Source organism: Melopsittacus undulatus, chromosome 3 (assembly GCF_012275295.1).
Source record: "Melopsittacus undulatus isolate bMelUnd1 chromosome 3, bMelUnd1.mat.Z, whole genome shotgun sequence".
Classification (NCBI taxonomy): Eukaryota; Metazoa; Chordata; class Aves; order Psittaciformes; family Psittaculidae; genus Melopsittacus; species Melopsittacus undulatus.
The window spans coordinates 65,959,303-66,031,391 of record NC_047529.1 but is presented as its reverse complement, the minus strand read 5'-3'; the positions used below and the strand labels follow the sequence as shown (position 1 = coordinate 66,031,391).

Sequence of the window (72,089 nt, the reverse complement as noted above, 5' to 3'; positions counted from 1 at the left end):
GACTGACTAAATATCAGGATGATCTTTTTAAGTCCTATGCTGTTTTGCAGACTGCTTTATTGACTGTTCTGACTTTCATCTTGTTTGTTGGGTTTTCAGTTTTGTTTTTTTTTTTTTTTAACTGAGTAAGCATAATTCTTATTGTTTAAACATCTACTATAATTTTTGATAATTACAAATTATGGTAGAGATCATCTACTAAGGGACATTTGGAAAAACTAACCCAAGGAGGTTAAAAATATGAACTCAAGCCTGACCCCATGCCTTTGTGGACTCTTGATCTGGGTATTTGTCATGGGTTGAGCAGTAGCAGTAATTTTTTCTCCTTCTTGTAGCTGGTGCAGTGCTGTGTTTTGACTTCTGGGCTGGGAACAGTTGCTTGATAGCGAGCATGTTTTGAGGGTGTTTTTGTTCAAGGCCTTTTCTGAGCACGTGCTCTGCCGGGGAGGAGGGGAGGCCGGGAGGAAGGAGAGGCAGGACACCTGACCCAGGCTAGCCAATGAGGTATTCCATACCATAGCACGTGATGCCCAGGATGCATACTGGGAGAGAGAGAGCTGGAAGGGTGGAGCTCTGGAGGGAAATGGAGGAGGGAGCACGTGGTGCTCGGCAGGGCAGGGTGGAGTGAGCTATGGGTTGGTGGCTGGTGAGCTGTTGTATTCTTTTCGCTTGTTATTGGCTTTATCATTATTATTTGTAGTAGTAATGGCAGTAGTGATTTGTGTTGTGCCTTAGCGATTAAACCATTCTTATCTCAACCCGTGGGGGCTACATTCTTTGGATTCTCCTTCCTAACTCTCCGGGAGTTGGGGGAGCAAGGGGGGGAGTGAGTGAGAGTACTGTGAGGATTTGGTTTAAACCACGACAGTATTAAAATGTCTTCCATTAAATTTAACTGAAGTCACTTCCGAAATAAACGAAAATAAATTGCATTAAAACCACCAGTTCACCAGGAGGAGATCCACAGAGAGATCTGGGGCAGATCAACATGCCCTCAGAGAAAGCCAACTCAGCATAATTTTTATGATGCCTGGAGTTTACAGTCACAACTACTGCAAGCATACTCCTAGAAGATCTAACTCTTTCCCTTCCCATATCCTGAAAATCAGGCACAATAAGGGTTAACATGCAAGTCTTAATTCAGTTGATAACTCTTGGATATTTTAGAAAGCTTTTTTGCTATGCAACTTCCAAACACTGTGCTCTGTTGTCTATCCTAAGCACTGCAGGCAAGAGAAGATGGAATTAAACTACATTTTCACAGCATTTGTGAAGTTAACACAGAATGTAAAATGCTACTTAGTAGGGTTGGGTTTGGGGTTTTGTGGTTTTTTTTTTACTTTTTCTACATGTTTCAGCAATTAATGAACCCTTTCAGACTGAGCTCCTTGCTGTGCAATTTAGCAGGATGTATGAATGCCATGGTGTGGACTTCCCCTGAGGCCCATTACTTCCTGATCTCTGCTATCAGATCAGATTTATGATGTGGATAAAGAGGAGTTTGGGTCCATTTAAGGTTTACTGCTTATTGACCATTAAAACTGCTAAAGTGATTTCTAGCAGCTGAGAGCATTATATCGGAGATTGTGATTATGCAGACCCTTTGTATTTTGGGGAAGTGATTCTTTCTAAAGGCCTACCAGCTTTCTGGTTTGCTATGCTGCACAACAAAGATCTTCCTGGCTCCAGCAGGACTTTCCTAGTTGAAACACACACCTGAAAATATTACTAATGGACGAAACAGTTTACTAAGACATGCTAATCCAAAAGTAAAAGAAATAAAAAGATTCAGCTGAATCCTTTCTGCTTTAATTTCAGCAGTCCTTGGAGGCTGCGTGTCAAAACTAATGAAGGCAAATCTGATGGAGATGGTGGAGTCATACCACTACTTAGTCTGCGTATTTGTTTTATACTCCTTCAAAAGGGTACAATGCCTATTTTTTCTTAGTCCAGAAATGGGTAATTGCACTTTTAGCTATTGTACAGGAAGACTTGTTTCTGCTCTTGTTCTTTGGGCTAATTTAGCTTCAGCTTCATTCATTAGTTTACCTTCACTAATCTTTCACACATTTATGTTTTTAATGTCTTTGTGTGGATTTGGTATTAACACCCGTGCATACTCGTTATACTGAATTCAGGGTTTAAAACAAAAATCTGGGAAATTATCTCATGTTTCTGCATTGATGGAGGCTTAATTTTAGAACGTTACTGTTACAAAATGAAGGGCATACTTAGTATGTTTTGAATTGTTTCCCATTTAGCCACTCCTTCATGGCATATATCAAAGTATGCTATCTAAACTTGAGGGAGGGGGAGGAGCATCTTAGAGCCAGATGACCATAAAAATAACTAAATGCTTTGAGTTTTCAAAACTGAAGTGTTCTGAAAAGCCCACTTTTCATTCTATTTCTGCTTTAGTTTGATCTGGAAATACTGTGGCAACAGCCCTGGAAACAATAGTTTGTAACTTCATCATGCCAAAACTAACCCTAGCCAGGCCTAGGTAATTCCCCAGCACTGTAAAAGGAAGTTTCCATTAAAAGTCATAAAAAAGCTGAGGAAGGCTCTCTGAAGATAAAGACTTGAGTGTTTTTTTAGTATTATTGGACAACATTTCCAAAAGCAGTCAAGTGACTTACTTAAAAATGTAATAATGAAGGTGATTTTGAAAAAGTTATCCAGTATTAGAAAAGCTACAGTCTTTCTGTTTTTTTTCTGGGTTATGCTTATTGTGTTACTTACATTTTGCACTGGAAAATATAAAACAATAAATAGAAAGTTAAAAATAAATTAAAATGAAAAATAATGCTCAGGTTAAGTTCAAGTTTTTGTCAACTATTCAGCCTACTGAAAACAAGCTGGCTAGTCTTAGTTAAAAAATTGTCCAACATTTCCATTAGTCTTTAAAATAAGACAAGACATGGGTGAATGCCTGATAAATCAATGGATCATTCCCACTTGATTCAGGTTTCTTCTGGTACTGTATGAGTTAGTGCCATGGCTATTTTTTCACTAAACATATCTGGGATGGTTGGTCTTATCAGCCAGAGATTCTAACGCTGGATGAGCATCTTTTCAATGAGATCTTACATCAATAGCTTTCCTATCAGGTATAATGGCAAGGATCAAAGCCCATATCCTCAAAAGAAAGACACATGAAAATAACAGAAATGGTTCCTTGGTTTTAGCATTTAGTCTTGCACTAGTTTATACTTCACTATATAAAGGCAACTCAAAATTAGTGATGGTTTTACTCTGACTGTGATGATTCAGAAGCTTTCACAGGCATTTCAGCTGTTTAGCAACCTGTAGTAGAGAGGCTGAACACATGTGTGTGTGTGTATATATATATATTTATATGTGTGTGTGTACACACACATACATTCAGGGACAGGAGTTTTCTATCCATCCTCAATGTATATTATTGATTATATGCAGTTAGTAAACTTCTGTCCTGTTATACCCTGGCATCCTGTCATTGTGATAGCTTGGCTGTAAGAAGCTGTCAGGAGATTTCTCTGTAATTGATAAGAGCTGGTTAGGAAAACTGCAACAGAATAACTATGCCAAAAAGTGTCTTTAGAGGGTATATTCCTTAGGCCTGGAGGAGTTCTTTTTGTTGGTGTCCTCATAGAAAATTATTTATACTAGTAGAAACAGTTCTTGCTGCAGTGGTAACAATGGTTTACCAGTTTTATTGCACACAAAATTATATCAGGTAGTACTATGACTTTTTCACGTTTGTAGCTGATTCATTTATACTTGACATGTTTCAAGCCTGTTTATTCTGTCCCCCAAATCCTACCTTATCTTTTCAACCATCCCTTTTCTTGAACATAGACTCTTCAGCTGACACTTCATCCCTCTGTCAGATATCACTGTGGGAATAAAGATCACGAGACTCTGCAAATGCCAGTAACACAAAGAGTCATGAAGATAATCATAGTATCTCAGTGCTTGAGGGAAGCACCACTTCACAAGCAGCACAAACCCAGTGAAATGTTTTCCCCCTTTTATGGTAAGAGCTACTAGTATATGCACTGTAATTACACAAGTTTAAAGTTTTTAGTGTTATTTTTCATCTTTCTACGTCTTCTATTTGGTTAGGAATCTGTCCCAGAGCATCAGGTTCTGCACATAATCATAAAGGAACCAAGATATTTGGTTGTTCTGTCATCTTGGGGACCAAATAATAGGCTCATAACACAGTTTTTAACCAGTTTCCTTTAAAACATCATATCTCCTACAATGATTCAAATCTAGTTCATCTACTGACCATAAATGATAAGATAATTAATGGAATATGTCAGTTTTGAAATGGAATCCTTAGGATCCAAGAATTATGAGTTGGATTGTATTCGCCCTTTGAACTGTTTGATGAACTTGGATATAATTACCACCTCATGAGCCACAGAGCATGTCATTGCTGAGTATTTATTATACAGCCTTTGTCACATAACTACAGAAAAATTGCTCAGGGATACACACTTTATAAAACTGAGTGAAACTAAATATTTATTTTCATTTTCTTACACGTTTGGATTTTTTTCCACCAATCTGTTTAGAGGTTCTAAGGCAGGAGAATTATTTAAGTGCACTTATAATGGAAATTCCTTTGCAGGTTACATGAAAAAACACTTAGAACAATGGCTCCAATTCTATCTAGGCAAGGCAAAGGAGAAAGCACATGATAAGGTTTTGTATTAGAAGTGAAATCAATTTTCTCTTTCAGCTATTGACCTGAAGGCACAAGATTTTTTTGTGCATGCAAATACCCCCACATTCTACAATTTTCTTCTCTTGCAACAAACCAAAAGCAGGGCAGATTTCTCACTAAACCTATGCTTGCTTTTCTTTTTTTTTTTCTTTACCTCACAATTTTTGTGCAGGAAAAGGCTTTCAAAATGTAAATGCAGTAATGGTTGATATAACCTATATCCAGTTAAAGAGTTTTTTGCACAACAAAATGGTATAAAGCATTCAGTGTTAATGAGCTTCAGATCAGGCATGTAGACAGAAATTTCAATACCTATCCCTACCTTAATTAGATACTCATTTTGAGTCTACACACCTCTCCCCAGGGGTGTGGGTTAGGGTTTATTCTTGGATCGCTTCATTTAGAAGCTGACTGATAGGTAAAGCATTCTTCATGTGGGTGTAGTTAGCCTGGCATTGTTCTGCCATAGAAACACACCCTTCCCTGAAACAAGGAGATACACAGTTTGATGGTATAACTGTTTGAAGATTAGGAGTATCTGTTCACAGAACTATGCCAGCCAGGGATCAAACCAACAAACATGTGGAAAAAATCTGTAGGGGGAGACAGGGTTTAGGAATGGTTTGATATGATCCCTGTGCTGAGAAAGATGCTTAGCACTCACTCCCTGGGAAGAGGACTGAAATGTATACATATTATTTCAGATTTTTCTCTGTTCCATTTTCATATCCAGTGCCTCTCCCAAATGACTCGCTCAGTGTAATAAATGTATTTTATCTGATGCTTTTGCTACTGTTCTCAGCCACCTCCCTATCTTTTATTCTTTCATCCATGTGACTCATCTTCTTTCATTTAAAGCATGTCAGGGCATTCAGGATACAGTCGGGAAAGTAAGAACCTGGTGAATTTATTTGACCTGGAAAGGTCCAGGCTCTCTGATAGAGAAAAAAAAAAAAAAAACCAGAAGGAAAAAAAGCACAATTGTTGATTAAAAAAGAAAATCCTGGATAAAGCATTTGCAGTTCCTCAAATGGAATGAGAATGGAGACTTTTGGAAACTCAGAAAAAATTGGTTTACAATTCCATTATTCCCTCATTTTCTAGTGGGATTTCAGGCATATTTTGTACATTTGATTATGAAAATTTGTACTGATGCAGTAAGCTACCTAGGAACCTCAGTCACAGTTCAGAGCACACTGTGGGGCCCATAGAGACAAAGCAGAAAGATATTTTGTGAACTAAGGAGCTTACAATCTGAATGGAAAATCAGAGATTGGACAGATAAAATCAGAGCAGAACACGAGGTGATTAGTGATCAGGATTTTTTGCAATGTCAAAAGAGAAATAGAGAACCTATCTTGTGAGATGAAATCAAAAGCAGCTAGGTTTGTTTCACCTAAGAAAGTCAAGGTTGAGTGTACTATTCGTAGTTACATTTTGGAGATGGGAAAATATGAGGGAAAAATTAGAACTGTTGAAATTTAAAGATAGTTCAAAGCAAAATGCACACGATTTTGTCCTAAAAAGTAGTTAGCTAGAAGATTTGTATCTCCTGAAAATGCAGAAATGGTCTTCCAACATGGGAAGTATGAAGGAAAAAAGGAAATTAGTTCAATATACAGCATGAGGCATTTACAACAGAATAGGAAGGATCCTACAATCTGGCATATGAAACTCAGGCTGTTCTACTTGCTGGTATCTGCAAGAGGGGCTGAAGTAAGACTTGATTGCTGTTTGCACTCCATTCATATTGTACTTAATTAGCTCTTTGCTTCAGGGCCTCTGCCAGGTAAGTGCAGGAACATGAAAAATGTCCTCTTTTTCCTCCTTCAGTGCAAATCATGGCTTCAGGGAAAGGTGGGGTTTTACTTTCTTATATGTCAGTGATCAGTAGAAAGTCCTTGAGATGCTTGGATCATTTTGGCTCGTATGCCTTAATCATTTCTTAAAGGCTAAGACCAGTCATTATATTTCAGGATTTGTACTAAATGTTCTATTAAAATACTAATGGATTGGTCTTTGGATTTTGGAGGTGGAATTGCCTTCCTCTGTTCTATTTTCATCTAACAAAACCCCTACCTATGGCAGGGACACCACATACTGATTTCCACCACTTTTGTCTGGTCCCATCCTTCGGGCCAGGCTAGTTTTGGCAGTCTTTCTTGTATGAGTATTTGTGGTTTCTTATATATGGATTCATGTAATGTAGAGCTCTCTGGACTCTGTTGAATGTGAAACACTTGGTTGCCTGAAACTGCAAAGGTTTAACCTTTTTAGGATCTGAAAAAAGAGTGAGGTAACTGTGGATGCTTCTTGTTAGCATAGGGTAAGGGAGCACAGGGGAAGGGCATGAAAATGCTTGTCTAAAGAAGCTGTATGTGAATGGTGTAGGCTGACTTCCCAAAGGCAATGTTTTGGTAATTAGAAAACCTTCATCCTTGTCTTTCTAGGGCATTACCTTCAGTGGTCTGCAAGTACAAGGAAAACAGCTTTTGTGAGGTGGAGGTCTCTGCTGAAAGAGAGGGGATGATTGTGGAAAAGGGGTGTGGAGGGCTGTATCTTCAAAGAGCATGCCACGGGGCAGGGCATGAAGCCATCCTTGGGAAGATTTGCTGTGAGAATGAGAATAAAGCAGGCATGGGGAAAAATCTGCGTTTTTGCTTGCAGAGCTCAGAAGACCAGAGACACCTGTGGCTGATCTCAAAAGGAGTTCAGACCAGCAACCCCTGTAGCACTGACAGCAGAAAAGGATGATTTTTTATGCATGTATGCAAGCTGCATGAAGTTTCCTCAAAATGATTTTACTGTCTTTGAAAAGGGTAAAACGGATTGAACAATCATAGGAGAGGCTGTTGAATGTTTCTGTGGCAAAATCCATGTGACAACTCCATTGACTCTACGTAAGTGGAGGGATTTGTCTGATGGACAGATGAATGCAGATTGGGAGGTGATCAGGAGTTCATGGGCCAGTAAACTGAGGCTAGATGGGATACAGACTAAGGGCATAAAGTCTCCTGTGCTCTTGGCACTTTTTTACTCTGCCTTTTAGTCAAAAGTTTTGCTACAGTACTGATAAAATGCAGAAAAAAGCCCCAAACCAACAATTGAAAGCATATAATTCCACTAAAGCTTTCAGTTTTGGTAAAACAGTGGGTTTTTCTGGAGATGAACTTATGTTTTGTTTAAAAATTTTCAGTTATAGCTACTTATGACACCTTTTATTCAAGGCAGACAGCTTGCTGGGGCAAAAGGAAGGCATTGCTGGCCTGACAATAAAAGCAGGTAACACATTGTTAGGCTCTGTCATCCAGGTAGGTGTTCACCCGACCCAGCCAGGGGATTCAAAAGAAGCTCTTCCAAACAAAGTAATCTGACTGAATACACCATAATTTTTGGATAAGGTTTTACTTCATGAGACCTTTCCCATCAATCTGATTCCAGTGCTGGATCGGCTGAGCAGGCTGGTGTCTTATGCAGACTTGATCAAATTCCCAATGAATGTGCAAAGGGCAGTTAGAAAATTGCCTGCTGAAAGTTTCTTCTCATGCAGGGAATTAAATGTTGGTTGCTTGGTGGAACCACTACATTTTGCTTCCATTTGAAATTATTGTAGTGTATTTTCTAACTGCAGAAGCTCTTATTTTCCAAATAACTCTATCTCTTATCCAAATTCTGGTAAGTTCTTTGCCTCAGATATATCTTATGATACTGTGTAAAACAAATTAGCTGTGAATGAAAGAGATTACATGCAAAGTGTTACCTTTCATGAGCCTTAAATAAGTGTATTCTAAGTTCCTTCTTCTCTGGTAATGGAAGATACATTGTCTTTGCTATTCATTGCTTGATATAATCTCCCAATTTTTAAATAAAATTATTGCTACACATAACAGTAGACCTTGATACGTAGATATGAATCTGCTATTTGTGTTAGAGGGAAGACATTAAAACATGTTTAAAAGTGTGTCCTGTGTAAACTGAAAGAAAGATGCATAAAAAGATGTAAGGTCACAGTATAAGACTGTCCTGAAACAATGATTTTCTCCTAGGTTCTGGTGCCAAATAGACTTCTGTGTGTCAAGAGCTTTCAGGACTGGAAACTACAGCTTGCAAAATGAATAAAAGGTAATCATGGGAATCTCTACACCCATTAGAATTCGCTTACTTATGAGAGTAAACAGCTGATTACTTCACTGATCCTTAGAAATAATAAAAAAACATGACACACAGGGATCTGGTTCATGTTGTTTCAATCCAAAGAGCAAGATTAATGCTCTGTCCTGGAAGCAGAAATTCACTTTTTTTCTTTTCACAGTTTCTGTACGTGATCACCATGGCATAATAATAGTGAATCATGTCCTTACTAAGCATTTCTCAACAAAACACAATTTATCCTGAACTTTTCTTCATTTGTATTTGATGACTGAGATGTTTCCTTCTGTTCTTTTTTGTTATAGAGGGAAGAAATACCCCATCTCTCTTGAGAAGTGTTTCTCATGTGTTTTTCATCAGATGCCAACCATTATTGTTTATGACCTTGGATTTTAATTGTAAATCCAAAACCATTATTTTGGAAACTTTATGAGTTTTCAAATAAACCTTGTGTAAATTTTCCATGCTTGAAATCTGAACACTTATTTCAGCAGAAGTTGATGCTTGGTCCTGCATATGTATAACTGTAAGGCTTTAGCTTCATGCTGAGACTACAACCAAGCAACCTGTTAGCTTTCAAACTATCATTATTATAGCTGTAATTGTCTCCACATCCTTTGGTTGAAGAATGGAGTCTTTTGAAACTTCTTGAAAGTCACTCAAGTGATTTCTTCTGTCCCCTCCTGGCCTAAGACCTGAGTATGGACTTGATGATAGGGTTTGAGATTATGTAGTTATGTGCTGGATTGTAAAAGATTTCACTTATAAGAAATTAAACCAAATTACAGAAAAAACCCAAATCACATAGCATTTGTAAGCACAACCGTGATAGAAAAGAGTCTGTCTGTTCCCAAGCTAGTAATATTGCTGGAAGCCAGCAGAAGTATGTGGTTATAGATGGTACTTCGGGAGAAGCAAGGTCCCACCACAGGCTTCCTATATAATTTGGGCAAGCCATTTTTTAATCTCTCTCTGCATCTATTCCCCATCTTTAAACAATGTACCACAATACTTTGATTGTCTTGCCTGTGTAGTTTTTTGTGGTACAGACTGTCTCTAGCTGATAGCATAGCACTTAGTACAGTGGAGCTATGACCAAACCATGTTTCCCTAGGGACTTCTGCAATAAGTATGGCATGCAGTTGTCCCTGTCATAGAAGAGTACATGTTCTTAGCCAGATAGCCAGAATCTGGAGCTTTAGAGATCCTTAGTAATGCTGTGATAAAGGACTTCTCTCACCATCTCTATACAGAGCAGACTGGCAGCAGTTTGCAAGTTTTTCACTCTCAGTTTCCCTTTTGCAGGAGTTACAGGGTCCTCTCAATCCAAAGTCTCATTCACAGGGAAAAGCTGGAGGCTAGTAACAGCATCTTGAGGTCCCTGTCTGTGACCAACAGAGACCTCCAGATGGAATAATTTTAATGAACTTCGCGTGTTTGTAGTGTTGGCATTTACTTGAGAACTAGTTTCCTTGACTCCTTTTATAGTCATTACAGACAGACACTTTCAAGAGGGAATTCGTCTTCCCTATTTTAGCTTACTATTTTAGGGTGAAATAAATCATCCCCTGAAGTTTCCTATTTCTTTTCAGTGACTACAAAAAAAGAGTCCAAACAATTACCTCATGTGCAGACTTCTACCCTGTAGCTCTGACCTTCAGCTTGCGGTGTTCATACAGCATCTAAGGATGTCACTATGCCTTCCCAACAAAGTCAGAAACACTTCTTCCATTTTATTTTTCTCAGTAGAAAAACTGAGAAACAGTGTTCAAGATCATTAAGCAGTCCTATATTGACCCACTGCTTGATACACTTGAGTAACAGTGAAGATTCAGATGTGTTGTTTTTTGAAGCTTGGCACTACTCAGCTGAAGCACTCCGTATTTAAAATAGCCAAATGCTTGGATCTAAAGATCTAAAGATCTTAGATAAAGTTACTCTAAACAAACACAACTTATGCCTCACAGTTGGTGTTTATCGTCAACATGAGTTTTAAATTTTAAGAAAAAAAGATTACCAAATATACTATAATAGCAGGTACAAATAACAACTGAACTGTGTTATTTCTTTAGGCATGTGGCACCTGGTGTTGAGTGAGAGCTCTTCTGAGTAATTTCTAAACCAAATAAAAAGCCTGCTGTGTCTGCAGTACTGTCACAGTCACCCATGTGATATAGGTTATCACAGCTCTTCAGACAGATCATTCTCACGGATTCACTTTATTTTGAATTGCCGAGGGATAAGCAAAAAGATTAGTAAAGGTGGTGTAATGTGGCATGTATATAATAAAAATGAGTGGAATAACTGAATAACTGTTAATAAGTAATCAGCTAGCTTGTCAGCAGCATACTGTCTAGCTGCCAAATAGCTGTTTAAAGCATAATAGCCATTCTTCTGGACAGGTCAGAGCAGAGGAGCCTGTGGGAAAAGCACTTTTACGTGGTTTCTCTGAACTGCTTGGGTGGATGTGACTAGTTTCATCATTTGGTGAAATCTGGCAGATGAGATAAAACACACATAACCTTTGTCACCTATTACACAGTTCTATCAAAGCATGTTTCAAATCACTGGCAGCATATGCCCTTTTGTGGAGACTGTTAATTACAAGTACCAGTATCATGCAAGGCTCAGGTGATGTAAGACCCAATTCTAGGCCTTCACTTTCTTGGCAGGTTTCTGGGGGTCAAGAATTCAGTGCTACTGCTGTTTCTGCAGAGGTGATCCTCTGGTGTGAGTGCAGCTTGCAGCTCTGTGAGGCAGAGCATAGCACTTCGCATCCTGAGCTCAAGAAAGGCCTCTGAAAAAACAGAGGTGCCTTGAGGACACACAGCATCTTAAACAAGAAGGCTGCAGTGAGTTTAAAGACACCTACTCCCCTACCAGATGCCTACCTTACTCCCACTGACCACTTCCACGACGCTTCTCCTTTCTTGGCAGATCCTATTTCCTTGCTTTTCTCCTCCACCTTTCTGGTTCCAAGCTCCTCTTCTACCACAATGCTTCATGCAAATTCTGTGTTAACTGGCTCTCATGTCCCCTCTCCCACCTCTGTCCTCCACTATATCTTCTAGTTCTTGCTTTATCTGGTCCCACTGTCACTATGTATGCTCATCGGTTCATTTCCTTTGTCTTCTTAATGTCATTATGAAGAACCCCACTTTTTCAGATCAGTCAGCTCTCCCAGATTTAAGCTGAATGCCATCAGGAAATCACTGCAAGCTCAAGAGAGTCCTGCACCCTGGACCCAGCCTTCATCAGGAGAGCTAGCAACACTCTGTGAACAGCACCATGCTCAGTTTTTAGTTTTTCTGGGATAATACTTTCTTTTTTGACATGGTCAGCACGAGTCATGAGAGACTTGAATAAGCTCAGGAAGATTTTTGCAAAAACAGGAATTGAAACCCTGAAGTAGAAGGACCATGCCACCCACTAGGATTTTCAAGTCACAGGTTCAAACCATGGAGGAGTTAGAGAGCTGCAAAACGAAGTTGTCAAGGGCTGGAACAAACTGTGTCTCCCCAGCTATTTAGTTTTTTGGAAATGGTTGAAGTGTTATTGGGCAAAAGAAATATAAAAGTATAGCAGCCTGAGGCAAGCCCAGTGCTTACAATTGGTTCAGCAAGGGGTCTGGGATGAGAAATGAGACAGAGGGAGTTCTCAGCTTGAGAACTGGCAGAAAAATGGTAGGAAACTGCCTGGGGGACACTTGTGGAAGGAAAGGCTCTGAGCTCAGATGAAGAAATGACTGAAGTCTGACAAGATTGTGAGCAATAAGTGCTCCTACTGTGAGATGATTGTGTCAGGGGGTTGATGCCAAGCTCAGGGCAGCAAGGGCCCCAGGAAAGCATTTGCCCTGCTGGGAATACGTTGGAAGGCAGTATTTTTAACACACATCCAGGCTGTGCTGCCTGTCAGTGGACACTGGAAGAATACACTCTCCTCTCACCTGCATCCTACTTCTTCTGTGGAAGGAGTTGTGCATTCCCCTCTAGCTTGCAGACCTCAAACAAAATGGGAACAGCACAAAACTGGTAGCATATCCCCTAGCAGGACAGAGTTCCACCAACCCTAGAGATTTCTACTTAGCTTTACTCAAAGATTTCATGTTATCTACTCACACTCTGGTATGTGCGATCTATTGATATTATGTTTTTCTTTTTATATGGATTATTTATAGTGCTTTTAGTTAAGCACAGGTTTTCAGTCATGGTTCACATGGTGCAAGCAATGAAGGAATTAATGTGTTTTTTACCAGGCATCTTATTCATCACGCTCCTGGGACTGCTTTTATGTCCAAGCTTATAGTTGTATCATTTTTTTCAGTGAGCAGAGGAGTCCAGTGTAAAATCTGACTTTTCTTAAATTGTTGTCCTTTGACCTTTAGTTGAGGAATAGCTGTCTTTTGGAAGCTGTTCCACTCGCTCCTGTCCATGGTCCTACTGTCCAAAATTAGCGTGTTTGGAAATATTAATTTGTCTTAGAAATACAGTAGGTTTGAAGTGGAAATATGTATTCAGATAAAGAGATACAATAATAACTAAAAATACTATCACGGCATCAAGAATAAGAAAAAGTATTAGGAGCCTAAGGTGAACCATACTACTCTCATGTGGCTGCTGCTACCACGCAGAGATTTCATAGGTGATGTTATTGCTAAAAAAAATCCATTTTTTTTTCCAGAAAAGGTAATTAAAAATAAGATTCAAAAAATCCGTAAGTCTGTCCTGAAATAACTACATCTAATGACCAGGTGATTCAGACAGATTTTAGTGTAGTGACCTCAGATGAAATGAGACCAGTTTCTATAAGCACAATTGTTAGGCAAGAAGAGCTAACATGAAAACTAACAAAATGCATAGGGAAAAGTCACAACGAAGTTTGGATAGAAAGTCCACCGGCGTTTCTCTTACTGGGTGTGTGAACTCCCTGAAGACTCTGCAATGCCAACGTGTTACAGAGCCAAGGCAAAGGCGTTATTCAAGCTCCAACAAGTTCCCATGAGAGGAGCCCTTTCTCTGCCTGGCTGACAGGCAGCCCAGCCTGGCACAGCACACCAGCTCCATCAATGCTCATCCTGCAGGAGTGGCTAGGTTTTGTCTGAGCACTGGGGGGTGCACAGGGACTGTGCCAGGCATAGTGCTTTGAGCACCCCTGGGGCACCTGACCAGGGTCACCACCTCGGTCTGAATGAATGGAACTGCCTTTGCTTGTTCTTCCCATTATGCCCCTGGTAATTGCCCCCCCCATTACCAGGTGTGGAAGGCCAGGCTGCCATGCAGCACCTCCTGCTAGCCCCACGGGGGCTCATCAATGATGCTTCGCATGTACTGAGATGGGGCTCTTTATCTCCATTGCTGTTTAGCTTTTCTCACTTCCAGTGAGGAGAGCAGATGGGGTAGTCAGCATCTGCAGGATCTAATAAATGCTAAGAGATACCAGGGGATGAGCCTGCTCTGAGAAGCTGAACAGATGTGCTAAAATTGAGCTGTATCCCCAGAAGGCTTTTCATGTCGATTTGTTTATTCTTTTGGAGAATATCAGTCAGACTGAATGGAGCTATCTGGATTTTACATTCCTGGGAACCAGCTTCATTCACAGAGCTTATGCCAAAAAAAAAGGAAAAAGAGTTATCTAAAACTATTGATGATTTCTAGAAACCACAAAGACCAGAAGATGTCCAGGGTCTGCCTTCTCTTCTGAGATGAGGAAAAGAGCTTGAGGCTTTGTCCATTTCAGACACTCATTAACCAGCCCCAGATAGTATCAGGACAAGTCAAAAAGATGGAAAGGCAGGCTTACTGTTGTGATAACCTGGCTCATGAGCCATGAGGTGCTCATTTTACAGATATTAGAGGACATAAAAAAATCTCTGGCCTGTGGGCTGATACTCTTAGAAATGAAATGAGATGTGTAGTTCTTATCCATTTAACAGATAACGGGAAGAACACCAATAATGCTGAGCACTGCACATTTCTTGTGGAAGTTCACTCAGTAGGAAAGTGGCCAAAAGGCAAAATTTGAACAACGCTGGAGACATCTGAGAGACAAATACTGCAAATCAACCCTATTACACAACATAATCTATGTAACTGCAAGCAATATCCTAAAAAATAGGGTTGTGCTCAGAATGCCTACTTAGCTGTTTGCTTTTCCAGTCATCCATATCTCTGCTTATTTGAGTATTTTGATACTTTCATGGATAGTATTTTACTGTACTTTGGGCAGGCTTCAGAAAATAGATATATTTTAATGGTATGAAAACAGCAATTTAATTTTTTCATAAATATATCCGAGACTGTTTCTTATGTACTATAAGCCAGAAATACCTGCTGAGGTAATAGGTTTGGATGGAAGTATATATAATTAAGCTCCTCTATGCATAAACTGAGACATTTCTGCATGGTACTGCATGAAATATTGCAAACTAGAAGATATTAGATATTAATAATTGACACAGCTGCTGTCAGTTTTACAAAAGAGTAAAAATCTTGGATACAGAAAATTATTTCCCCTTTCAGGGCTAGAAGAATCACTTTCTTTTATAGAATTGAACACATGAATGGGACTTGGGGAGATCTTGCGGTAATTCCCTCTTTTATGTGCTGTGCAGAGATGTCTCTGTTTACACAGGTTATAGTGGGATGATGCAAGTTAAACTGGTTCTGGCCCAGTTTAGTTTGCACAGCACTTTCATCCCACTTTGAAGGAACAGCACTACATTTGCATTGTATTATGAAGCCAGTTCACATCTCAGGTATCTGCTTTTTATCCACTGTAAATCTATTTGATTATTTTAGAAAATGTACAAATTACAAGTGTAAACTGCAAACATGAGGTACAAGTATACCTAATATAGATAACAGTATATGAATATAGGAAAGTAAATACTATAGGCAGGATAACCTGACCGTTTTGAATAGATGTCAACTTTACAAATGGAGGAAATAGGTAATGTGGAATTTTGCATCTTATCTGAACTTTCTGATTATCTCTTCTATATACATTGTTTCAGACCAAAGCACTAGGTCAGACCATTCCTGCAGCATTTGAGTCCAAGTCTCCAACAAAAACCTTCTACAGGAACCTTCAATTTCTTGCATTTGGCTCTTCAGAGATGAACTCTTTTGTGTAGCCCCCCAAAAGCTGAAGTGAATAAATATTTTTGAGGTTTGGTTTATTACACATGTAAGCATATTTTCCAAATCCTCATATATATAAACTAAATTATTGTTAGACATTTTGTTTCAACAGAATACTTTAAGAAGGAGTGATTTTTCTCAGCACTTTCAGCTTAGCTCTTACTGATGCAGCAGTTCAATAGCTAGGAATGTTCAATGCTCATGTGTACTGGTTTTAGTTGGAATAGAGTTAATTTTCTTCACAATAACTTATATGTTGTTATGTTCTAGATTTGTGCTGAAAACTGGGATGTTTTACTTATTGCTTAGCAGTACTCACACAGAGTCAAGGCCTTTTATCCTCATGCTGCCCTGCCAGTGAGTAGGCTGGGGGTATACAAGAAGTCAGGAGGGGACACAGCCAGGACAGCTGACTCTAGCTAAGCAAAGGGTTATCCCATACCATGTGACACTTTGCTCAGCAATAAAAGATGGGAGAATGAGGAAGAGGAAATGTTTGGAATTATGTTTTTTGTCTTCCCAAGTAAACATTATGTGTGATTTAACCCTGCTTTCCTGGAGATGGCCAAACACTTGCCTGCCAGTGGGAAGGAGTGAATGAGTTCCTCGGTTTGCTTTCAAACATAACTTTTGCTTTACCTATTATGCTGTCTTTAACTCAACTCTCAAGTTTCATCCCTTTTAGCCCTGTGATCCTCTCCCCCATCCCTCAGTGGGAGAGTGATGAATAAAGAGCCCTTGTTCCCAGTTCTTCAAGATCTCTTTGGATTAGCTGTGATGCAAATGAGATCAAACTAGGATTTTCTAGCTATAGTTCTTATAAAGAGCTGCCCACAAGTTAACTCCAAGGATACAGCCACCTGAGAGAAACCCGAGAAACTTCAAAATTCTGAGTTGAACCTGACTGTAGCTGGTTCTGGCAAAGTTGAAACACAATGTCATGAATAGAGGATCTACCATCAAAGGGACACTCTTTTTTTCAGAAATGCTTACCAAGGATGTTACTGGATCTTATTCTCATCTGACTTGCATGACCAGCTTGTTAAAAACAAATAGGCAGATGGGAAATTGTGGGTACAGAATCAAGCTGTACATCAGGATTAACTCCATCCACTGAAGTCACAAGTTTTAAAGCAGTGAAAATCAATCAAGTACATGTGCTACGCTGCCCACCACTGAGAGTTTTCAAAGTGCTTAGCACGCTTTCTGAATGTGTTCAGAATGTCCTGCTGCTTGCCAGATAAAAGTTTTCTTACAAACTGGAACAGTGACAGTGTGTTACTGCTGCTCTAGCATCTCATGAGACTACTTCTTGCACTGCATTGTATGCTATGCTTGCAATGTCTTTATGTCCAGTCATTATGCAATGTCTTGCAATGTCTTGCATGTCCGGTCAGCACATTCCAGAGACAAAAACAGGAGAGAAAAGAAACCATAGTTATCAAAACAGGCAACAATGTGAATCTGTTAGTTAACTTATGGCTCAGGATTTTTCTAGACAGGAATGCTGGCACCACTTCCCTACAAACTAGTGTAGGTCTGCCAACACTGTGTAAGTGGTGCATGAAATTTTAGTGTGAGAGCTGTTCAAAGTAAGCTTTTGATTCAGGATTAGGAACAGTGACTGCTAAACCATGGGACACCCCTGCAGTGTGCTCTACTGCACACTCAGAAATACAGTCCAGTTAACTAGAGGTCCAGGTCAAGTAGATGTGACCTACATAATGATATCTCTTTTAGACATGATCTTGAAATGACCTTGTTTCTCTGAGGAAGGGATGAATATGCCTTTTCTCAATGACACATTGTACCTATCTTTGTGTTCCTATTGCCAAACTGGCTGCACCGTGCTCAGTTTTCACGCAGACTGAAAACAATGACAAGAAGTCTTACAGTTTCAAGACATGTCTCCTCATGAGGCATCTTCCAGCAAGGAAATCTCAGCCTACAAAAGGAAGACCTTGTATCAAAAATCTGATTAATTCCAGCAAACTTCATGTTATGATTCAATGCTTTCCACTTGCATTATCTCCAGTTGGTCAGCAGAGCTCTTGTAAGTACCATGTGCAATGGTTTTAGATGCTGGCGAAATATTACCCTAGAGATGGAATCTGAGTCTCCTTTTTTTATTTCCCTATTCAAAGTTCACCTCAAAGTTTTCCTGGCTTTTTCCATGAAGGAGCTTCACACAGACTTTTTTAGCTCAGGCTAGTTTATTTTTACAGGCACAATGAAGATTTCTTTGCTTATGGGAAAAAAAAATAAAATAGTGCTCCAAAATGTTTACTAAAGAATAGCTATTTACAAAACTAGCATCTTCCTTTTTGTCCTGGGTAACTTAGCATCCATAAATGGCAAGAAGATTTTTCTGGTACTTCAAGTCCCTCTGCATTATTCATTAGGGAAGCTCAAGCTGAATAACTTTGTCTAGGACAAAGCTGTTGCTAAGCTTAAAGTTTGGGAGATCTAGTAATGCAATTTTGCTTATCCTTCTCCCCAGGAAACTCTTCCACTCACACGATGTGTGAATATCGTGACTTGGCAAAATCATACTTCGCGCTACTTCCTGGATACTGGACAACAGAACAACTATGTGAAATGAAGATTTATTAACCCAGACACTGCAGGAATGAATCAAAATGAAAGGAAGAGGAGGGAAGGAAAGGGGAAGTTGAGATAGTTCTTCATGGCATCCTAAATATAGTATGACATGGTTTTTCCCCAAATGAGCAAGAAGAGAAAGACAAACATATATTTACATTTTGTAACATATATACCAGCTTGCACAACAAATGCAACTTCACTTCTGCCAAATAAAGGTCCATCTTCAATTTTTCTTATTACAAGGTAATCCACAACATTCAAGAAATCAATTGCTTTTTTTCAGTCACTTGTCTACAGAGTGACACTACACAATTTGTTGCAATATCACTTTAAGGAAATGAGGAATTCATTTTTTGGATAGCAAAAGAAAACTTTCACTGCAGTGAAAAGGACTGAGGTGCAAGGCTGAAGTACAGCTTTTGCTGATGGTTAGCTTTTGGTCACAGTGTTAGTTGGAGCATGGTCTCCTAGCACAGAGGCTTTGGCAGGGGATGAAGGGTGAACTCAGCCAGGGAGGCATACAAGAAAGGTGAAAAGAAAAAATAATCTGGAAACCAGTAAGTAAGTTTAACCAGCAAGTAAGACATATTGCAGAAGCTCAAATGATTTCTGCAAGATTATAAAAAGCAAAACAAGACTCTGTCCCTGTGCATCAGTCCTTCAAGAAGTTCCTATACCTGTATCGAAGTGGCAGAAGAAACTCTGAAATTAAGTTCAGTGCCACTGTATTGAAAGAAAGCAAAGTAAGCAGTGAGTTAATTTGTCTGCAGTGATATGGAACATTTGCCAAAGTACTACTCTTGTGCATTTTTCTCAGCTCCGACTCTCCAAGGGTGTTCAACCTCCCTTCTAGCTTACATTGCAACTCTGAAAAATGACTTCTTGTTTCAAAAACTCCCTTCAAAGGTTAGAGGCTCTTGGAAACGTACTTATTCTGGCATTCTCAGCAGAAAAATCATGGGCTGAGTGAGCACAAAGACTACCTGTTGATTCCTAGAAATGGCTCCTCTGTGGCTATGTGGAAATACACAGGCAGGTTGTTAGGAAGAAATCTTGAATGGCTTCCCCCTTCAGTTGGCTGCTTCTGCAGATAAAGCTATCAGATATGCCTTCAGTGTTGTCAGTCTGGGACCAGACTAGTCTGTGAGCAATGTCTTCAGAGATTAGGGGAAATCACGCTCATAATACCACTCAGATGTACCTTTCATGATACTCGTATATGCTGTAACATTCCTTAAAAAGCAAATATTTTAAAATCCTTGGTTGTCTGATTTTCATAACATTGTGATATTTATTCTTTTTTCTCATCTCCTTCTTAACCCACCTCAGTTAATTTTCCTGTGGATCTTGAGGGAAACAGTTTATGAGATTCTGAAGAGAGATTAAATTAATCTTTTTCAGTCAGATATTTTACAGTACAGATACTATTTTTTCATACAATATACATGCATATTTCCATGCAGCTAACTCATATTTGCAGAATAATATGCACTTACACAGACCACATATGTTAAAATAACTTATTACTTTATTTTTGGGCTCAGCTCTGGTCAGTCAAAATAAACCCCATTGTGTTAGATGATTCAATAATTGCAGTTACCTATCTTACAGTGGGTATAAAATTATTCATTATTTTGGCTTTATTGAACAGAAAAGATATGCAAGTTCTCTGACAATGATTATTATAATTAGTATTATATTTTGAGTGAAAACATTGATATAATAGTGAGAAATTAACAAACTAAACCTAAGCAGCATGTAGCTTTGAATCTTGTGTTGATTTATCTCTGTTTATAGCCAATGACTTCCTTTAGAGCACAGTGAAATCCTCAGTACACTGTGATTTTTATTTTCACTTGTCATAGAAGTTGCCTACAGCATGTTGCCATTTATCTTAAGTATCCACATGCTTCTAACATATAACCATATGATAAGTGCCTGCATGGCTGATTTTATAAAATAGTTGTGTCTTAGGAATATAATGTACACTTGGGTATATTTTGGAAAGTATGGTTTACATTTGGTACTACACATTGTGCATCTCAGCTCAATGTCTACAATTCATGGGCTGTTCTTAAAAATGCTGGTTTTTAAATAACCCATCCATTAGCATTTGCTTCATTGATTACAAGTGACTGTAAATGATTATTAGTAGTATACAGCTAGGAGACTGCATATATAATCAGTTCAGAAGAACTTTCAGACACATATTTTGTCTTTTAGGCTAAAAGTGACATAAGAAAACCAGTCATAACATGTGAATTTAAGGATCATACTGACAGCACTGAAAACCCAGCTTTGGGAGGAAATGGATCACTCACGTCCAGACCAACTTGGACCATTATTCTAGCATAGCTCAAGAACAGACTTGACAGTCATCACCAAAGAGCCCAAAGTCAAAATCTGTGTGTTTGGCCTCCTCTGACTCTATACAAATGATGATAGCACTACAAAGTGGGGGAAAACAGTTGTTTGTGGAGGACTGATTCTAAACAGAAGGCTTTTCAAGCTTTTCCATGCAGCATCAGCTGTTTTTTAATGACAATATTTTTATCTTCCACTAATCCACTTAAGGCAAGACATAACATTCTTGTTCTGTTATTTTACTGGAATTCTTATTTGTTCTAATTTATTTTGATGTCCCCACATCACTTCTTTAATCCAATTTCAGTCTGAATGGCCGTGCAGTAACTGGTTTATAGTCATGGAAGTGGCTTTTGCCAAATAAGAAAAATCACATTGCTGCTATTTTTGCAAAGCTGAACTCATTAGGAAAATTACAAGGGTAATGGTTTGACAAAATCCACCACTGAACCATCATTCTTCTAGGTCCAATAGTAAGACACTTTATATGGGCATACAAGGTCCAAAAATTGTTTAAAAACCTCAGTGGGGAAGAGCCAAGAGAAAATCAAAATAGAGCAACAAAAATCCCTGAAGAGTGAGTTTGTGTTTCCATGTGTCCTTTATAGGAAATTTCTGTCAGTTTTTGAATCTTGCAACAGACCAGGGATAGAGATGCTTTAGTGTCAAAGAACTACAGCAGCAGCAGTTGTCCCTATGCATCAGTTTATTCTGATCACCCTGTAAACCCTCATGTTCTTTTAAAAGTGTGAATTCTCCCAATCCAAAAAGAACAGTGTACTTTATCTCATATTTTCTTTGGAGACTAGACATCGCATTAAAGTGCTACCTTCATGAGGAGTGTTGGGTTGGATGAACATCACCAGAAGGGAATTTAGATTACTGTGAGCTATTGAGCATCCTGTGCATCTTGGACATGTATTTTCCTTGATCTTAACTTCCAGCTGGGTTGAAAACTTCCCTAAGTAGATGGAATTTCAGAAAAAAAACATATGGAGAATTTTGTCTGTAGAGCAGGGTCTAAAACACTGACAAAAAATGATTTGTGAACAAAGAATAAGGATGCCAGAATGGACAGTAATTTTTTTTTTTTTTAATTTTCTTTTGCTAAAACAATTCCACATTTGAGGAGTTAGTTATGCTATAGCTGTCTCATACAAATGTTTACTGATAGCTTTGTTATTCTACAGTTTACAGAAGGGGACTGAATATGTGAAATGTAAAAATATATGATTACTCTGTACAAGCATTAAATTTTAGGTTAGTTTTGGAAAAATGAGATCATATATTTTCATGTGGATACCCTCCTCACAGATTTGAAAAACTGTGAGTTCCAAGATACGTAAGTTAAATGTATGTGGAGTCAAAACAGCAAGACAGGCTCATAATGGGATTTGGAAAAGAAGAGGTTTATATTTGATATCACAACAAAGGAGAGCAGAGAAATGTCAAAACAGAAAGTAAGTGAAATGATAAATTAGATGTACAGGTAAAAGCTATCTTCATTAAAACCAGAAAAAAGGATGCAGAGCTAACCAGGGCTCTACATGATTGAAGATGCTACCAGGAGGTCACATAGGAATTCTCACTATTGTTATTCACATCTGAAGCTCTGGTCATGGGTGCAGTTGAAGACTGTGCATGGTGGCATGCCAAAATGAAAGACTAAATGGTGATATTTTCCACAGCAATCAAAAAGAAAAATAACATTGTGAAGAACATTATGTGCTCTGCTTTACCAATGGCAGCTAAATATTTCTGATAAAATGTCAAAGACAGAGGCTAACGTTCATGTTTGCATGGCAACAACTCTGTCTCAAGTGAAAAATACAGTTTTGAGAGATGTTCAGTTGAGACGCTACTTGAATTTGGTTTTGTGGAGGAGATTACCACAGAGGAGAAAAGGACTTAGGCAAGGAGCAGTGCTGATTATAACAGCAGTTGATAGGTCAAGAAGAGGGAAGAGGCAATAATGCTTCTGAGTTTTGATTTATTAGAGACTTTAGGCAGCAAAAATTTGAGAGACTACCAGATTGGGAAGTATCTAGGACTGAAGAACTCCAGACAGTGAAACTGAAATGAAAGCTGAAAAAGTAAAAGAAGGTGGAGGTTAAAGCTTATGAGGTAAGTCAAGTTAAAGGTGTTAAGATGCAACAGGATAATGGACTACTGTTACATTATACAGAAAAGTGGAAGAGAACCAAAGGTTAAGGGGAAGAATACAGGGCTGTTGGAAAAAATCTGGTACTGTACCTGCCTGCTGCTTAATGGGAAGCAATATTGCTTTGTTGGGAAATACATCATGAATAAACCATAAAAAGACACCTTAAAAAAAAAAAAGTGATTCATTTTATGTAAGAAAAAGATCATAGTTTTATTATGCAACTGCTTACTAGTAGCATAAAGCTGGTTCCCATTATTTTTCATGTTTTCTTGTACCACTTTCTTCCTCTTAAAGTGTTGCCATATGTAATACACCTTTTTTTCCTGAAAAAACTTATTACTGAAAACCCAGTGGCATACATGCAAAGTTAAATGCTGGTGCCATCCTCTGCCTAACATGTGAATATATAACTACTGACTCTTCTCTCAGTGGGAGCTGCAAACTTGACTTTGGCTGCTTATCATCTCTGAAATCGTCACCCTTTCAAATGCCTGAATGTGGATTCAAATTGCTGTGGGCATTCTGGTAGCATTTTTAAATATGTGAAAAAGTAACTCCAAAATAGCTTTTAGAAAATTAAAACAAAGTTTAGATGAAATTTAATTTTTCAGCTCAAGATGGCAACCCTTTCCTTGCCTATGTCATGGAGGTGTCTGAGATACCATTCAGGCAATTAATTTATACGTACTTAGATAGTATTAGTGTGTCTGCCCATAAACTGGGTGTCCAGATGCAGATTTGCTGCCTGTGCACACTTTTGGGTTTACAGATCTGGTAAGATCCCACACTACAGTGGGTTCAGTGGCTGTGAATACCTTTTTACAGAAGCAGGGCCAAAGAGGAAAGATTGGTGGCATTGCTTCTGCTACTCATTCTGGTACAAATAAAAGCAGTAGGAAAGAGCTGCAGACTCTGGTCTTTGCTCCCTGAATTGTTAAGGCAATTTACTTTAGACAGGCACTGGACAAAGCCCTGCTATGATCCAGAGCACAGGGTTTCCCTATTCCCAGCAGCACACTCTCCTGTTTATTCTTCTTTTGGTACTGTGACTTCATTAGTCTTGGATGCTCTTGGCTACATTTGAAAGAAACAGTTGGTGTTTATTTCACCATTGAAATATTACCTAGCTTTGCTACTTCACAGATGTTGAGTATTTGTTGATTTGCTGAAAGCATTTATAACAACCTCACTTGCTTCCCCTCTGTTCAAAGTCTGGAGTAGGGCTGCTAAATTTACATACTTTATGCAGCAGGATATGTGGAAGATTAAGAGTCTAAAAACCTGCAGCCCATTCCAGGGGAAGAGATGTTGCATACTTTTGGAACTCAGAAAATACCACAAATCTCAAAACTCACAATCGACCTAGGTTTAGTTTATATGTCATTCAACATACTGGTTCAGATATTTTCCCCCACCTCTTCTCCCTACCTGACCAGATATGTGGCCTAAATGTGTACAAAACACAAGTAATTGTGCATTAATAAAAACAATAATAATTAGGAACTTCTCATCCATTCCTCATTGGAAAGCTTCAAAATGAAAACTCGGATGTAGCTCCCACGTGTAGGCCCAAGAGTTTCAAACCTAAATCTGTTCAGCCAAGTAGGATCCATTTAATTCTGATCTGGTTTTTACTTATCAAATGAAATAATTCTCTAGTGAAATTGTTCATGAACTTGTTTTATTAGCAAACAATTCTTCTCTGTCTTGGTTGTTTACATTCCTATGTGGCCTGTTTTGTCAAAAGATATGCAGCATTCGCCAAATGTACTTCCTGGAATTTCATAATTACACTCTTATTTGTTTCCTCCTATATCTAAGCATTTATTTTAAATTAACAAATAAAAAGCAAAGAGATTAATTAGGCTTAAAGGGGCTTGTTGGCATCAGTATCTGTGTATTTTGGGGGTATCATGGATCAGAAGCAACATGAGATTGGGTGGAGTCAGTTAGGTTAATGATTGCTGTATTTAGAAAGAAGTGAAGGAAGTGTCCTCTGTATTGTGTGAACTTCACCTGCAGATTCCATTACCGCAGGAAACAGTTCCAGTCAAATATTATGGTTAAACTTTAAAAAAGCAATGTGTATAAATATTGTCTAAGAATAACCTTGGTTGTGGCAAATGTTAAGAGTACTTCAGTAGACTGATCTCAGTAAAAAAAACATTGTAAATAACATTTCACAACCTGAGAGGAGTACAGTTTTATTTTGCTTGCTGGCTTTCACTGGGGGAGGTATGCAATCACAATAACAGGACAGCTGAGGGGAGGAAAGGCTCTCGGTGATCATCCAGTCCAGCATCCCTGCTTAGAGCAGGGCTGCCCAGAGCTGGCTGCCCCAGGCTCTGTTCAGCCTGATTTTGAACATCACCAAGAATGGAAACTCCACAACATCTATGGGCAACCAGTGCCAATGTTTGACCACCCTCACTGTAAAAATGGTGTCACTTGTGTTTAAACGTAATTCACTGTTTCTGTTTGTGCCCATGGCCTATTGTCCTATCAGTGTATACCACTGGGAATGGCCTGGCTCCAACTTCTTTACTTGTCCATCATATATCTATACACTTTGATAAGGTACTCCTGTGCAGGCTTCCTGCCAACTTTACCTGACTTCCTGCTCATGGGAATGGACCACTCTTGTGAATACAGGAGCTGATCCTTGAAATTATCATCTGCTCTCCTGGATCCCTCTACTCTTCAGGGCTGCATCCTGTGGGATGCTTCTACACCTATGCCTGAATGGCCTAAAATCTGTTTTCCTGAACTCCAGAGTTGTCATCCTACTTTTCCTCTTGTGTTCTCCTCTGAGGATCCTGAACTCTGCAATCTCATGGTCACTGCAGATGAGGCTGCCCCAGCGTTGGCATTTCTGAAAAGTTTTTACTTGTTCTTTAGTATGAGGTCCATCACAACAGCTCCTCTCATTGTCTTCTTAATCACTTGTGTTAGGAAATTGTTACCAATGTACTGCAGAAACCTCCCGAAATCTATATTGCTGTGTCCACTGTGTTGACCTTGAAACAGGCCCCCTTGCAGAACCTGTCAACATGAGACTACTTCCAGTTGTCTGAAGAAGGCCTCACCTACTTCTTCTTCCTGATCAGGTCTAACAGATACCCACTCTGACCTCACCCCTCACTACCTGATCTATCCACTAATCCTAACCCATAAACTGTTAGTTGGCTCATCATCTGGCCCTGGACAGCTCTCTATGCATTTCTCCTGCTCTCATTTAAAGGGCAACTCTGTCCCCTCTCGAACTCTGAAACCCAACTTGCCCTTCCTAAAACATCTGCATCATTACCTAGTGCTCCAGTCATGTGAACCATCCCACCATATCTCCCTGATGAGATTGCAGCCCTGTGACTGTGCACAGATATCAAATTCCTCCTATTTGCTCCTGTTGCTGCATGCATTACTGTACAGGGACTTCTGAGAATCACTCAACAGTGCTGATTTCAAAGAACTGTGAGAGCTTCCCCAGCTCTAACAGAACTTCTGTATTTGTGTGCTGACACTTGGGGTGGGCCCCTTTGGACCTACTTTGTTGATTATGAGGCTTCTCCTGACCACATCAACAGGCATCCTTTGCTTGCCAACCCTGCTCATCATTTCCTCGCCTGGTTGTGGGTCATCATCTTCACCTACTGTCATCCCTAGTTTAAAGCTCTCATCACTGTTTTGGCCACCTTGTTGGCAAAAATGCTTTTGCCCCTCTAGGTCAGGTGGACCCTGCCTCTTGCTAGCTGTCTTCAGCCTTCAAAGGTCATAAAAATGTAATCCCTGCTGCTAGCATTAGCTGTGCAACCAGCTGTTGTCCCTCAGGATCTGTCTATTGCCCCTCAAAGTCTTCCCTCCTCACTGGTAGGATCAAGGAGACTTCTTAGGCCACATTCATATTTCTTGGCTTTTGTGTTTTTTTGTTTGTTTGTTTTTGAATTCCAGAAGATGAAATGACCTTTCTAGGAAAACAACAGGGGACCAAACTGCAACTTGGGAAAAAAGAGATCATGCCACTTAAAAGGAATTGTACTGTCATACTGCTTCAGGACTCGTTGGTGGCTCCTGGTGGGCAGGGACCATAAGGAACAACACAGGCAGAAGTTACAGAACCACAAACATTAATTACTGCAGGAGAGCAACTTTTTCTCTTTTCTGCTTCCTGATATTTCAAATCCAGATTTCTCTTTCAGAAGCTCTCTTTTTTTTCTGGAGAGATTTACTGCAGGTACACAGCATAGTGATCCTTCCTCATGACTTTTGCTTAGTACTTCTGAAAGGCTTTTTGATAGGTATAAAATAAAACAAATATGAGCAGAACCAGTAAAACCTACACCCTTTCTTCATTCTCTTCCTTCTGCTGACATGTTGTTAAATCTTCCCACCACACTCTGAGTTCTTACTTTTACATCTTACAACTCTATTAGTCCCTGCTACATCCCTGCCTCCTTCCACAATACATACAACTTTATCCTTTAATTGTTTTATTCTGCTTAAGGACTTTGCCCTGGACATTATCATCATGGGCAAATTATAAAATAGCATAGTGAAAGCAGGAGTAGCCCATGAAAAACCTTTCTTGGAATTTCACATCACCCCACCATTAGGGTGATTATTCTGCTGAATTTATCAATATTCTTTACAGCTGAAGACCTACATATTTCAGGGAAAGGGCTGCTCTGTTGTTTTCAAGCATCATGGATGCCTACCTCCATTTGATCCCCTTCCTTTTGGACTCTAAAATGCATCTCCATCATATGACCTATTGTGTGTGTTCTCTGGAATCTGTTGAAGTAGTGTCTTTGGAATAAGTTTCTGAAGGCATCGTACCTGTGTGTTGGTTGGGACACCAGCTAAATTTCCATGTTGAAATTTTTGGAAGGCAGGAATGTAGCATGGCTGTTTTTCTACCATGCCTCTCTATGATCCTAGTCTCTTAGACAATCCCAGCTGGAAACAACGACTCTGAGATTCCTTGAAAAGGGTCAGTGGAGGACAACAGAGGAAAGGCAAACATGAAAGGAAGCTATAGCCAAAGACACCATCATATTCAAAGGGGCTTAATATGAATCGTGGGTGACGCCTTAGAAAATAATTTTATTGACCTTATGCCTACAAGACAGGCTTTTCAGGGCTTTATTTGTCTAAATTGACTATACTTTCTTTAATTTTTGATAAGCAGCAGAAAGCAGTTATGTTTTAAAACCACTTTAAAGTGGGATTATTTTTTTAACTAATATAGTCTGTCAGAAAGATTTTGTATTGCACATTTTAATCCCTGAACACAAGGGAACTCTGTTGCAAATGCTTGGTTTATTTGAACAGAAAGCTGCACAAAAGCTTGACATGAAGATGATCGTACAAAGTTGTCTTTAGTAGTAAAACTTTTATGTTTCTTCTAGTGTGTATTTCCTGAAAGTCCACACTTTCTGTTTCCTACACTGCCCTGTGTGCTCAAATGCTGGCCATTGGTGTGACCTCTTCTCCTGTTAGGCCTGGTGGTAATCTTGATAATTATGTGCAGAAACTAGAGATTCATTTCTTTTTTTTTTTCTCTTATGAAGATTTGCACTTTTTGTACCTATGAAGTCCAGGTGTTATTTATAATCTGGCATTCTTCCAAAGGTAGCTTTGGGAAAGCAATGCATTCTCTGTTAACCCTCAGCCTTCTTACTTGGGACCTTATTTACTTCTTCTTTGCTTGGGAAAATACTTAAAGCAGAAATAAGCAGAAAAAGAAATACCATTAGGAACAATAGAACCTGAATTCTCTGAGATCATGAAACTGTAAAGGATTGTTGACCACAAGACAGAATCCTCATCCTTGCAGTCATCGTGGTTTTGATCACTTCTCAGGTCTTTTTTTTTCCCCCCTTAAAACTATGTCCTGCCCTAAATAAGTGCTTGCATGGTCCAAATGCTTTGTAAATGGTTAAATACCACAAAGCAATAAAATAATTGACTACAATCATTTTGAAAAAAGATACTGGGTATCATATTTTTCTAAATCCAGGCTGTGGTAATCCAGCAAGAATTATGTTAACATAAATATAAAATTACTTTTCGGATCCATTCCCAGACCAGAGGAATGCTTAGCCTGCTGATTTAGCCAGCTGTGGAGCAGTCTGTGCAAGGTTGACATATGGAAATACAGTTGGAGAAAACCCTAAGTCTGACTTATCTTTACATTTTCTAGTACTCTGAGGGAAGGCAGAGCCAGAGCTAGTCTAGGACATCGAGAATCTTTTCATTCAGTGGGAGCATAACACTTGAGGGAATCTATTTGGATCAGTTTAAGTGCTTAGAGGTGTCCTAGACCATCCTGGACATTTTAAGCATTCTTCCTGGACCAGGCTGGATGGGGCTTTGAGCAACCTGGTCTAGTGGAAGGTGTCCCTGCTCATGCCAGGGAGTTGGAACTAGGTGATATTTAAGGTCTCTTCTAACCCAAACCATAAGACTCTATGAGGGGACGCCTCAGATATTTTTACAATTGTTAAGCTTGTATTTGTAAACAAATATTGTTTTGTCACGCAGATACTCTGGGCTGCTGAAATACCAGTGTCACTTCTTACACAGAACACTCACAGGTATTCTGACACTTACCCGTGGGATTTATAGGTCTTGCTTTGGAATGGATAAAGCTACTGCAAACTGTCCTGTTCTATAATCTTTCTCAGACCCAAACAGAGAGTTTATTGACCTTTAAATGTATAACAGATTAAAAGATCTGGCAGCGATCATAAAACTCATAAAGTATCATAAAATGTCATCTTGTGTCATAAAAAATGCGTCAGAGAGCAAATAAAAGTCTAGTTAATGTTGTGTACTTAGTCACCCCTAAGAGATTTTCACAAACTCATAATTTTTATGGATATATCTTTCAATGAACTTGATAGGACAAGGGCATAAACTTAACCAAAATGTAGATGTGGGGATAAACTAATGAATGTATTCCTGCTATTCTTTTTCAAGCAGATGCTATGTTCTCTCCCGTTTCTTATATCTCCGTGTTTTATATGTGAACTGTGTGCTTGCACCTGGGGCAATCAGTCTTATCAAAGTCTCTTCAGGCAGTCCCAACTGCTTTGAATGGGGACTTGTAGCATGTAGCTGGTCTGAGAAAGATGCTTTGATATTTGAAATTTTGCTGCCAAAAGCACAAGGATTCTGTACACTTCATGCTGTCTTACACATGGGAAATACACAATATTGTATAAAGTTTATCCTGGTAGTGCTTAACTTCAGTTGAAGTAACATAGGTATTTCTGAGAAACAGTCCTTTTTTCAATTTTTAGTAGCTTCAGCTTACTTTTAATTGCTCCTTTTTTTTTTTTTTGGTCATTTTCTGGCCTTGGTAGTAAGTTTACTTTTTAATTATCTATAAATGTTGTTACTGAAAAGCAGTGAAGATTCCTCCTGAGATTACTAACTGAATATGATAACATCGGTTCTTTGAAATTATGTGCTAGAATTTGCTAAAGGATAGGAATCATGAGACTTGAAAATTTTGGTGACTAAGGGAATATATTTAGATCTCAGTGTGTGACATCCAGAAAGATGCAATTTCTGTGGTTTGAAGACTACCTTCCCAAACTGCCTTTTGTTCTAACCCACAGATATCAAACATTCCTTGCAGCCTCTGTACTGCTCAGCATAACACTGTTTTGTTCTATCTCACCTACAAAGATTTTGCAGACTTTGCATTTCCATGTACATTTTTAATTTAGAAAATGTTTCCCTCAACCCCATAGCTACAAAGTATACATAAATTAAACCTTTAAAAACACAGTAGTCTTCATCAGCCTGAAATAGTGATTAAAAACTCTGCTGTTGCGTAGATCATAAATAACTGCCATTTAAGTCAAACACAGTCTGCCTGACTCGACCCACACATCTCAGGTACATGTGTGAGACATCTACTGTAAGACAAGGTGAGCCTATAGGTCAGAATTTACATTCCAACTCTTGGAATGCAGTTGTTTCCCTGAATGGTTTTGATATACCCATGTTGTAAGAAACATGAAAGGATGTCTTGGGTTTGGTTAGAAGAGTATGGCTTCCCTCTCTGCCAGTCCTTGGGTAATGTGAAAATTTTGATCTGCTCCATGCAGGCAATAATGAACTTATATTTGTTTCAAATATAGGAAAAAAATAAGTACAAAGAGTACATTTGCCCACAGCAAGAGCTAGTTTGGATCATGTGTTTTCACTTGCTCAAATTGATGTAAACCACTTCCCATATAATCAGAAAAGGCAGCCAGCGATATACCTGACTGATTCAGCTTTACTGGCAGAACACAAAATCACTGTAGAAGTATGAGGGACTGGAGTAATTCTGGGAATGTTTTTCAGTATTCTCATTATGTACATACCAATTTCCTATGGTATATAGCTCTGGCAGATACAGGCTGAACACTTGATGGATTGATGGAGGCAGCAGAAATTATAATTTCCTAAAGATAAAAGGGAATTAATAATCAAAAGAATGTTAAGAGATTTACCTATTATTAGCATTAGAAATGCAAGGCTATACAGCAGAGTTCACTGAAAAGAAAGTAACCTCAATCAGTTTAGATTAGATAGACAAGAATATATTCTATACAAATAACTGCTAGGCTAAATCACACATTCGCCAGGACTTTTGTCTTTAAAATTTCCTCTACAATTTTTGCCTTTATTAAACAGCCTGAAATGAATTGTAGTTGGGAGGCAATAATTACAAATTGTTCTCCCATTCTGCATTAATATTAATATAAAAAATAAGAGATAGCCAGCCCAATTTTCTTTCTTTCTTTTTTTAGTCTCTTTTCCCCAGAAATTAGACAGCAGAGCAAAACAAGACAAAGTAAAACAAGAAAAAATGAAGCAAAAGAAAATTTTAAATGAAGTTAATTTGTCATACAAAACTGATTTTTTCAGTTCAGAATTTTTTCAGGCACCTTTTTACTTGTACAAAAATGAGGATTTTTCTTCCATATTTTCTACTGAAATAGTAGCTTTTAAAGTCAACCAATGCAGGTGATAAAACTGTCACACACAAAGGCCAACACAAGCAGGATGTGGACCTGCTCAAGTGAGACCAGAAGAGGCCATGGAGATGATCAGAGTGCTTCAGCATCTCTCCTATGGCTGAGATAGTTGGACATATTCAGCCTAGAGAAGGCTCAGAGGAGTTCTTACAGCAGCTTCAAGTGCCTAAGGCGAACCTACAAGAAAGCTGGAGGGGGACTTTTTACTAGGATATTTAGTGACAGGACAAGGGGGGATGTCTTTAAAACTGAAAGAGGGCAGAGACATTCATTGTGTACAAGCTGAAATGTTCAATATACATGAAAGGTGTGTAAATGAAGCATATCAATTGCACTGTGAGTTACAGTGATCCCAGATACTGCAAATACAACTGGCTTAGTGGCTATTAGGATCAAAAAATAGTATTGCATGCTATAATTCCCCATGCTAAAATTGCTTGTCTGGCAGATTTTTAACTTTTCAGGACTCAGCTGGTGCTGAATGTGACATAATAATTTTGCATTTTCTTCTATCTAAAGATCCTTCTGATAGCAATACCCCTCCACAGTGGAGGAAGTGCCTTCTTACACAAGTAAACTTTTAACACTATATTTGGAAAACCAATATCCTTCCAGGTTTTGGAAGAGATAAAGTAAAGCCACACTGCTATGTGACCATCACAATTTGGTTCTGAAGTCTGTAGGCCATATTTATTGTTTGAGAGTCTATTTACTCAGTACAAAATATTAGCTACTCCCATCCTTTATCAGCATTTTTTCTTAATATTTGATTCTTCTTTTTTAGATTTATTACCTCAGCTGTTGTACAGTTAGTTATATATGATGCCAGCACTGTACTGGTTTTCAGGCGTCAGAGTGGACTCCAGCCAGAACTCTCAGCCTTTTGTGGAAAGGTGCATTTATAATTTTGGAAAGCTTTGAAGACTCCAGGGTTAATATCCCCTTAGGAAACTGAAATTCTTATCCCATATGGAAACAATTTCAGCTTGCCCACCTCCTCCTTCACTGCGCTGGCTTAATCTACTCAGCTGCAGAGAGCTGCCAAGTCCATTTATAAATCGTAGCGTCTAAATGTGCTTCTTGCCAAAGATCAGCAGAAGAAAACCACACAGTGGACCATGAATGTTTGCTATGAGGTGTCAGAATGCACCAGCTAACGTGGAGCATATTCCATCTCACGCATATTTCAAGTCCCAATAACTTCTGGAAAATGCTGAACTGATGTAATTCTCATTACCTGCCAGTTTCTATATTGACATGGCTAGTCACAAGTAAAAGGATTGCATTTTCAAAACAAAAGCTAAAGTAGCTGTCATTCACTTCTTTCTAATCTTGTGCTCTTCCACCAGACACTAGTTTCCTGCCTGAACTCTGCCTCAGTCCAAGTGGAGAGACAGAGTGCAGTAGGGGATGTGGATATGATCAGCACCATGCAGACAGGGAAATACCAAGCACAGAGAGGTGAGATGCTGAAAAAAAATGTGAAGTCATGGAACATGTATTTGGAAACCAACTTTTGTATCTAGTTTGACGGATATGTTTTGACAAGTTTTAAAGTCTTTGTAGGAATGGCTAATTTTGTGAACATCAAAGCAGATGTGTTATTTAAAGGGGGTGAGGATACAGGGATGATTAGGATATGTACTCTAGGTTACCCTGCTCTTGCGAGGGGGTTGGACTAGATGATCTTTTGAGGTCCCTTTCAACCCTTGGGATTCTGTGATTCTGTGATATCCCAGACACACAGGGCAACTCCCAATAGCAGGCAAAGACACAGAAAGAGATGAAAGAGAAAGATGAATACTGAAGTTATCTTGGTGCACCAGAAAGGCTGGGAAAGAATAAGTAATGATGAAAGAAAAATAAAGAAAAAATTATTCAGTAGCAAAGACCAGAGTGATGTCATGACTCAGTAGTTGCTGCTGAAATTTTTGCTTTTGCATACAGTAAGGATGTAAGTTTACTTCCCCTCTTAGAGATGAGAACAATCTTGAGATTGGGCTGAGAAGCAGCTAATGAAGAGATTTAAATAAGAGCCAGGGAAGACTAGAGTAGCACACAAAAGGGTGAGATTTAGTAAGTGTCCTATGAATCATGTCAGACTTGTTGACAGTGACTGGCTTCTTATGTAGTTGCTGAAAGAAATGTGGCTTTGTGCACAAGACAAAAGAAGCCACAGATACGGAGTGATTTTTGAAAACATGAATGATTTTTCAGGCAGTGTGGAGGTTGTAGAAGTAATGAAACAAAATCCACGGGAGACCGCTGGAGAAGAGGTCGTTGCAGCAAGAGGGACCAGATAATAAGAGCCAGAGTGAGCTCAAAGAGAGAGGAGGAATACATAGACATGGACAAGCACAGAGTGAAAAGAGACACTGGGGAAAGGAAACGGGGAGAACGTAAAAATGTCACTGAAACTGTAAACCGACCAGGACTAGGGGAGGAAGTTGGCATTCATTGCCAGGAAACAGAAGGAGACTCTTTGGGAAGGAGTTTGGTTTTCACAGCACCATATTTCAGACATTGTTAGGCAGGTCAGAGGATGTAAACAGAGAAATATGCAGATGTTAATCTGAAGGGAGAACCACATACAGGACAGATACTTAAAAACATGTGGTGAGTTGATTTGGATAAAGGCCGAAAGTGCAGTCAAAGAAAGGAAAAAGACTAGAAACAAGATTTTGCAAAGCTGAGGAGTATGGAGGTGTTCCAGTGTATTTCATAGGAACAGGTTAAATCCTTCTGGAACCTACTAAAAAGAGATGAATTACCTTGTGCTGGATACCATGCTGACACAGCTGGACCATTTTAAAGCTGTAGGTAGAATTAATTTTTGTGATACACACTTTTTCTTCTTTTTTCCTTTTTTTTTCTTTTTTTTTTCTTTTTTTACAGAGCACTGATGCAAGTACAGTGTAGGTGGAAAGGAGAAAGACATATTGAGAGAGAATGCACAAATAAATCATAAAAGGAAGACCTATATATTAGGTTATGTTACTGAAGGCTAATCATTTAAGCAAAACCTGTTGAAGATGAGACAAACGATGATGGGTGGTAAAAGAACCCCCTTAACTCATTCAAGTCAAGCAGGGTGCCCTGACCTGTCCACTCCCAGGTTATTGAAAAAAGATCAGACCATAGTCTCCAGGAGGAAACCCACCAAGGGCAGCCAAGGAAAACACTGCAAGCTGTCAAGGCTTACTGCCTCCATGTGTACATGGCTTAATTGGGGTATAAGGAGCAGAAAACTGTAGGACTAGGTAACACTTGCTATTAGACCTTTAATGGGACTGTCAGAGGGTGCAAATATTTCTGAGATGCATAGGGGAAGCACCAAAGAAAAATGGAGGCATCACAGTGGATCCAGGAGGAACAAGCATCTATCTTTTTATTTAAATTCTATTTCTAAGTGTATTCTGCATGGGTATTCTGTTTTCTAGTCTGAGAAATATTCTGTATGCTTTGTACAACTACTAACAAATGTCAAGTTGGACTTGGGTGATTGGTTAGATGAGAAGTCTGAGAACCAGCAACTGGAGAGAGAAGGGGACCATGGGTCTGAGGAGGCCATAGATTTATGGGTCAGCAACAGGAGACATTGTAAGTCTCAGGCCAGATTCTGCAGTCTCGTATTACATTTACACATGCTAAACCACTAACGAAGCATAAGTCAGAATAGCCAACAAGCAAGACTGGAGACCTGACAACCAGCTACGTAGTGAGACCACCCATAGGGTCCCAGAGGTGTGTGGGGCAGCAGCAGACTAAGACACCGGAGCGGATCCTGGATCCTGGAGCTATGGGCCAGCTGCTGGTGTGACTGTGTGGGACCCACCAGTGGACCACTGGCCTGAGCAGCTGCAGAGCAGAGTGGGTTGGAGCCATTTGCACCACTGATGTTTATGGAGGTGCTGTCATCTGAGGGTGCTGACAAAGGTGATACACTTTCTCTGTGCTGGCCTGCACAGCCATGTGTGTTTCTGTGTGTGTGAACATGGGTATTCACCCACCAGGACCACAGGCTCAGCCGCCCTTCTCCCTGCACCTGGGGACATGGGATTGCAGCAGTTTTGTGTTCCTGAGGCTGGAACAAGAAGGATCTGCCTGGGCCCCATAGCTCACTAGATTCAGCTGCTTCTCTCTGACAATGATGAGTCCCTGACACAGGCTGCCTGGAGAACCTGTGGCTGCCCCATCCTTGTCAGAGTTCAAGGCCAGGTTGGACGGGGCTTGGAACAATCCCGTCTAGTGGAAGGTGTCCCTGTCCATGGCAGGGAGGTTGGAACTGTATGAGCTTTAAGGACTCTTCCAACCCAAACCATTCTACGATTCTATGATATGTATACATACACTTATATATATGTATTTATATGCACATATATATTTTTTATATTTGCATTTATTTTTATATATACTCATCTGGATCCTGAATGCTCATTTGAAAATTATTTTGGCTTTTTTTGAAATTTATAAATGGTGCCTTGATGTAATTCTTGGAGGCTCTCTAATTGTAAATACCTAACTTTGTATAGACAAGGAGAGATTAGCAGGGGACTAGTTTGTTTTCCTGGCATGTCTCCAAACATCAATGATTTAGAGTCAGTGCTGAAAAAGCTGGCCTGAAGAGAGAGGCCAATGGGATACAATAGACTTCTGAACTTCTTTTCATTTTAATAAAATGATGTTTTCAACATCTGGAACAATTCTAAACTCTCGGTATAATATTATAATGCACAAAGCATTTAAACATCATAAAATTGCCCTCAACACTTTGATTAATTGATGGCTGTCTTGAATCTGCTTGTAGCAAAGTAAATATAAATGAATTTAAGTGTTAAGAAAGACACTGGTTTAGTTTAATAGTTGTGTTTCTTAAGCTGTGTTTCCCATGGAATTCTTATACTAAAAGGGACTGTTAAATGTCACTTTGTGTGGTATTGGAGAACAACACTTGAAGTACTTTTTATGTGTCAGGGATTGGAATGGATTAATACTTGTACAGTTGTAGCTCCAAGGATGTGTCAGAATAAGCTAATATTATACTAGTAGTAGTAGTATTGGTTGAATTAAATCCTGTCAAAATTAACGCAGTTTTCTTTTATGTAAGTTTTAATAGATTCTGGATTAAACCCCCCTTTTTATATTTGTTATAAAAAAATGCCACCCACACCTGTGCAATATCTACCTATTTTTAAATCTCCTTGAATTTGTAAAAGTCTCCTTGGAAAATTGTGCAGAAAGTGCTTGAATCAGGTAACAGTGAAAGTTGACAGACACGTTAAGACTACAGCATTCCTCGCTGGCCAACAAGCCCAGGGTATCACATCACCCTCACAGCAGGATAGCACAAGTGTCCATAGTGATAAAATTCCTTATTTACAAATCCTGCCTAACTCAGATATACCTGCATGTTTACACAGCATTTTAGATAAGGATTTCTGTCACTAATCTTTTTAAGTAATAGTGGCAATGATAGCTATAATTAAGGTAGGCTATTACATTCTGAATGCTTGAGCATATTTGCCTACAAAGTCACCATAATCATGGAAACTGGATTTTTCCATGCATGCCCTTCATTTGGGGCTGAATTGATTTGCAAACTTAGGAAACACATTTTTGCCAGTTCTGTGAAGATAGTTAAAGGAGCACAGCAGAGAGTTTTGATAATATCAAGAAATAATTTCTGATTTTTTCTAGGAGGATCTTTTGATGTTGGATTCTGCAGTAGAAATTGAAATTTGTACAATTTTTCAATCCTAAGATCAGAATTCACCCACTGTTAACAAATCTGTGTGAATCAAAGGGTTTGTAACTGAAGGAAATCCCTGAATATTTAAATAAAGATATCAGGAAGTGTGAGTCAGATATTTTCTAGAGGATATAATTAAGCAAATACCAAAACACACTTCTGTAAGACTGAGAAATAGGGAGAAGTTCATTGTCAACATGAACAGATAGTTCATGTGCTGGATGGTAAAAAATACTAACTTTGTGGTTCAAGGAGAGTTATTTTGGTGTAAAACTTAAATCAGGAAAGTTCAAGCTGTCTTTTATGTGCTGTCTGAAATGTGGCCATGTACGAAAAGAAATGTCTTGAGTATTGCAATAATCTTTGGTAATATCAGTCTACTAAAAAAAAAAAAGATCCTTACAAAAGCTACGTGTTCTTCCTGCCCTGTATAGAACGTTGTATTTAACCTGAAGGAAAATGACCGCATTGTTATCATGATGGTCAAATCCATATACAATGTGTATTTGCTGTAAGCAAAAGCTGACGATAAGAAATCTTGTGGACTATTTGCTGATCTTCATCTTCCATGTAGGTGTAGCATAAGTGCTCTCATGACCCATAGAACAGGTAGGTGGTGTGGAAAAACATTCACTCAGCATCAATTAGTCATGATCCATGTGGCAGTGAAGCAATGGGAGCCTGACATTTAGAGGAGGGATGCCTTTGGTGGAACTGCATAGGAAATATAATTGACTGAAATCTATGGGCAAGTTCAGTTTTCAAGTTGATGTGGAAATTGAAGCAAGATTGATTGGAGAATATGTGTTTATATCCTGTAAAATGTCTGAAAAAGTGTCTTGTTATTTGATTTATTTTCCTCAGTTTCACATTCAAACACATTTTGGGATGTTGGTGCTAGTCAAATTCATGCATCCACATAATTTGCTGGATCAGGAACTGATCCAGTTTATAATTAACCTGTCAGAATACCAGTTAATAAGTTCTCTGATACAGCTCATCAGGCAGCCACTGAATAGTAGGAGCAGCACAAGAAAAGTAACAGGAATGAGACCACCCGTTTTGGCAGCAGCTACCACTTATGTCAGTGTAGAGCGATCACAGACCTATAACCAGAGTGAGCCAAGGATTTTATTTCACCCAGTCTGTCAATGGCAGAATGACAGATTAATGCAACCAAATACAATAACTTCTGTGCATTGCTGCCCGAGGCCATTGTGCTATTTGGTGCTGCTCTGAAAGACCCCTCTTCAAATCAAGTGTTTACAGGTAGTAACATTTAAATTCCATTATAGTTTTTACAGCAATAAATAAAAGTATGAGAAGGCAATTTACATGCATTTTAAATGTAAAGGAACACAGATTAGAAGCTCATGAAGTTGATTTTTAAGATCAAAGACCACCTAGTGTTTGCTGAATGCCTGAGATAGGCAACACTTAAGAATATGAAGAGCCTTGGAGTCACTGAGGACACAGAAGGAAGAAAATTGTTTATTGCAAGGCCTGTTTGATCTGCAGGACTGCTGGTATTGCTGCTTGATGCATAGGAAGGGATGAACTCAAAATTGAGTGTCAGGATCTGGCCTGTGATGGCAAAGCTGGTAGCTAGAAAAATTAAACCATATTTTCGCTTGTGTACAAAGTACATTTCTGCTCTGGAAATCATTGAGAGACAGTAAATGTGGGACACTTGCAGGGCCATTTGTTGGCTGAGCTTATGAAACCTTGCAATCTGGCATCTCGGTTTGGACCTAATATAATAACTTTTGAATGTCACATCCAGTCACTTCCAGGGGATGTTCTGGGTGTCAATGGGAAGAATACTAGGGGTTTGGGTGGAAATTGGAAAGCTAAAGAATCAAAAGGGGGAATACACAGAGTCCTTGGCATCTGGTTAGTCGAATGAGCAGCTCTTCAATTGTCTATAGATCAAAGACCCGCTCTTGGAAAACTATTAACACATTCCAGCAAAACAATATCCCTTCTTTTGGCTATTCTCTTTGGCTTTTACAGTATACTGTTGAAGAGAAAGACAAGTGGGGAAAATAAATTATGAATGTTAGATGGAGTAGGAATCTATGGGAGGACTGAGACGAGACGGACATGGGGAAGATCTAAGTGTGGTGCTGGCCCTGGAAGAAGGTCCCAGGGACAGGTGAGTGTGAAGGTTTGATATTGGGTCAGGAGGGAATGGGAAGCTGGGAAGTGAGGGGAAAATGCTTACTGGGGAAAGCGGGCCTCGGGAGCCTAACACTGCAGTCTGGCCATGGCCATAGCTGCAGACCAGGGAAAGGAGACTGTCTTTGGCCTGGCAGAAGGATCACACATGAACAGGTTAACGTAGTGTCACAATATAGTATCAAATACAGCAAACAATGGAAAGAATGCCTGAAAAAGAGTGAGTACTGGTAAATAAATTTTGGGGGAATAAAAACAATAAGATGGAGATGTGCCAGTATTACCACTGGATGGTAGTAACAGAACTTTTACAACAGCAGGAACTTCTTTATACAAGAAAAAAAATACATGTATTTGCATATTTCATACCACCCCATTATTTGACTGTTAAAGGTCTAATTCTAAATCCATTTGGTATTTCATTGATATAAATGCACATTGGATAAAGCCTTCAAAGATTAAGAAACTGATCTAGTGTGTTTATAACAATAATATAAGAAAAGATATGCATCAGTTTTCAGTATTATAATAGTCTCTGTTTTAACACATAAATCACTTCTTGACTTTATTGCATTTCTGTTCTGGAAAACTTATTAGTACCAGAGAACTAAACTACAGAGAAAAACAGAACCGCAAGAAAACATCCAGAATATATAAATGCCACTTCCAATAATATAGAACTAAACAATTTCCTTTAAAGATCCCAGTTTGTCAAACACTGAAATGAATTATGTCCTATCGCATTAAGAGCTAAAAGCAGCAACTGGCACACTCTATCCTTGACTTCCACATTCATTCAGATGTAAATCTGAATTGAAGTGATAGCAACAGAATTTTGCATGCAAACAATTTGGGAAAAAGCTGTCACAGTTTCTCACGCAATCTGGCTGGATGTGTTCTCATGCAGTTCACACTGGATGAACAAAAAGTCACTCAAGGCCTGTGCCAGTGTTCCTAGTACTTCCAGCCAGTACTGGAATTGCATCAGAAATTCCAATTTTCATGTGAAAAAAATAACAAGCTTCAAGTGCCTGTGTCTGGGAAGAGCAGTTTAAGTACCTGATGTAGATGCAATCAGCACCTAAATGCAGACAACCTTGTTCCTTCATAGACTTGGAACACTAACTCCAGGGTCCATGCTTTGGGGGACAGAAGGGCAAACTCTGCAAGTGGCAAGGCTCTGCAAACACTAGTCCCCTGTAAAGCTGTTTTAAATATGAAAATTAGCAGGCCCAAGCCCAGCTCCAGTGACCCTTCTGGCCTCCTCCACAGGGACAGAAATTCCTAGATAACACACTTGTTGGTTACGTGATGGTGGTGCAGTCTCTTGGGCACCAAAGCACCTTGAAGAAAACATCCTGGGTAACAGATAGGGTCAGTGGCCTAGGATTCATCTACCTAAGACATCTTCCAAAAGAAGTCAAAGTCTGATGACACTTTTATGAGGAAACCTTGATCAGAACTATGATAACTTGGTAGCACAAGGACAAGATACATGTCAGCTTACAAGCTAAGAAGAGGAGAAGGCTCAGATCATTGTCTCTAACTTTCTGGGATGAAAAAGAAGATCTCGCACCTGGCAAAGCCCAACATCATGCATGGGGTCCCTAATGCCTTAAATATATTTTTGAATATGCTTTTGATACAAGTATACATTATTTTACGGCAGAGGTCTGGATGAGATGCTTTAATATAACCCATTCTTCCACCTGGTTTATTCTATTCCCTGCTTTATTTCAGGTGGGCTCTTGAATGAACATCCAACTATATGAAAGTCTGCATATGTGTATGAAATTTCTGTGGCATATGTTGCTTGTTCTCTCCATGTGTCCTCAGAGAATGTGAAGGATGCTGGAGTTAGTTTTGGATTCTTGAATGCAGTTTAATTTTTCAGGGTATGTACCAGTACATACCTGTTCACTGGTTATTTAAGTCAAAGTGGAAGGACCATATATGCCATATAGCTGTGTTGAGAGGGTTGGCTTGTGAGGTGTTGAGCCTCTGAGAGAGGTGGTTTTCCCTGGTCTCCAGGAGTGTTCTGTGTCTTGCCTAGATAAACTTTACTGTTGTACAATTCTACTTTTACAGAAATGTCAATCAAATTAATATTGTGTTCCTTTTTTTTTAATCAAAAGCCATATGGATTAGGAATTAGAAATTTTTTATTGCTGTAACATAACAGCATTTTCAAAGGATTGTAATGTGTGTGAAAATGCAGAAAGAACGGCATTATGCTAGGAACAGAAAAGTAAACCACACATCTATCCTGTCTACTACTACTGTACTACTACTCTTGAAAAGAGCGACAAAGCTTAAACAGGCATTTTAGACATAGAAAAGCATTGAACAGAAACAATGCATGGAACAAAGTGAACATAGTTCTTTCCAGAGACAAGGAGGTAAAAGTTTGACTGATACCGCTAACTGTCCAAATTCAAATTAGTGATGGTCAAAAGGGTTTCAGAAAAGTCAAAATTGTAAAAAAACACTATCATGTCACAATTTTGCCATGAAATACACTATAAATATGCTAGTAATATATAATTTTTGAATCTTTCTCATGGGGAGCTAACACCTTCTAATGCAATTTAGCATATCTAATCTTTAGATATAGTACTTGCTAATAAGAAATGTTTTTCTTGAAGTTTCCTATGTGCTGACATTAGAAAAGTCAGAGAAAAGGTAGTTTTATTTACCTTATACCAACATAAATAATCACAGTAAGTAATATATAGCAGCTAATAAAAGCCTGGTGATTCTAAATAAGTCACTGCTCATCCAAAGATAATTTCAATTGTCCCAATAATTTTTTCTCTTTGCTTGTTTCTGGTTGTAAGCAAAATAGGAAATGAAAACATCCCTGATGGAAATATGAATGGCTCAAATGATGTTTTCTTCATTTTCTTATCTTTTTTTTTTTCCTTTTAATGTAAATACTTCTCAACAAAAAAGTTTATCTTTCTCTGTCTGGAATTCTATTGTATTAGTCATTCTGCTGCACACAGAACAGTGAACATTTAGTGTGCATGCCACACTGCAAGGAGACATAAGGCATTTATTATAATTGAATTCAAAAGAATTAGTGTAAGAGATCATGAAATCTACATAGGAAAAAAGATTGCCTGAGATGTATTGCAAATAGGAGGGACACCAGGATATTAACAGGCAATCCGCACTACTGTTGTTCCCTCAGGGCTCTTCTACAGGTGGTTTATATTCCTGGAGTAGAAATGTACACTATATGAAATGGAAAATTTATTTTAATTTTTTTCCACTACACCGTTTGAGTTTTGATTCTGCTTACCTTGTCCTTGAAAGGTATTATTGTTTATTATTGTTGTCATTACCTCATTTTGGAAAAGCTCTGCCTTTTAAAGCTCTACTTCCACTGTGGCTTACAGCAACACTCGAACTCCAGAAAACTTAAAGATAATGACAAGTGGGGCAAAAGGTAATGCGATAAGAAAAAGAAATCAAGAATTGAATGTATGGAGTTTTAAGTTTTCTAAAAGTGTATGCCTCAATATGGGGCACTGCAGAGAAAACTAAAATATCTTTTGGGACTCCAATATCATATCCCAGAACACAGTTCCTATTATCAGGGTTTCTTGCATGATGCAATGTCCATTGTTTCTAAAGGATTTGTACTATTTACATTGCTATATGAAGTTAGGCTAATAGCCAACTGCTTTATCAAGTAAAGGTCTTAGGAAAGAGCTACCTATGACACAAACAAAAGAGAGATCCAATGTCCTTTGAGCTTGTTTTTGTTTTCTGTAGAATGGTACATTACAAAAATGTTCTTGCTATTCATAAAGCTCTTCTAGATTTCTGGCAAAGCTCAAACCCCCTTACTGCTGTGAAGAACACTATTTTCCATATTAGTACTGCACAGTTGCTGGTCTCTGAAGTAAGGTTTGGTCATGTTAACATTATTCATCTCATGTGGTGCTGATATGAAAATAAATAAAGGCAAAAAATGCTTATGAGGGTGAATTTTCAAATTGGCCAGTAAATTAATTTAGCACACAAAAAGTTGATAACTTATTGGACCACACAAAAGCAAAGTAAAACTATGAAGAATTAATAGACCATCCTTAAAATTTTCCAGTCCTCTTAAGCACTGAAACAAGACTACCATCATCAAATGACCAGTGAAATGTGAGCAGTAAGATAGACTTGTAAAAGAAAGCATTTAATGATGTCATACTTCTACACATTCACAGGAGATCAGAGAAAGAGCAATTTAGCATCTTGAATCCTGGTGCTCCGAGTTCAAAACTCACTAAAAACCTTTCAAAAATGCATGAATATTTCAAATAATGGTTATTTCTGCAGTCTTTCTGGAGAAGAGACTTCTTCATGTCTTTAATCTAGCTAGGTTCTTAAGTTTATAGGTCCATAAACCTCTGGGTCAAAATTTCCCCCTGGCATTTTATCATGGCCTCGATTCAAAGCCACTGAACTTAGTGCAAAACCTCTTGTTGACTTCATAGGCTTTGGATCAAGGCCCAAATGGCTGTTGAGTGGAGTGTATGAGAGTCATTATAACCTGAAAGAGTGATCTCATTTACCAACAAACTTTCTTTTAGGAAAACCTCACATATTTTCAGTGACTATTCAGAGTCTTTGGTAGGTACAGCTGGTAAGTGACTAAGAAGCACCATATACCCAGGCTGAGATTTCTCTATGAAAAATATGCATGTCTGTGTACTGTGCAGGTAATGTGGGGCAATCAGGAAATATCAGACCTCCATTTCATATATACTAAGAAAGTCAAGTTTGAAGCCTGTTATGCAATTTGCCTATGGCAGAAATACCATATCTGATATGCTGAGAATTATTTAAGCATACTCACTGCTGTAACAAACACAGTACATTAGAAAACAAAGGCAGAAAAATGTAATTAAGTTAACTAAGTAAACTGCAAGCAGAGCAGAGGACAAAATTCTAACAATACTGTGGTTTGCTATATGATGCTGCTGTTGATGACCTTGATATTCTGTTTGTCTGGATGCATAAGAAATAAATCTTGGTTAAATCCTTCAAAAGATCAGTGCAGTCAAGATTTTGTATTAGACAGCAGATATGTTAAAAGTAGAGTCTGTTCTCTGAAGTCATCATTTTAGTTTGCCATTTAGATAGATTAAATATATTTTAGAGGAGGCAAATGAGACAACTTCTGAAGGAAAAGCATCAGATTTGTGGTGGCACATGTTTTCATGTCAGTGTTTGCAATTCATGAGGGGAACCAGCATTAAGACTTTCTTTTCATGAGAAAATAGTAAGCAGGTATGAAAAGAGCAGATGATTCAAACAAACAAATTTGGTGAGATAGAGGAAGAAATTTTATCTAAGCATTTGTCCTGAAAAAAAAAAGAAAAGCTGTTTTTAGCTGATACAATTAGATAAAGCACATATTATACTAACACATTGTTTATTAATCCCTAAAAATTTTAAGATTAGAGAACAGTGAGCACTACTTACCTGCACAACTGACCAATAACAACAAAAACAATTATAAAAATTATTATTATTTGTATTATATTCACTTTTAAGAAAATTTAAAAAGCAAGAGACATGCTCTGAAATATATAAAAGAATTCTGTGTCTCTCTGTTCATGTCTTCCAGAATATTATATGAGGCATAATCCACAGGAGAGTACAGATGTTGGAGGCCAGTTTCTTGGAATATTATCTGCATCTGATTTGTAAAAGTTCAAGATACTCCACTAAAGAAAAAGTATTCCCATTTAATAGCTTACCCAGATGTCAGTGGTTAGATATGTACCACAGTTGCGTCTTTTAGAGATGTTTTCAGCTTGGGAGACAATAGTACACACTTTTAGGCTGGAATAAAGCCTTTTTTCAATGGTCCTACTGAAGTCCATTCCTATTTTTGAAACCTCTGAAACAAACTTTTTAATGTAATTCCAAGATGCAGTCATCTAGGAACTTAATGCTCCGTTGATGTGATAAACTCTGAGCTGTAGCAGTTCCATTTTATTTAGTTTAGCTAAGACAATAAAGAGTTTTAAATTAAATCAATAAAGGACACTTTATTTAGACAACAATGATTCTTCACAGAGCTGTGTATCTAGCACAGAAAAATACAGAATTATTGTTCACAAGACAATAATTTTTCCCTTTATTCCAAGTTAAGTGATAAAGTGATAACAGCCTTCCCTCCCCTCTCTTTTGCTTGACTTAATATTGGTTAACTGAAGGTGAGTTCAAGCACTTCAAGAGAAGTTTGTTAGAAGAACAACATGTTGCTTTTCATCATTTGAATGGAGAAGATAGATGTTCTGTCATCCCTAAACACAAATAGTTATGACTTGGCTGAGCAATATGTTATGCAGAGTAAAAGAACATCTGAGGGCAGACAGAAATATGCCATAAATTATTGCGGAAAAAAAAAAGAAAAGAAAATGCAATGGCAGATGTGACAATATGTTTTGGCCTGTTGTTTCAGTACTTTGAGGTTGCTCTTAGAACTTGAGAGTGAGGCACTCTGCAGAACTGCTTTCATGCTGTGAGAAGGATGGGAAGAGAAAGAAACAGAGAAGCAAGCCGTGGGAGTGCAATTTTACTTTTGAGTGCATGAAGGAATAGTATTTCTGAATATCAGCACTTACACATAAGGATTACAGTTCCACAGAGAATAAATGGGGAAATTTTGGATGGAAGCTCCCATATTGTCATGTGTTCTCCTTAGGACAAAAATGGTTTAACTCTTGTATTTTGACAGCCAAAACAGATTTTTTGCAAAAGAACAGTTTGTAAGACTTTTCAATTTTAATCAAACTAGAGCCAAATTGGAAACCTATATTATTTCCTCGTGTCTTCAAAAATAGAGTGGGGGGGGTGTGGGGGTATGTGTGTGTGTGGGGGGGGGGTGTGGAGGGGAGGGGGTGGCTGGTGTAATCCTGGATTTATGCACAAACTTCAAAGCTAAAATCAGATTATCAGGATTTCATCTCTATTATTCTTACAGACTGGTAGACTGCTTCTTGCAAAAGAACAAGAAACAAGCACAGAACAAGAAACCAGAAGAAAACAAGAAACAAGTACACCAAGAACTGCTGACACTGCACTGAGACACTGCTGCCATTTGAATGTGTCTTAGAGTTATGAAGAGCCTGTACATCCACTCTGAGGGCAGACCCAGATACATTCTTCTTCTAGGTTCATTCAACCTCAGTTTTGATGCTAATTCATAGCTATTGTGATATATTGCATCACATACTCCAAAATTATATTCCAATTCTGATATGATATTCAGCTCCAGGTAAGCCCAGACAGGAAAAAATGACTTTTGTATCTAAGAACATGACTAGGATAGCAGCCATAATGTGGAGTTTAGAGATCATCTCCTTGTATGAACTGATCTGATTCCATATTAATTTTTAACATTAAACTTATAATGTCATTTGTCCAGCAAAACCTACATGATAAGCAGAAATACATATGTTTTCCCCAGTGTGCTTAACTCAGCTAGTTCAGTGTGGAGGGGCTATTCTGAACTTTTTGGATGCATTGCAGACCACTAAGACACATGCTGAAAAGTATATTTGGTATTTAAAATACAATCTCGACGTATATATTTAGATTTTTTTTTTTATAAGAGAAAAAATTTGCAGGCAATAATGCTCATAAGGGAGAGAAAAAATGTCAAACAACAACTCTGAAAAATGGTTTGATATCAGGTGCAGATTGAAGACCTTATCTTATTATTTCACAATGTAATGGATTTTTTTTGTTTGTTTTATAATCAGAGACACTGATTTGATATTGAACACATGGAAACAAACTAATTTTTGACACAGAAGAGAGAATTGGGACCTATGTTGATTATTCCTTGACCAGTGAGAGTAACAGAAGAAAATTAAAATATCTAATTATCTTGAAGTCTGGCACATTTTTGCATGTAGATCATTTTTAATGTCTGTGCAATAAACTGTGTATAATTTTTTTTTGCAAAACTAAGGTTTTTTTTATTTAAAAGTCTGTTAAGTTTAATAATCAAATGTGACATTCCTAGAAGATGCTTTAACATATATAACTGAGTAGAACAGTATGTAGAAGGAAGCTGAGATGAGAAAAGACCTCTTCCTGTGTGAACTTCATATGAACAGCAGGCCAAATTCTGTGAATGTGCATTTTCATCTCACAACTACTCATTAATTGTTCATCTCATCTCTGGTTTAGTTCATAGCCCTTATTCCCTCTGTGGACTTATGCCATAAGGATCTTCTTGTGGCTTTCACCAACATTAAGGAGAACATCTGAATTTAAAACAATTAGTGTACCAGATCAATATGGTGTAGGTGTTGAGTCACATGGATCATGTGCACTGAGCAAGGGACAAACATTAAAATAAATCTTTGCACATGAGCCCTGCTCAAAACCAGTCTCTAGCTATCAGTGTGCCTTTATGGGGACAGGCAGTGAGGTGAAAACACCATGACAGCTCCACACTTCAGCATTGGAATGGGCCAACAAGAGAAATACATGCATCACTTGCTCTCTCCTGTTTACCCTTCGGAGATATATGCGAGTGATAGCATTTCCCACCTAAGGGTCTGGAATCACCCCTAAAAAAGCTTAAGAAAGATGAATTGCTATAATGCTACCTGGATGGGAAGGGGGTTGAAAGACAAATAACAAATACCAGCCAGAGAAAATAGTCCAGGTCACCACTTCTGGATAGTTTGAAAACAACCATAAGTACAGACATGTTCCTGCTGAGAAAGGTGGTCTAACATGATTGCAAACCCAGAACAAGACACATCATAGAGAAGGCAGATGCGATTCTCAAAAACTTGGGTTTACAAGCAGGGGAAGGCAAATTTCATAGGTACACGACCCATAAGGATGTTTCCTGTTTTCCCAAGAATTACAGCTCTCCGATATTATGTTTTGGCTTCTTCACACTTCCCTGGACAAATTCTAACCAAGAGTTGAGAGAAACCTCAGGCTGTCTAGTGGCATTAGATTGATAGAAGAGACATAGAGAAAGAGAAGTATGGAGCATTAGTTTTTACACACCTGAAATAAACAGTCCTACATCTGAGCATAGAGGAGAGCTCTAATACCTTACAACCAGTAACTAGAAACTGTTTTGCTTTTATCTCTTAGAGGTGCCAATGACTGAATACCTTTACAGCACAGCTGGTGCTGATAATAAATGTAGCTATTTTGTATAGATAAAATAGTCCAGGAGCTACATTTTAGTTCTTCTGAGGGCTGGAGGAACCATGGACTTGTCCCTCTGTTTTGTTCATACAAGTGCAAATAGCACCACTAGACATATATCTGCACAGTTTATGCACTGAATAAGAACAAAGGGTGCAGCCTCCCACTGAAATGGTTGCTAAAAACACCATCAACAATTGTATGGGGGACACAGTCTCCTTGAACTCAGGTCTTGGCAGGCAGTGCAGTTGTTTAGCTCATCTTTAACTAGACAACTGGTGCAGAACATCTCCTATTAGAAATCTGGTCGAGTTTTGCTCTGCACAACAGAAAAAGTTTTTCTGGATGGATGGATGGATGGATGGGCTATTTCTTACAGACAAATAGGACATTGAGAGTAAATTAAGCACATCTAATTGGAGAAGCGAACCTCCCACAATTTCAGAAGGCTTTGGTCTCAGTAAATAAGCAGTTTTTCCCATTCCAGAACTAGCAGTATCACAACAAAGGGCTTCTCATGCTTTGTACAAGCCAAATGCCATCAGTTCCAATATGATCACTACACCCGCTTTTATCTAGAATGGATGAATGCAAAACCTTTATAACAAATACCTTTTCCAGTTTTTGTAGCTGTGGTTGATACTTATGCACTAATTAGTCCTTTAGAAACCATTGTCTTTTATAGTTGTGCAATTCTTTATTTTAGATGCACAGCATAATTTGTCTATTAGAGTACGGGCAGAAGCAACAGGTAATGTGTTCCATTGGAAAGAAAGAGATATTTGCAGAACAGTTCCTCTTGAAGCTTTCACTGGGCAGAGCAGTCAAGCTCAGACTCAGAGCAAAGCTAAATAACAATGCCCCCTCACTCAAGTTTTTGTTGCAAATTAATTTCTGCATGGACTATTATGAAAGAGACTTTTCTGTTATTTCTGAGTGTCTCACAAACCAAGTCCTCAATCCTTTTGGCTGATTTCTGTGCAAACATAAACCAGACAGCTGATGTCTGACTTACCAATCTTTACAGTCTTTACACAAAAAAATAATTAGTGGGCAAAGACAAGACGGCAGAGGTGCACAAAGTGGGAATGAGACAATGCATGTGCATGCCTAATGCTAGCATATAGCTCAGTGACCCCAAAGAGCCATATTCAACAGAAATCCAGTTACATTACTTGTGAGAAAACCTGTTGTAATTAAGTTTACATTGCTGTGTGTGAAGAGATTTCATAATACCAGCTTCACGTGAAAGGCTTTTGAGGCTTTTGTCATTAAAACAGATAGATTTCCAAACCTCATGAAGCAGACACTAAAAAAAATTTGGTTTTAAGTTATTAGTTTTTCTCAATTATCCAGTGATCCTCCATTCCTGCAAAATTTTGGCAGAGACCTTATTATTTTTTCTTTGTTTTTTTTACTTATAGAAGAATTAAAGAAAACAAACAACGATCAAACTGAAGAGCTGAAAGCAGGAGATATAAGAATTCAGGTTCTCAAACCATCTTCATCTACATCTACTCTCGTCTCTCATTTTGAGCAATGACCTAGTGTGAATGAAGATAGGTGTGATAGAGCAAGTCCAGGTTGTAGTCTGATATTTTTAAGAAAGCATATCAGCAAGTGTCTTGGAAACATAAGAACCCTGTCTTTCTTGTCAGTTATACGCAATCTTTCTTCAGTGAGGCAAGGGATTTGTGACACATGACAAATGTTCCATAGTCTTGAAATTAAAGCTTTCATTGTAAAATGAGGAAGATGACTTAAGATTGCATGGGCAACCCACACACTGGCATTTCCTAACACAATTTTTCTCCCAGTATTGTACAAATATACCTAAAAATTAAAGCAGAAAAAACAACAACAACAAAAAAAAAAACAGACCAAAAAACGCACTAAAAAACCAAAATCAACAAACCTCAAGCAAACAAACAAACAACAACAAAAACAGTTGAGGCAGTACAGTTGCAGTGGTTCTCATTGTGAAGTCAGAATTTGCCTAGAGCAATATTAGTTATGACAGTCATTGTCTTCTCTCAGAGGTAATTCCTGGCAAACATTGGCTATACAAAGCACATATTGCAGACATAAGTTGTGGACTACAGTCCTCACTGACATGGACACTGACATGGGATTTTTTTTATGTTCCCTTCCTTTCAGTGTCCTTGAAGTATAAAGGCAGATGTCATGATGTCAATGCAGTTGTCTAAACACGGGTGTGCTTTGCCTTCTTAGATGTCCCAAGGTAGTCTGCATGGCATTCAAGTGACAGTCCAGAAAGGGACAGGTCTCCCATACATCCTGTGTCTTGTTTGGCATACCCCAGCTTCTACAGGGAAGCTCTGGGTAACCTATGGCATGGGTATGTCTGTTTATGGAATTTTATCACATTCTATGGGTCTGGACTTACATAGGGACTTGTTTTCATTTCAGTGACATGTCCCATGACAAATCACTGCTTCATTTGCGACTTCCCACATCTTTTTATAGAATGGCAAAAGTTACTAAGCAGAGTCAAGGAATGTTCAAACTGCTGAAGGCACTAACCTCTGAGCAAAGAGAGAAGTCCAAAACATTTCCCTACTATTGATTGACTGGGTGACAAGTCCAAACTACTTTTCAACTGCAAGCTTAATTTCCCCTTTCACTTTATGAGGATGATACAAAGCTCATTTCTAAAATGCTCCAAACTCAAGCTATTAGGACATACAGGGCTTTTCTTTGCTAAGATAGTGCATAATAAGTAATATATGAAAATATTGCAAATCAAAAAGTTAGCACATTACTTCTCTACAAGCACTGACGATTAGCTGTAGCTAGCTTCCAGGTAGCTGTAGTAAGTGGAGGAGAAAGGGGGTATCAGCATGCTAACTGAGGGCTTGCCAAGTTTTACTTTACTCTTTTTCGAGGAAATAAATGCAATAGATGGAAATGGGGTGAGTAGAAAATGCTTGCCAGAAGGCAGCAGTAAATGAAGATCTGGCTACAGCCAACTGTAAAGATTTTTTTTCCGGTTTATAAAACAGTGAATTCAGACTCTAGTCTGTCATTCTGATTGTCCTTATGAGGGTGAGCTGAGCCAAGAGCTTCTTGTTTTAAAATATCTTTTCCATAACTAACAAAAACCCACATAGTTTCTAGAACTGCTGCTTCAGACTGATATTAGTGGTCTTGCTTTGAAGTTAAAAAACATGGAAAACTTCTGTCAGAGCCAGCCTGATGATGTGTTTGTGCTTTGTACTGTTTAGCTCAAGATGTCACTCCTTGGATTGGCCACAACTGGCAGTGATGTTGAAATTGTGGATTCAGGTTTCCACAGAGAATCAACCTGAAAAACAGAGTAAATTAGGTTTTTAGAGTTTCCTCCTGCTTAAAGTAGGCTAGTTTTGGAATTAGACTAGTCTACTTACTACTGGCATGGGGTATCTGTGGTTCTGAAACCTTCCAAGAGGATGTATCCAGAAAGTCAGACTTAGTACTACCTCTGATTGATTTGAGCAGCCAAGATCAACAACAGGCAATAAGAATTCACTCCATCTTCCTTGTCCAAGAGAAGTTTATCTTCAGGATCATGTTTCTTGAAATTGGTGATGGATGGTATAGTAGGGAAAACACAGATGCTAGACCATGGTAGAGATGCAGGACAGAGACTATGATTTGTGTGTGATTACAATTCCATGTACATCTCAGTACTGGGTAGGAGTTACTTAGCCTACGAGGCTGGTGGGTTAAACCGGGGCTGCAATTTCATAAGGCCAGATAAATTGACTTGGCACTTCATACTTCCAATCCCTTCTGCTCCTTTTCTTGCTCCCTGATCTGGGGTCCCTGTGCTTATTGTGCCTCAGCTACAGCACTATGACTGACAATCAAACCCCTACAATGGAAGGCTCAGAGAAGATAGATATTCCACATATTCTTTCCTGGGAATTGCAGTTGCCCAGTGTCATGATGGTGAGCCTACAGGCACTAGTAATAGGAATCACTTCTGAATTTTAATTTAACTCTGCTGCAATTGCTATACAGTGCTTGCAGTGTGATCTCAGAACATTGTACCACTGTCCTAAGTCAAAATCTCATGTAACGTCAAGTAAATGCAAATAAGTAAATTTGGTATTAAACATTAATCTCTCCTCATGTGGAATATGTAACAGAACCTAGCCAGAGGGCATTTGACCCTGACAAGCAGCCATGACATCCCACCATGAGCAGATTTAGCTCACTAACATCACAAAATTATACCCTTACAAAAAGGTAAGAGTATAAAAGGTGCTTTTTTGTCAACTCAGTGATGTCAAGTTTTTTTCAGGGATGTGTTTTATGAATGTTGTGAGGCAGGGGACGGGGTGGGAGAAGGGCAAAGGCAATGAGATAGAGGAATAGATTGGACAAGAACAAGATAAGTCCTTATGGCTGTAGTGATCTATTAGACTGATTCAATTGTGAAAACATAGCCTAAGATTTTATTTTTAATGGCTAAGACTGTGCACCCATGCATTTTCTTTTGATATGTGGTAGTATACAATAACTGGACCCCTAAATCTTGAGCCCTGAAACAAAGTCTGCAGCAAGAAGAAAAACATGGCACAAATTATTGGGCAAGTCTTTGCAGGTCATCAATTCCGGTTCTTTCACAGCTGAGCCCTGTGAAAACAGAACATTCCTGAAGGTGGTTGCTGTCATATTTGCTCCTCAACAAGCAGATGATGTTTACTTCAAAAGTTAAAATATGAACATTCTGAATACATTCATTTATGAAATCACAATGATGCTCCCAGGTCTCTCCAGAGACTGGTCATTCTGGCTGAGCCAGGTCCCCTAAGCTCTCATTTTTAAAGCAATACTTCTATTCCCCATGATCAAATCCAGACATCACACAGAGAATGAGAAATAAAATAAGTTGATGAAGGGGGCACTCACTGTAGAACATTCTACATTCAAATGTATTCACTAATAAGCAGCCAACATCTTGATTGCATTTTTATTTATAACATTTTCTGCTCAACACAGGACTGGTTCTGGTCTATATTATAGAACAATCCTGGCAGTCTTTGTTGTAAAGGCGCAGCACTTAACAGCACTGAGTGCTCCTGACCCACTGAAAAAAGTGCACAAGCACATATTAGCTACTGCACAAGTATTGTTGTGCTTAACACATGTAAAATTGCTTCCTAAATATCTTACAGAGAAGCAGATGTGAGTCATTCTTAGTAGCAGTGTGGTTGTCACCCTTGACGCAAATTCTTGGTAATTTGTTTCATTTTTTCTTTTCCTGCTTCTAGATCTATGCTGGTGAAGGAAGAGGGCTTTCTGTGTGCATTATATTTGGCATTTAACGTTGAGCAATCAGCTTCTCTACACTACCATCACTGCAGATGCAGCATTGTGTTACATTCTTTCTTCTATGACGATTTGCTTAATCTTTTATATACAGCTCCCTGGAATCAGTTGCTCAACTTTCAGAGCTTTGTTCCTTTTTCTCTTGTCCCAAACAAGTGACTCAGTTTTTATTTTAATTACACCAGTTAGTTCACACAGAACTTTAACATCCATTACTAGCCCCAAACAAAAGATAGAAGAGACTAATTCTTCCTCAGGCCAAGATAGATGAACTTACAGGATGCATATATATGTTGTCTGTTTCCAGAGGTGCAGAGCAGCTACCAAAATGCCTTAAAAACACATAAAACCATTTCCACACTGAATGGTAGCCATACCATGATTATAATCCTAAATTAATTGAATGCTTCAGTTATAGAAGTAGAAACAGGAGTCTATTGTGGGCTGTCTGAGACTTCCTCTTTTCCTGGCATTTTCCTTTAAATTATGAAAAAAACATGGAATGCATAAAAAATTACTTGCTTAAATCACTATCTCAGTAAAATAATTCAGATCACAACTACTTTATATTCTTTTAATCAATGGTCTGCCACTAGGAAACCTGTAAGTTACATGTAACATTATTAAAAAGGCAGAAGGAAAAGGAAGGAAGGGAAAGAGGAAAAAGGTACTAAGTTACTTCCAGTAACATTTTGATAACACTGTGTTTAGTCATAATTCTCAGTAATATTTCTTTGTCACAATCTTAGTTGATATTCTTTGTTCCCCTGAAATATTCTTTGCAAAAGGTGATTAAAAAACAGAATTAAGAGGCTAGTCTAAGTATTTCTGGATTAAATGAAAGAAAATTAAAGCTCTGCTTTAAAACTGCTTACCTTTACATCTATGATACTAAAGATATTTTTATTTTCTAAGTTTTGATTGCTAATCTAAATGCTAAGTATGACTATCTTCTCCTTTTACTGACAATATTTTATAATGCATCGATAACTTATAAAATCTTGAACAAATTCTAGTAATCGCAACAACATAATATAGGAAAATATGTGCTGTTAAAAAGACAACAGATTCCTCTAACAGTAAATAAGAGAAAGGATTCAATCAAATCCCAATCTTCTTTTCTGAATGTGAAGGAAGCTTGTATTAGCCACCACATGTAAGGTTTGTAGTTTGTTCCTATTTCTTTAAGAGAACAAATATGAATCTTGGAACAGATCAGCCATAACTATAATTTATGATCCAACAATGTGCGGAAGCATATGCTTAATTTCAAACTTGTGAATAATCCCATAGTTCCCATAGTTCAGGGACTACATGTAGAACATGGTTTTGTGGGTCAGATGTATTCACAAGTTGAATAATCAAAGTAATTGTCTACTTTTCTTCACAGATGAACTACATGAATTGTATAGTGTAATAGATTCTCAGACAGAAGCTGAAAATCTGCCCCAAGATGCCTAATAAAAATATATTAGCAGATAAAAATACACGTGTAGATAAAATGATTAGAGGAATTTGCATAAACCAAAGAATTATGTAAGGTTCATATCCACCTGAGTGCCTGGTGTCATAGGACTATGCTTATTTTTTTAATTCAGTTTTCTTCAAGAAAGTAAAAAATTATCTGGGAAAACACACTTCCAAATAGATGTGTTTTGGCAAGAGCCTGGAGTGAAGTCCTCTGAGAGAGGAGACAGTGCAGCCTAAGAATTTTGGTTCCCTGTCTGCTCTGGAGGCCTCCTTGCATTCCTTGTTCCTACTCAGAACAAAATTTTAAAGTTGCTGAGGCAGCTTCTTGCAGTCCCTCTGCCTAAGAGGGAGGGAATGTGTGCTTGATTCCCATTCCATTGAATTAAAAAGAAAATCCCTTGCTGGCTTCAACAGTCTCATTGGATTTGACTTGCCCTCTCCAGATTAATAATTTACCTGCTAAAACATCTGCTGCCTGAAAGTGAGCAAGGGCCCTGATACTTAGTTTGAAATAGTTGCGGAAAAACACTGTGCCCATCCCCCAGTTCCACTGAACTCAGGGGTATGTTACTTCTAAAGCAAGTCCATGGTACCCAGGTTATCCTAGTGCATAGCTGAGTTTCCTCCTTTCAAAGAAAACTTCTTTCTGTAAACTGGGACATTTGAAAATCCAAAGTGTGTAAATGAAAATAAACAAACTTTTAAAGAGTCTAAATGTGACTAATTAAACTCTTCCCATGGCCCATTAATTTTTATGCTCAGGTCTCAACAATTCTACAGTTCAGCTGATATCAGAAACAGACAGCATTTAAAATAGAGCAAGGAAAGGGTGCTTTTATGAGATTTCCAGACCAAAGCTGCAGATCCAATGGATCATCATCCACATCTTCAAGTGCACATCTGAGAAGATAGAGGCCCACTACTTTTCAAGTGTAAGTTTCCCTTTTCCTTCTTTATCTGTTTATGAAGTACTAAGAATAGAATGTCTGTTTTAAATTAGTAGTTTGACCATTGTTCTAAAGCCAGACTATATAATGTTTTTTCATATTGTTTTTTTTCCTCTGTTCTCTAAGTTTTGTCTCCTACTTTATAACAGCAAGTTTTTCTGTGAGCAGCAAAGTTAATGAAATTCAGCTTCCTGGGAACTGTCTTTTGTCCCATGGACACTTTTCTGGTCAAAGAACATAGCATACAGAGATATTTATATGCGGTCCGGTTACTGACAAATGTGTACAGTTTCTGGCCATGCAACTGTGGCCAATGGAACCAATTCTGCCTGCCTTTCCTTAGTAAAGACATTAATTTGGGTCTTTCTCCCTAACCCTGTATTTAGTTTGTAGAAATTTTGAACCTTGCATTGTTCATTTAAATAAATACTTCAAGTGGTTCAAAATACATTTGAAAATAGGGGTTTCAGGCAAATATCAGATAAACAATATGGCTACTTCTCTGGACAGCAAATTCTGCCCCAATCCCCCAACAAACAGACAACCAACCAACTAATTTCAGTATATTACAGAGATATAATCCTCTCAGATACTTACTGAGAATGGACAAACCAGTTTAAATGGCATGCCCTGGAAATTTCATGGTTTCTTTCCAAGGGATATGAAGGAAGTCATAAGACATGGGGAAGAAACCTTTTCTCCTATCTTTGTCAAAGCTAAAAACTTGGAGGAATATAGCCAGTACCAAACTTGTACAGCCTAAATCTGGGCTAGTGTGTTTCTGCAGTTGAACTCATTAGAGTAAGACTGGTGTCAAGATTGAACAGACACTTGGCATTTAATTCCTTTCAGAAAATATGTGTTCATCTACCTTAGATTTGTATTTCAGATTGGACTTTGTTAGCTCTACAGGTGATCTTTAAACATAAATATTTTGGAATATGTTTCAGCATGCTGAGGAAGCTAAAAGCTGCTCCATCTAGTCCAGTTGTGGGGATTCCACCTCTGAAGTCATCTGGCAGTAATGGATCAATGTGCTTAAGGTTCAAGCCTTCACAAAGAAAAACAACCCTTTTTGCATGCTACACTGAAAACTTAAAGTAAGCCTATGAAGAACAACTACGTTTCTTATTTTCTGATTGAAGCCATCTTTGAGCTCTGAAAGAATTATGAATAAAGCTTGAGACAAAATTTTGTTTCATACACATTTCACTTTTAACCTTCATGGTTTTCAGTGACTCCTTTTACTTCACTGAAGGGAAGTTTATCTCTATACTTCCTAATTTAACAAACACTAAACTTCCCTGGTCTCACTGTACTAGAGAGTGCAGCTGCACTAAGTGTTGTTGGGCCAGCTGCGAGAAGTGGGTCACCTTCTCAGGGAAGACAGGACATCACTCTGCCAGCTCTTGTGCTTTCAGTCATGAACATAGTTAACCATTGCACTGCTGACAACAGCTTAAAAGTTGATACCATTTCCAAATTGTTGACTCTGGTTCAGGACAGTTTACAGATACAGAACGACGAAAATGCCCAGTAAAATATACAGGAAGCATGGCTAAACCATCCCAGATACATTTTTACCTGTTGTTTTTTTTTCCCCAGGTAGACCTAAATCAGAACAATTAGTTCAGTGACTACAAGGAGGAAACTGGACTCCAGCAGAGTGAAGGTATGCATCAGCTGAAAATGCTGGCTTCTGGAAATGAGTTACTTTATAAGGTTAAGTCAGAGTTTCCATCAACACAACCATATTTTTTGTCAGTCAATCACAAATATTTTCCTACTGATGTTAGTCTGCAATTTGTTCAGAAATTACTAAACAAACAATAATAGCAAGTCAAAAGAAAACGCCTCAGCCTAACTTCATTTTAGTCTCTCTATGCCTCCGCGTTTCTGATCTGTTTTCAGTTTCAGCTTATTATTTGAGACAGAATTTGAGCATAACTTCTGATAAACAGCAGTACTGAGCCATAAGCTTTCTATGTCTTTGCACTAATACTTTTAGGTTTTCACCCAGGCTGTAACATCTCTGTGTGCAGTATAAACATACCCTGATTATATAATTTCCAGTTGTGTATGCGTATCAGCATTAAGGAAGAATTTGCAGTTCAGTGAAAATGAGCAAATCTGCCTCAGACTGAGAAGATCCAGACCACATGCCCTCACCATTGTCAGATTTGCGGTGTAACTCTGCATCTAGTATGTCCTCTTTACCCCCGTATGCGCTAATAAAGAGTTTGTGACTCTGCTAACACCACAAGTCCTTTTGTAAATGAAAATAGATCGTACGAACACAACATTGAAGGGTTCTGACTAAAATCCTTTTATGACACTTAACACTTGTTAAGTGTTATAATAGCAAGAGGAATAGCTGTTTTTAGAGAAATCGCTGTTGTGTACACTATAGGCGTGCACATGTGAAAACATCACAGAGTAAAGACAGTCTAAATAATGGCACTGTTTATAAGATGGGAGCAGTGGGAGAAGGGAAATAAAATGGCAGCTTTTCATGAGCCATAACTGAACACTCAGAGGAAAAAATACAAGGTTTATTGTTTGCAGATGTGATTGTGGCAATAAAAGAAGGACATCATAAACTGAGAAATGAACCAACCACTCTCATTTAAAATTGCTACAGAATTCCTCAATAATCATCCCAAACACTGCAGTGTACAATTGTCATATTGATAGGGTAATAACAGCAACTTTTGTAGTGAAACCTTTTTGAGTAGCTTTGCTTTGAGAATGTTATTGTAGGAAGCTTTGGACTATTTCAATAGGGAATGAAACAACATAAAGTGGTATGGATAGACTGGGAACACAAATCAGTATAATAAAAAGCAAATGCAAAAAATGTTGAAAGATAATCATGGTTAAATATGTCCAGCTTTTCTCTGAAGAAAAGCTGACTGTGTGACATTCAAACAAAATGCACTAAGCTGAAGAAAGTCAAGCCAGTACAAGAGATCAATAAGGAAAATGAATGTACCGTGTTTTATCATACTCTGATTAACATAATCTAAGCTAGCAGAGGGTTAAAATGTCACACTATCAGCTTTAGCACATTCCAGAGTATGAGCTCTCTAGGAGATCTAGGTCAGTGGCATAGGTGCTTTTACATACTAGCTTCATGGTATGGTGTCTTCTGCTGTTCTTTCCTGGAACAGTATTAGGCTAGACATGGCAGGCATCTGCTTCAGTCATCTATTATTTTACTGGGCTGGCATAGTTTCAGGGTGTAGTTCTCCTCATCCATAGCTGTCTGAAAGCTAGCTATGTAAACAAGTAGTTTTGGTTCCCTCTTCAGTCAATGGAGAGGATGTCTCTTCCAGAAAGTGATTCATTTAATCCCCGAACAATTGTGCTTCTGGGGAAACGATCCAGTTACCTAAATATGGTCAGAACCATCTGAGGTACCCTGCAAAATCAAAATGTCATCATAGGGTTGTCAGGCATGTCAGGACTTATGAGAAACTTTGGTCTTCTGGGTAGTCAGTAGCTGGAGGCCAGGTTCCTATGATATCTAAAACAGCACTAGATGCCTATGTTTAGGCAATTGAAGGAGGCCTGGAATATACTTTTTCTTCAGCAAAGGATTAGGTAGCAGGGAATTCTGTGCCAACAGCACAGTACCATGTTAGATACAAAGGAGCCATTTGTTTTCTGGGGAAGGAGGAAAAATAGTTTTTTCTGTTACTAGTTTTCTGGTTTATTTCCAGGAGAAAAAAATAGAAAGGAAAATTTCAGGACTGAAGCCTGTTCTGAACTATACTTTGTCTTGCTGTGTTCAGGGTGAGATAGAGGCTACAGCAATAGAATAGTTATGAGGAGAAAAGTATTGCTGTAGAACAGATTAAATTAGGTGTCACAAGGGGGAAAGGAAAGAGTGTTTCACAGAGTGAGAAGAGATATCTTCGTAAAAGTAGGAACTTAGGCGCTGCAGTTGAGGAAAGTGATCATAAAGACTATGTCACAGCTGAAACACTGGGAAATTCAGAGGCTTGCACAGTAAAGACCTACAATAAGAGCCTGGAAAGGACAAAAACCTTGAGGTGACGAAAAACCACAGTAAACTGAAGTAGCACCCCGACGGAAACAAGAAATCAAAAAGCAAAAGAAAGTTTATCAGACAATAAAAAGATTCTGATAAAGACTGATAAAGATTCTTGGAGTCATCTTGTCTAGACCAAATTTTGACAAGTTGCTTCAATTCTGCAAAATTGTATTTGAGGTAGAACATGGACAATGGCAATGTAAATGCCTACAATATGCTCTTGTGGCCATGAAAGCCATACTTATTTAATTCTTGGACCTGAAAAGATGAAAAAATCTCACTGCATTTCTGAGCACAGTGTTACTGTTAAGATCAATAGCTAAGATAACCAGCATGGTATGAGCATGCTATGATGGAGCATGAAGGCTAATGCCACTGTATCTCAAGAGCTTCACTGTCCACTGGCATTTTCAGATTCTCCAGTGGGTAATTCTACTTTACTTGCAGCAGATGAGGTGGTATGATGTGATTATCATTCATACTAGTTATGGCTCATTCTCAGACACAGATGTGGGCCATAGTGGAGTCTGCCTTAAATAACCATGTTCTGGTTTTTATGCAATGGCTATCCAAGTGTAGGAAGATTTACTTTACATGACCCTTGGTTAGGAGTCAAAAAGCAGTATGGGAGGTCACACTGTGCAGTACAGGCATAGCCTCACTAAATGTGAACTTAGGGTCCAGAGCCGAATCCATACTGAACACTGCTCATGATGCATGATTTCATAAATGTTTTTAAAATCTTAAAAGTCCTCTGACCACCTAGAAGGTCAAAGGACTCCAGGCATCAATTAGGGCCCAAATTATCTACATTAGTGGAAAAATCAGTGTGCAAATAAAACCATATGGAGAGAAGAAAGTTCCTCCTAGAGCAAAAGGGCAGGGAAGGTCTGAAGTTTTTTGGGTAAATGAGAATGTGTTGCCTACATTCCTCAAAGGGCAATCAAGGAAGAACTGTTATAGTTACAAGTAAACTAGAACAGAAAAGTCTCTAAGCATAAATATTTCTGCTATTATTTAATTAGAAGCCAAATAACGAGTGAGAATGAGAACGAAAACCTTTCTTTACTAGAACAAAATTCCTGCTTTATTCTGAAGCTAGTGTAGTTTTCAAAAAAGAATACTGGCACTTTGGAAATGCTTAGATTGCCACAAACGTGAAGAACCCAGAGTACAGCAGAGTCAGAACATATCGGGAGAGTGTACCTTGGGAACTGCAGCTGGTGGAGAAAACTGGGTGCATTAAACAGAGAAAGTATTAGAAGAGAATATTCCCTGATGGATTTCCCATCAGAATTCTCTAGCAGTCTGTAAATGGCAAACCACAGCTGCAAAGGACTCAATATTCCTTAAGACATCTATATCAGAAAGCAGACAAGCATACTCAAGGCTTCTACATTGCAATGGACATCTTCTGGGATATAGAAAGATCAATAGACCTTTCCTCTGAGCCACTTAATGATGTGTTTAAATTCACTGGTGCAACTAAGAGCAGAATCTAGTCCTGCATTTTACATACATCTTTTATTACCAAGTGTAACCTGTACGCAAAGATTTTATATGGCTACATTTCAGTGTTAATACTGCTTAATGCATTACTGCATGATTAGTGTTAGATCTGTGCATACCTTTTTACAGTAATCTAATTGAAGACCACTAAAAAACCCATTTTTTTATTATAAAATCTAATAGGATACTATTTTTCATTATAAAGTCTAATAGGATAATTAGCTTTTTACGTAGACAAAAATCAAAGTGATTAGGGCAGATGGAACAGAAATAAGAAGTGCTTATAGCTACCTCTCACCCTATGTACTCTGCAAGCAAATCCCTGCTTCCAGGCTTGGTTTTAATTCATTCAGTGACTTTTTGAGTCTCAACAAACTATTACCAGTCCCCTCTGGTCTCGTTTGGATGGGGAACAGACCAGGGAACAGTCAGCCAGACCCTGGAGCACATGAGTAAAAAAACCTCTAGGCACCAGAGGGGCCTGAGCAGAGTTTGCTGTGACTAAGAAAGTCACTGAGTGAACTAAAACCGTCTGTTGCCTGTTCTCACTACAGTCCCATTGCCTCCTTCCACAAGCAGCAGGCTCCTGCTCCCTGCTGTGACTCTTTCCCATTCTTTTCTTTCTTCCACACATGGCTGCTCCTAATGCTTTTGTTCTGCTCTCTCTTTTTGCTTCCCTTCTCAAAGTAGAACATGAGACTCCATGGAAAAGAGTAATTTCTCCATTCCTCTGAGTCCACTTGGCTCTTCTTCCTAGAGGAACATAATACAAACTGAGAGGATCGGAGAGCAGCTACAAAAGTATTTAATATACTTGCCCTGTTCTTGAAACCCCCCTTCAGCCTCTGCTTCTAGACATCTAGGAAGATGAACCTGGTAACATTTGCTCCAACCCAATCTTGCCTATATCTCAGGTGAACCCTCACAGATATTCATTAGTCCAGTATCTTAAACAGAACATAGGAGGCATGAGGTGTGTCACCTTTTTCCTAACCAGTACACAGATGAATAGCCCTGACACTGAGAGCGTTGCTGCTATCCCAATGCATTTAGTCACCTCAGTGACGTGGCCAAGCTGAGTTTCCCCTATAAATGTTAGAGAAATTAATCAGCTTTAAAGTCAGATAGCAAGAGCAAGCTGCAGTGTACAAAAATTATCACAGAAGTGAATTTCATATTCTATATTATTCATTCACTCATTGCTTGCCAGCATGATCTTTAGTGTGTGCCCCAGTTTGGCATTTGACTCCAGCAGAGGTGGATTATTAAATCCAGAAGTAGGAAACATTCTTATCATTGTATATTTTTCTTTGCTTAAATGTCTCTCTTCTATCATAACCCCAAAGACCTCCTACTTCTCAGATCACTTCAGAGGTATTAGTGCAACAGTGCTGCTAAAGCAGATACTAGTAAAGCATGCCTCAATATACTCAAATGCAAGACATTCAGAGCAATGTTTTGACATTATTTTATAAAAGAAACTAAAAAAGAGGGGAAGAGCATTCAGTAACGCAGTGTGCTAGATATTACTTTGAAAATCATTAAGCAAAATTACACAGCAACATTATTGTATTTGCAAGTGATAAAGAGAGACACAAGGGAAAAATAAAGACAACTCTCATTTTACAGAATTGCAGTCTACTTGTTGTCACTGCTGATGACCTTTAAATTAGTCTGATTATAAAGTTTGCTATTCTATTTCTCTTCTGTTCCAGTGTTGCCCTGTAGTCCTAGCACCTTATGTACCATTTAGACATATGGTGAGGCTATGCCCACACCCTAAGAACTTAGAGCCGTAAAAACATTTACGTATCTACTACTTGCAGAAGTTAATGCCTACGAAGGTATTTATGATGGCTTGGACCTTCTAAAGTAATTAGGTAAGTCAGATAAAACCCCAGGAGTATAGACCCCTAATGCTCTTTAACCTCATTGCCACTAACTGAAGGAGGGTTTGAGAGTGAGGAGGGGGCTGCAAAAAAGTGGTCCTTTGATAGATGGAAAGACTTGTCAGCAGCACTGGGACAGAGGGATGCTACTGTATAAACCCACAAGCTGCCTTCAAACTTTGCTTTATTTTTAAGTATGTGATCTTGTCTCACTCCTTTGGATATTCCTGCAGTTACAGAAAAATCTTATTCCCATTATACAAAGCAAAAGGATTCAATATTCAGCCAAGTCTTGTACATGAAGCCAATGGCAGAGATAGAAAATGAAGACACGACTTGGGAATTGCCATTTGGTGCCTCAAAGAGAATACTATACTATTTTTACTATGAAGGTAGACAACAACTTGATAAATAAAACAAACTTTATATACCACCAGGGTACCTTTACTCTAATACTAAGAACTTCAGAAGTGTGCCTTAGAATACCAGAAGAATTTAGGCAAAACCATGCTTCAACATATAAAATCAGTTTCATATATATTAAGTGTATACATGTACATATGTATGCACGTTAGAACATATTTTAACTGGCAGGAAGCTCATAAAAAGAAGAGCTTTTGGGGTTGCCTCAAAGTTGGAGTGAACTTTAATGTGCTGGTGGTACTTTATGAAGAAATCTTAAATGTATTCCATGTGTTTCAAATGCTTAAGAATAGGCTCAAGATGAGCTTTTGTCTGCCTGGGCCATACAACTATTTTAAAAACATCTTCCTTCAGAAGCACCAATATTTATTTTTGCATGACATTTTTGCAATTTGAATATTGGAATTGAGTTTCGACATTGCTGTTAAAGAAAGAAGGGAAAAACCCAAACCCCTTAATAAATCTAACAACAGAATCTGGTTTCAAGACTATTTTCCATGACAGAAACTTTTTTGTCAGAATCATTTTTCTTAGAATAGCTGACATATCATTATTGTTTTCCTTGTTTTAGAATATTGGCTTTCAAAAAATGTCCAATCCATACTTAAACGAAAAAAGGAACGTGTCATCAGAGGCCTGTTTTGGGGGTTTTTAGTAATGATAATGTTCTTTTGCCCTTTCCACCACCACTATTGTATTAAGTGACTGCAGATTTTTGGGATGTGAGTAGAAATGTACATAAAGAACTGACATAACTACCTGATTGTTCTCTAGTTGTGTGGGATCAATATGACTAGAAGTAAAATAGGAGATGAGCTCCTTTATTATCCTCACTGGTCCACTTCCACGCTTCTACTTCTATTCTGCTTTTAAAACTGATTTCTTTCAGTGGATTTTTATTCTGTTATCCTGTCTTCATTATCTGATCTCTCTGCCTTCTTTGTCGTATTCAGTTGCAATTTTTATTTATGGCTACAGTGCCATATCACATCTTCTGCTAGTTTGCCTCAAGTGACTTTAGAAAATGGTTTTAACTTAAGCATGACATTTTAGCCCTTTGATGTCAATACAAGCTCAATAGTTTTGCTCAAAGTGCAGGCATGACCCATGGACTGAGAAGTTTCAATGCTGCTTTTATGTTTTAATTAATGCCTTATCAAATGGAAATTGAAAAAAACAAAACAAAACAAAACCAAAACCCCAACAAACTATTGTTCCAAAGTAGTTGCTTTTCCTGAGCAAAGAAACATTAGAAATAAAACCCCAAACAACCTACAAACAAATAGATGCAAACCAAGAAAAATGTACTATACCTACTGCATTTTTGAAATTTGATTACTCATGGAACCACAGAGAAACATAATTGCACACTTTTTAATATTTCAGCAGCACATGAATGATCTTTTGTTGACAAGAAGCTCAATTATGTACATTCTGATTTTTCAGTAGCTCCAAAGAAGTCCGTAATCATAGAGTTATAGAGTCATAGAACCATAAAATTTCCTAGGTTGGAAAAGACCTTTAAGATCACTAAGTCCAACTTTTACCCCAGGACCGCCAAGGCCACCACTGAACCATGTTATTGAGGGCCCCATCTACATGTTTTTTGAACATTTCCAGGTATGGTTATTCCACCATTTCGCTGAGCAGACTGTTTCAATAGCTTTTGCGGAAGAAATGTTTCCTAATATCCAATCTAAATGACCCTTGGTACAGCTTAAGGCTGTTACATCTTGTGCTGTCTCTTGTTACTTGGAAGAAGAGATCAGCCACCTCCTCTCTCCATCCTCCTTTCAGGTAATTGTAGAGAGCAATAAGGTCCCCCCATGAGCCTGCTCCAGACTAAACAACCCCAGTTCTCTCAGCCATTCCTCCTAAGACTCATTCTCCAGGCCCTTCACCAACTTTGTTGCCATTCTCTGGACCCACACCAGCACCTCAATATCTATCTTGCTGTGAGGGGCCCAAAACTGGACGCAGTATTAGAGGTGCAGTCTCACCAGTGCCAAGAACAGGGGGATTATTATGTCCCTAGTCATGCTGGCTACACTATTTCTAGGCTAGGACGCTGTTGGCCTTGGCTACCTGGGCACAAGGCGGCTTACATTCAGGTGGATGTTAACCAATACCCCCAGGTCCTTTTCCACTGAGCAGCTTTCCATCCACTCTTCCCCAAGCCTGTAGCATTGCATGGGGTTATTGTGGCCCAAATGCAGGACATGGCGCTGAGGCTTGTTGAAACTCATACCGTTGGCCCATTGATCCAGCCTGTCCAGATCCCTCTGCGTAATCATTCTCCTCAAGTTAATTAGAGCTGAAGAAGTAACAGAAGTCTGTGAAAAATACCAGACTGTGCCCAACATTTTGGTTGAACTTCAGGAGCATGAGCTGTATTTTTAAAGCTTTTAAATTTTCAAAAGACTTCATGACTATTCAAATAATTCTTCAGAACATCTGTGAGACAGTTTACTCATATGAGCAATTCAGTAATGAAATAAGATGGAAGCACTCTGAACTACAGAGATTTGATGATGATCAAGAAATTCCCATCACAAAGGATTATGAACACAGAACAGAAAGGTAACTTGGGTGTAGAATGTAAGCCAGTAACCAAACTGTGAAGACTAAATGCCAACACTTTTAAGTGTCCCTTTTCAGTGATTATGTAACTCACAGTTTTTCTGTGATGCTTCTGGTTATCTGGAAAATAATTAAACTTTTACAATGGGTAGTCCAAGGGGTGTAAGTGAAAAACCTGTGATGTAGCACCCATTTTAACTATTTATCAAAACTTCAGTAGGAACAGGGTCACCCAGCTGGAGGTCTCCATTGTTTGAATGGGGAATATATGTATTTACATTGGAACTGCCTTAGCAGGTGTTTGAAATCTGAACACATACAAGGTTTCTAAGTCAGAATTCATCTCATGAGCTCAGCTCAAGACTGTGCTTGCTGACCACCTCTGCTATGCCACAGGTTTCCCCACCAAGTTGGCAATAATACCTCAGTGGCTTACAGCCACCCCTGCTCTACTATTACACGTCTTTTGAGATGGCCCATCACAGGGAAATATAGGCTGGTATCCCATATTGTGTATTATAAGACTACGTGCCTTCTTGCACATTCTACATGGTAAACCTGAAGCATGGGTCTTCGTTACTGAGCCTTCTGGATCTCCGCATCTCTTACATTTGCAGGACTGACTCCTATTATGCATTGTGGAAACTGAGCTGGATTCCTAATGATAGCAGTGTCTGTCTCTCTACTGTGTGCATTTTCAGAATTTCCTGTGCTGTGTGTTATTGTTTAATTGCCTGTTCCATGGTGTAGTTTGATTTTTTAAATTAGCTTGACATTTTATGTGTTTCTTTTACAGCTCATCTCAGCTGTTAATGAGCCCTTTGCTAAGTGTCTTCAGTACAGATTATTACAGCTCTTTAGTGCTGTCATTTGAAAGCTAATACCAATAAACAGAAAAATTACTCAGCAGGAAGAAGGTAAGTGTACTGTGTTCCCAATTCTTAGTTTCCAAAGGTTAAGAACTATTCAGTAAAAGGAAGATGTTTTTCATTTTTTTTGTTTTTTTTTTAAGCTAACTGTAACCAATTAGTGTGATTTGCTCAGATGGGCATTATGGGTTGTCTGGATACCAGGCTAGTGTCATTAGAGCCCTGAAAGACCTGTGCAGATACAACTTGAAAGGTATTCTTAAAATGCAAGCTAGTCTCCCATTCCTAGACGTCATGATCAAGTCTTTTTTAATGTTCTGGAGATCACCTAAGTCTTGTCAAGTGAAGAGTATCGCATGGAAGAGTCTAGAGCCTAAAGCTTGACATAGGCTTGAGCCTACCCAACTATGTGCTGAGGTCTGAGGAGCCACACGATATGGGAAACTTTGAAAGCTGCTTGACCCACAAGTGGTTACAGAGGTTATCTTATTTACAAACTCTGTTTCTGAGATTAGGAAAAAAATGAATTTCTTATAGCAGTTGTTTTTTTGTTTGCTTTGTTTTTCATTTTTATAGTTTTCACAATACATTTCCCTAGATGCTCTTGGAGTCTGGATAACAGTAGACCCATGGACACAAATAAATAAAGCCCTAACTACTTTTTCCTACACTAAGCAGCATTCTTATAAAGGCACACACCTAAAAGAAAAGTGATTGAACTGCTGAGTCTATAAGGAATGATTAATGATTTCAAGAGAAATGGATATTAACTGGTGAAAGCTTGTGCAAGGTCCTAAGTGCAAATGTCTTATGCTAGTGATTAGATATGGTTTTCTTCACAGTATCTTTAAATATTGCTTTAGGAAATATTATGAGGCCAGTGCCAGTGCCAATTTGACTTTACTCAATAGAGCTCCTAAAAAACTAGCAGCTTTACTAAATAGGCTGTTAATTTAACAATATTTGAGTCCTCTTTTCAATGTTGGTAAGAACAACTAATAAAATGTTTTTCAGCACACAATACAGCAAGAACTTAAAATCCATAAAATGCAATTCTTCAAGGTGCTGGAAAGCGGCTTGTGGGATGGTTATCTATTGGTAGATAGAAAATCAAACTGTAGGATGAATGCATTAAATTGTCCACTGATCATGAGGCAAACACACAAAGACTAACAAAATCGAATCCTGAAAAATGCTGACTTGTGAGATATGGAAAGTATAAAGTGAACAGATATTCAGTAGAAAGCCAAAAGATGTCAGTGATGCAGATCAGGAGCTACAGAACATGACTGTGTAAAAGTACCCTTTTTGAGAAGTAGCAGTCAGAAAATTGATTTTTCGTATATACAAGAATAGCCAAGAATGGTAGAATCACAGCCTTTTATAGGCCATGACTAAGTCTAAATCAGTGTCATTCTCCCTGTAACACTAAGAATTGTTGTAAAGTTAAAATAGAGAGATAAAAAGATTCATGATGTTAAAAATACTGGTTAAGAAAAAGAGTCATAAGTAGAAAAGCTGACTGCTACAGTACAGTACTAGAACTCTCCAGAGCAAATCTTTCTGCTACATTACTTGCAAAATCAAAAGGGGAGGCATGGTATTTTCAAGGACAAATAACGTTTAAATGAAACAATGCTTGAAGTAGTATATGGTACTGTTATTTTAAGAAAACTGATTTGTTTCACAACAGAAAGCTGAAATGTTTGTAGAAAAGACCATAATAAAAGTCACATCTTATCAATAAATCAAATAATACTACATGGATTTACAAAATATTCTGGTTAAAGCAATACGGGCACTTCTGTTTTTAAATTATTAGATACTTCTATCTGAAAACATGTGCTTGGGACTAATAGTACTGGCTCATCTGCCACTGATTTTAATGATGTTAGTTATCCCCATTAAGCTGAATAGCTGGTTCTATTGATTTTAACAATCCTGAGAACATAATCAACCATTCAAACCTTTAATGGCCCATCACAGTTAGAATTGTTATGTTTTTGTAGGTGTGTGCACAGCTAATGAGAAAGCTGATGGGATAATGAATGCTCAGATGCTAAAAGTAATGTAGTCACCAGACACCCACATTACATGAGTGCTGCACAGCATAAAAAAAGATATGGCTTTATAGAAGACAAGAAACAAATTGGGTAATTTACAAGTAAATTTGCACTCTCTCCAACATAAACAACCCATTAAGATCATTAAGTGCTCATGCCATTTATTAACCCCATTATTATAAATCTAATTGTCACATGAAACATGTTAGGGTATATTTCACAGCTCTGATACAATCTATTTCATAGATGAAGAGATTTTTAACTATTACTAGATATTCTTAAGGGCAAAAAATAAAAAAGGCCTAACACTGGAAAGTATGCATCAGCCCCTTGGAGGAAGAAAGTTACATTAAAAGGATCATGTAATTGTTCTTAAATATTAAAATCCCAGGAAATTCAGAGGTAACAAATGTTTACAAAAATATCAAAGCATTTAACAGTATGAAGATACTGGGGTAGGGCATCTGCAAAAACTTGTCTTTGTCCTTAAGAGACACCATGGTGGATGAAAATGAGAATAATCCAACAGCTCCTTCATAAAAAGCAGCTAATATGCCATTTAAAGTCATCTTAATTTAATCCTAATCATTGTGAGGAGTTTCATTGCATTGAATTAATGACATCTTTTACTTTCTGGAAAACATTACAGATCCTTTAGTTATTTAAGCTGTTGAGTTGTTTTCAGTTCTGTAATAGATTTTTTTGCTTGAATGTACAGAATAGGTTTTGATATTATTGTTCCCTTGACAGAAATGTCTAATAGAAAGAGAAGTGTAACAATGCTGGTTTGTGAAAGGGTATGATACAAAGAGTCAGATTCTCATTGGTAGTAAGCTGTGAACCATCTCCCTTGGTTTTAATGGATTTACAATAGCTGATGAGCTGGGACATGTTACGGAAATATCACATACTTTCAAGGATTTTTGCAAAACATAAATTGCCTTTTACTAGTGCTTGGAGACTTTCAAGAGAAGGAAATTGCTAGGAGAAGCAAGTTGGTAAAACTGAGACCATGGCTCTACAATACAGTTAATCATACTCAATAGCTTCTAGAACTAGGTTAAAGTAGGCATAACTACAAGACAGAAATAGTTAAAACAACATAAAGTCAATTTGCCATTTCTAGCATGTTCAAATTTTTTGTGAGAGACCATCCTAATATAAGCAGCTTCTGTTCAAACTGCTATGCCACTTCAGGTATTCACTCTATCATGTCCAGCAAGAAAAAAAAAAATACAGGTTTAACAATAGCATGCTCTCTGTATCAGATATGCTGGCTAATTCAACAACAATGCAGTCATGTGCCTAAGATAGATCAAGATGTATTGGTGGATGCACAGACCTAACTTAAGGATAACAGACTCATGGCTGAAAAATCAAGGTGGGCTGGAAATACCTCATGATGTTAAATCAGAAGTGGAGATGATCAAGTAAAGCCACATAGAGCAAAGCCAGGTTAATGAATGCTAGTTCAGATTCAGGAGCAGCTAAGCCATGGTATGCTGCAAAATGTCTTTCAGGAAGCTTTGATCTCCATCTGCTCCAAGGCAGAAGCTGGAGCAGCCCTGAAATACATTTTGTAGCGCTCTTCATGCAAAATTTGCCAGGATGAATGCATCTGTACCCACAGCATAGGCACCTGTGCCTT

The 72,089-nt window shown here is 38.4% G+C and overlaps 1 long non-coding RNA gene across 1 annotated transcript; it reads left to right on the top strand.

The window, feature by feature from the left end:
* Positions 1-39,948: 39,948 nt before the first annotated feature.
* LOC115947404 (uncharacterized) lies at positions 39,949-47,983 on the top strand. The gene is made up of 3 exons (XR_004081335.2): positions 39,949-40,076; positions 47,097-47,390; positions 47,878-47,983. It is a non-coding gene; the product is annotated as an uncharacterized lncRNA (long non-coding RNA).
* The last annotated feature ends 24,106 nt before the right edge of the window (positions 47,984-72,089 follow it).